General features: G+C 36.2%; 5 protein-coding genes across 5 annotated transcripts; 3 read left to right on the forward strand and 2 right to left on the reverse strand.

Annotated features, from left to right (window-relative positions):
• Positions 1-1,174: 1,174 nt before the first annotated feature.
• On the reverse strand, positions 1,175-2,119 carry LOC103268959 (olfactory receptor 52E4-like). The gene has a single exon (XM_008066543.1). It carries the CDS (start codon positions 2,117-2,119, stop codon positions 1,175-1,177), a length of 945 nt encoding a protein of 314 aa, XP_008064734.1.
• Positions 2,120-19,134: 17,015 nt separating this feature from the next.
• On the forward strand, positions 19,135-20,912 carry LOC103268960 (putative olfactory receptor 52P1). The gene is given in 3 exon segments (XM_008066544.2): positions 19,135-19,204; positions 19,878-19,924; positions 19,926-20,912. Coding segments are annotated over 3 exon segments (1,104 nt in total).
• A 10,476-nt stretch (positions 20,913-31,388) lies between these two features.
• On the reverse strand, positions 31,389-32,324 carry LOC103268961 (putative olfactory receptor 52P1). Its single transcript, XM_008066545.1, has one exon. The coding sequence runs from the start codon at positions 32,322-32,324 to the stop codon at positions 31,389-31,391; it is 936 nt and encodes a 311-aa protein (XP_008064736.1).
• A 22,131-nt stretch (positions 32,325-54,455) lies between these two features.
• Positions 54,456-55,439, forward strand: LOC103268951 (putative olfactory receptor 52P1). Its single transcript, XM_008066535.2, has one exon. It carries the CDS (start codon positions 54,474-54,476, stop codon positions 55,437-55,439), a length of 966 nt encoding a protein of 321 aa, XP_008064726.1. The 5' UTR covers positions 54,456-54,473.
• A 9,496-nt stretch (positions 55,440-64,935) lies between these two features.
• On the forward strand, positions 64,936-65,961 carry LOC103268952 (olfactory receptor 52N4). The gene has a single exon (XM_008066536.1). The coding sequence runs from the start codon at positions 64,979-64,981 to the stop codon at positions 65,942-65,944; it is 966 nt and encodes a 321-aa protein (XP_008064727.1). The 5' UTR covers positions 64,936-64,978; the 3' UTR covers positions 65,945-65,961.
• The last annotated feature ends 6,128 nt before the right edge of the window (positions 65,962-72,089 follow it).

The following is a 72,089-nucleotide window of genomic DNA, read 5'->3' on the forward strand; positions in this document are numbered from 1 at the left end:
CTGATAGTTGTGGGAAACTATGGGGGGGAAGGGAAGGGAGATTGGATTAATGGCAGTAAACATCTGTCTGGGGACGTGGAGATACCTTTTATCAACAAGGGTGCCTGAACGAAGCATATTTGTATACCTAACACTTAACTGTACGCCACAATATCATAATAAAAAATATCAATTATAAAAAAATAAATAAATTGCTAATTTCTTTAGGACATTTTCCTCATAAGTTTTTTGTAAAGCATCAATGACTTTACCATTCTCCCACACAGGCTTCATCATAAATTTGATATTTGCTCTTGCTTCAATTTTAGCAGTGTTCATGTTGCTATATATAGGGAGTCTTTTCAAATTGATGTCTTATCCTTCTTAGGTCTTCAAACTAGATCCTATTTAGACATTTTGTAACAGTTATTATAAGTTTATTTTTGTATAAAGCAGTTGAACTAGATGCATAATTTTTCATAATATACATTTTAATAAACTTTTTGGGGACTTCTTATGTGGGTGTGTGTAAGTATTGTATACATACACATCTACAGATGGCAGACCAATTTACTTTGAAAAATAGGTCACTTATGGTAGTCGCTCCATAGATATGATAAGCCCAGCAATGTTCCAATATAGAGTTAAAGAGAATATTTTTCAAATTCTTTTTTCTGAAAGATCCTTAAGATGTCACATACCTTTCTCTTTTTATATTTTCAGGACTTACCAGTTTCTAGTGTATAAAAAAGAATCAATAAAAGTGATGAACCAAAAAATTAAGCTATTAAAAGAATGAAAGAATTTACCACAATGTATTAAAAGCCTATAGTCCTTGACACAGATATGTAAATATATATATATTTAATAAAGTAATCAACAGAGTTAACTATTTGCAAAGGAAAAGAAACATTTTATTTTAAATAATCCTGTTTACCAGACCTACTCTATAGAGATTAAACAAAAAAGTAATCTTAATAAAGTATTTTAAATAAGTTGTCTCAAACTTTAACTATTGCATACAAATTCACAGTGGTTGTTTTGACATTAATTACATGATAGGCTCTGGATTGGTTATCTAGGGAAATTATTAATAGAATGATATTAAAGTCAAAATCTTTTTTATGTTGCATGATTGTGTAGTTGAGAAGCACAATCCCTTTCCCTAGATTAAGTTGTATATTTCTGAAGTGAATTACATCAGTTTTATTTTCCAAAAGATGCTTGAAACACACTCCCGAATCTGCTTAGTTCTCACTCCATAAATGACAGGATTAAGGGCTGGTGGAACAACAACATATAGGTTGGCCAAAAGAATGTGAATGTATACAGGGACATTTCTACCAAACCAATGGGTCATAAAGGAGAAAAAAGCAGGAATAAAGAAGGCTAGGATGACACAGATGTGGGAACCACATGTATTAAGTGCCTTGAGTCTGGCATCCCAAGAAGGGATGCAGAAGACAGCTTGAAGTATTCTCACATAGGAGATGATAATCAGAAGTACATCAACAAATACCATTGATATAAGAAATAATCCAAATATCATGTTTACCTTTATATTAGCACAGGCCAGCTGAGCAATTCCCATGTGCTCACAGTAAGTGTGGGGGATTATATGGTGTCCACAAAAAGGAAGCCTCAAGATGAGAAACACCATGGGAATAACCAAAATGAAATTGACACCAAACAGTACTACAAGGACAAGAACAATAGCTCTGTTAGTGAGAATTAGGTTGTGCTGCAGAGGGTTGCAGATAGCAGTGTAGCAATCAAAGGCCATGGTGACCAACATAATAGTCTCCATAGCAGTGAATATATGAATGAAGAACATCTGGGAAACACAGCCCACAAAGCTGATCTCCCTTAAATTGAACCAGAATATTCCCAACATCTTTGGAATAGTGGAGGTGGACAGGCAGAGATCAATGGAGGCTAACATAGCTAAGAAATAAAACATGGGCTGGTGAAGACTATGTTCAGTCTTGATCACAAACAAGATAGTAACGTTCCCCACAAGGGCAATCAAATATACAAAGCAAAAAGGAAACCCGATCCAAATGTGCATCTTTTCAAGGCCTGGAATCCCGAGCAAGAGGAAAGAAGAGGAGTGAAACTTGGTGTCATTTGAGCTAGACATGCCCTCTTTGTTCTTTTGGAATCTGGAAGAAAGCAAATTATCAAGCTATTGATAACTCACACAAAATAATACAGTAGATTTGGAGAAGTAATCAGAAGAGTGTGAAGGTGGTAAAATGTCAGTCTTTTAAGTATGAATTCATTAAATATGTTTAAGATGTGGAATGACACTGATTTGTTTTATAGGAAGGGTATTATTGAACTATGTGGAGTATGAAATCAAAGTGGTGACAATTGTTTTTTTCTAATAAGGAAATGGAACAAAGACTTTCAAAAAGTGGGTAACTTTCACTGAGGGATCAGAAAGTAAGTTGGTGAGGAAGGATAAAAGAGAAAACAGAATTCTTCCTCTATTTTTTTTTCTTCTTTCCTACTAAGTGGCTTGTGTGGTAAATCAGAGTTAGGGACACCTCTTTCAAACTTTCTATTGCAGTTTCCCTAGGAATTTACTCTAAAAATTGTTGATATGAAAATAAAAGAATGTATCTTTATTTTAAAATACATTGTTTTATCTATGCTTATAGGAAAACTGAAATTAAGAAGAAACAAAATAGGAGACATTACCTCTACCAAAAAACATCCAAACAACACTTACCTATGCCTCCACTATATGGTCTGAAGCTCCTCTGCTCTTCACAGCTCCAACTTTATTTTAGGGGTGCTTGTTTGTCACTATTTCTCAAACCTCCTGTCCCTCATCTCCACTGCCTACTCCCAGAGTCCAGCCTTGAGCAACATCACCTATCTTTACCATGACCTGTGGGCTTTTTTTAGGATCAGACAATGGCAATGTCTCCCCTTGTAACTTCATTCAGTTTGTCATTCCTACAAAGGAAAGTTTATACTCATGTTGCATCAGGCTTCCCACTCCCAGTGATCTCCCACAGGACCATTATTCTCTGAAGTATGGAAATTTCCTTCTCCCAAAATGAAATATTTAATCTTCTTATGACTATATCTCTGATCCATGGGATTACCTTTCATTATTAGTCTCCACTCTGACCATCCCCCTACCCTACAATTAAGCTTCACTTTGGTTCAGCAGCATTAAGCTCTTCAAAGGTGTTGGCTTTGATCTACAATAATGGAGGCTAGATAATGTAATTGGAAATGCATAATATACCCTTGAGAATTCTAAGCAAGAAGGCTCCAAGGCCTTCTAAGATATTTCCAATGTTGGTCAAATAAGAAAAATTGGTGAGACAGTGTATACATCAAAACTTCAAAAACCATGTTAATTTGTGGAATTGCATGGAGACTAGAGCAGCAGCAGGTTGTTAAGTCCCCTGCTGTATACTGCATCCTGGAGTCAAACAGAGATGTAGGATTCCCTCTCCTGGTATCCAATAACCGTGCAACCTGAAAATAACAATTCTACTCTTCTGTGTCAAAATCAGAGCCCAGACATTCTCTCTCATGGTGTCTAAGCTCCATGTACTTTTAATTGAGACGGACACAGATTAAGTTCCCAGAGTCTAGATTGTACCACAAATAAGCAGGTTTACCTAAGCAGTACAACAAAGTGATTGATGTCAAGAGGCTAGAAATGGTCTCATAGGCAAGTGGGCACAAGTTAGTAAATGCAGTAGGGAAAGATGAGAAGTCAGAGAGAAAGAGAAGAATAAGACAAGAGGAAGGAATAGCAGAAAACTAGTTCCTTTACTGCCATATGTGACATGACAAACTGAGAGCCACTCCCTTAATATTCTGCCATTATTGGTTGAATTAATGACTCATCTGCAACTAGTTTCTGTGGTATTCTGTAAGAGACCACCTACCTCTAGCGTAGACGATTTGCAGGGACTCCGAAACATTCAACCTCATTTTTCAGTCGAACCATTTATCCCAAGAAGAAGCTTTTATTTGTCATGCCTAATTTCATCATAAATCTAGGCCATCTGAATCAATATAGTTGAGAATCTTGTCACTGACATTGAAAAAAAAAGGGTGGATGATGAATAACAGAAGCACGACCAACCTTATGGTGTGGTTTATAGGGAATGGCTTTACTCAGGTGTATATATCAATAGACAAGTGGTTCACTTAATTCTTGAGGGAAAGCAGGCACTGAATACATACAGTATTTCTTTGTCAGTCCTTCTAGTGCTTTCTTGTTCCTGGAAAGAAAATATAAGGTATGCTATTGCAATTAGATAAAGTCTGGATATTCTAATGATAAAGAGTTATATTCCCAATGTTTAAATTCGTATGCAGTAGAGTCCATAGTTGGAATTTAGTATCTCTGATTTGACATACAAATCATCAATAACATCAGGGTCTCAGGGGAAATTTGACATGATTATCTCAGAGTCACACCTGCAGAACAACTATTAAACAATCTTAATTTTGTAGGGACAGAGATTACAATTTTGTAATCCTCATTTTCCTCATCTTCCATGTGGTTCACATTCTCTCTTATTATCTTCTATATGCTATAAACTTAGTGATAAGTATATTGGCTCCAATCTCTTTTGTAACCTTGGGAAGGGCTTCTGCAATCCAGTTTTGGTTTTGTTGTTTTATGGGGGTTTTTTGGTCATAAACAGGGCTGGAAATACAATAAATTTTGCTAAATTTGTCCCTTTAATTAGGAAAGCTTAGCCTTAGTTCTGTGAGCTCACTTGGCTTACCTGAGTTTATTAGCATCATGACAGATGGAAGAAGATGGGGAAATCACAGTCAGATGGCCACACGTATGACACATTTTAAGCATCACTCTCCTTGTTTTCATTTAATCAGAACAAATCTCAGCTAATAGTATGTTATCAAACAATGATCTTCCAGTCTCAGAATGAGAGTCACAAATTCATCTATTTGTTTCAGGTTGCTATGGCATAGAGATGCAAGGTCTTTTTGCTAGGATTCTCTTCCACACATTTAAAATTTTTAATTGTATTTTTTGTGCACAATGGAGTTTACTTTTCTCTTCAACATCTAGGTACTAGTTTAGCCTGTCCCTCGGTACAGTTTGTCCCCTCTTGGTCAAATCCCACCAAGACTGTTAAAACAATTATGGAATACTATGCACAATCTGTTTTGAAGAGATTCACCACTGGGAAATCCCACACATTGGCAAACATTATTTTAAGTATTTGTTGACCATCCTCCTCATACTAGTTCTTGAATTTGTCTGTTCCCATCACTACAAGAAGACTTTTGTTGACCCTAAAGTAGCTCTTCTCAATCACCTGGAATACTTTCAGTAAGGTTGGTATCAGCTCCTCCTTAAATGTCTTATAAAATTCTGCTGGAAAGCCATCTGGTCTAGGGCTTTTTTTTTTTTTTTTTGGTAGGTAGTTTTCTTATTACATAGTCAATTTCCTTGATTGTTATTGGTCTATTTAGGGTCTCTATTGCTTCTTGTTTCAACCTAGACAGGCTGTGTGATATCAGAAAGTCTTCCATTTCTTTAAGGTTTTCAAGTTTGTTTCCATACAAGTGTACATAGTAGTCTCTAATGATCTTTTATATTTCTTTAGGGTCAGATGTGTCTTCATCTTTTGTGTTTCTGATTGTATTTATCTGGGCTTTTTCTCTTTTTTTCTTGGTCAGTCTAGCTAGGGGACCATCAATCTTGTTTATCCTTTCAAAGAACCAGCTTTTTGTTTCATTGATTTTTTTTGTATTATCTTTTTGTCTTCTATGTCCCAGATTTGGGTTTTTATTTTGGTGATCTGGATTCTTCTGCTGAAGTTAGGGTTTTGGTGGTCTTGCTTTTCCAGCTTCCTAAGGTGATTTGTTAGGCTGTTAATTTGTGGTCCTTCCATTTTCTTCATGTGCATTTGTAGAGATATGAATTCCCCTCTTACTACTGCTTTCATGGCAGCCCAGAGATGTTTCTTCATTTTAACTTGTTTCCAGGTATCTTTTAATCTGTTTTGATTTCATCATTGACCCAGGAGTTGTTTAGCATCATGCTATTTAGTGTCCATGTCTTTGTGGGTTTGGGGGGGAAACTTGTTGGTGTTGATGTTTATTTTTATTCCACTGTGGTCTGCAAAGGTGCATGACAAAATATCAATCTTTTGAATTTTTTTTATGCTTGATTTATGGCCAAGTCTGTGGTCAATCTTAGAGTACATTCCATGCGCGTATGAGTAGAATGTATATTCTGTGGTTGTTGGGTGGAGTGTTCTGTAGGTATCAATTAAGTCCATTTGGTCAAGAGTCACATTGAGGTTCCAGATCTCATTGCTGATTTTTTGTCCTGATGATCTGTCTAGGATTGTGAGTGGGGTATTAAAGTCCCCAGCTATGATAGTGTTAGAGTCAATATCTTTTTTGAGTTTTCCTAGAAACTGCTTTATGAAAGTTGGTGCTGTGTTGTTTAGGATAGATATTTCTCGTTGATGGAGTGAACCTTTTATCATTACGTCGTGGCCTTCTGTATCTTTTTAAATTTTTGATAGCTTAAATGGTATTTTGTCTGAAATTAGGATTGTGACTCCTCCTTTCTTTTGTGTTCCATTCACCTGAAAATTTGTTTCCCATCCTCTTACTTTGAGTCTGTGAGTGTCTTTCTGGTGAGATGAGTTTCTTGGAGAAAATATATTGCTGTCTCATGATATTTTATCCATTTTGCCATTATATGTCTTTTCTGTGGTGCATTTAGTCCATTCACACACAGGCTAACTATTGAAATGTGATAGTTTATCCCTGTCATAAAGTTCTTATTGAGTCATGGTTGCTGTTCCTCTTTGTTTGTTGTCTTTCTTTTGGTTTTGGGGTTAGTTGGTATGTGTTTTACTCTTTTTCCTGTATTCTTGTGAATAACATTGTTGTTCTTTTTTCCTTTTTTTCTGTGTAGTACTTTTGTAAGTTTTTCCTGTAGAGGTGGTCTGGTGGCATCGTAAGTTCTTAGGGATTGGATATCTGGGAAAGATTTTAAGTCTCCCTCATTGATGAAGCTTAGCTTGGCTGGATAGGTTATTCTTGGTTGAAATTGTTTATGTTCTAGAAGTTTGAAGATAGGGCTCCAAGTTCCCCTAGCCTGCAGGGTTTCTGTAGATAAATCTGTTGCTATTCTAATTGGTCTTCCATGGTAGGTAGTCTGGCCTTTTTCTCTTGCTGTCTTTAGAATTTTGTCTTTTATAGCTACTATGTGTAGGTGAATTATTATGTATCTGGGAGTTAGTCTTCTCATTTGTTGTCTTGCAGGGGTTCTCTGAATCTCTTGGGTTTGAATTTTCACGTCACTGATGAGATGAGGGAAGTTTTCTTCAATAATCTCGTGGAATGTTTGTTCCAAGGTGACCTCTGTTTCTCTTTCTGTTTCAGGAAGTCCAATTACTCTTAGGTTCTTTCTCTTGAAGTAATCATTCATCTCTTGAAGGTTTCATTCTGTCTTTGTAAGTTTCTTCTCTATGTTTTTGACTGTTTGGGTTAGTTCTATATTTTAGACCTGAAGCTCTGAGATTCTTTCTTCTGCTTGGCTAATTCTGCTTTCCATGCTTGTCAGTTTGTTATTTATGTCATTAACAGTATTCTTTATTCCTGTTATCTCAGTTATCAACTCCTTCCTAGTTTCTTCTTGTCTCTCCTCAATTCTTTTTAATCTCTCCATTAATGAATTGATATCTAGGTTTGTAGTTTGAGACCAGTCATTTTAGGTGCTCTTCATTGTTTGGATTCTGTAGTCAGTTTTCTCAGTGTCTGCCTTCCCAGGGGTCTGGGAGAGACCTGTATTCTTCTTTTGGTTTTTCTTCATTTATGTAGATTTTTCTCTCTCTGCCCTTTCCCTCCCCTTCTTTAATTCTATTTTTTAGGGGAGGTGGGGTTGCTTTTACTTCTTTTGTTCAATCTCCTGTTTCCCTATGAGGGTCCTCTGGCTTTGTTAACTTTTGAAGCTGGAGTGTGGGCTGGGGGCTGTCCTTTTTGCAGTTTTGAGGTTTAATTGAAGAGGAAGCTGTGATTCAGAATCTACCTGCTGATCCCAATATCCACCAACAGGTGTATGGGCACACTGAAACCTATTCCCCACTGCCTTACAATCTGTCCATGCAGTGGATTATAGGTTTGCTCTCTGGAACAAAAGAAAGTACGAAAAAGGAAAATAATGGAAGAAAGGGGGTCAAGAGGAAGTTAGAAAGAGAGAAGAGTGAGAGGGAAAACAGACATACATACCAACTAATGGGTGAAAAAGAGACACAAGGCCAGAAAAGAGTGGAAAAACAGACACACAAACAAAATTCCCTAAAGCATACTGGTAATCACACAAAAACAGTCCAATAAAATCATGCCTTTTGATGCATTTTTCCCCAACACAAATAGGTAGTCTAAATCAAAAAGCAAACAAAAGTGAGCAAAACAAACAGTCAAAACAATAAAATCAAAAGTCAAAATAAGAAACCAGACTAGCTCTGGAATCTTTCCTGAGTGTCTAAAGTCTCTTCAGCTCTGATCTCTAGCCTTTCCCCTTTGCTTTCATTGCAGGCTTGCTACCTGAGAGGTCTGTGATGGCTGAGTTGCCTGTATCTGATTCAGCATAGGGGAGGGGCTTTCAACTCCTGTTTACCGATGTTACCTTAGAAACCAAGGTGGAGACTGCTTATAGGTGGGTGGGGCAATGCAAATCTCTGCCTGGAAAATGACCGACATGGGCAGTTCCTCTTTCATGGATCCTTTGTCTCCACCCGTCCTTTCTCTCCACTTATCCAGGTCCATGGATGATCCACTCTGACGGGCTGTGGTGGTGTGTCAGGCACCAGGGATCAGCGGCATAGCTGGGCATTGGATCTGGTGTGCCACCAACATCTGGGGTGGAAGAGGGAGCTGGGAATTCCCTCTTCTGGAGCTGAGAGCTGGTAGCAGCTGGTCAGCACCTCCTTAAGATATACTGTTCCCTTACACAACCATGGGGTCCCAAGCTGGGTATCTCAGCCAGAGCGAGAGCGGGGCTGGAGCTCTGAAGGGCAGGTGATGAGCAGTGACAGTGACTTTGGGCCCCTCACAGGGCACTTCAGCCAGAGGTGGAGCTGGTAACTCTGAGGGGCAGTGCCTAGAGCCTCCCTGGGTGACGGCAGCTTGAAATAGGGCTGGGCGGGGGCCCAGAACCCAGGGTGGAAAGCTGGAAATCTGAGGAGTGAGCCCCAGGCCACTGGGCTGGGAGCCCAGTCAGGGAGGGAACTGGCAGTGACTGGATGTCGAGTGGATCAGCTTAGCCAGCAAGGGAACCCAGATTGCCAAAAGGTGGTATCCAAGGGCCTCCACATGGTGAGATACTGTAGCAAGGGAGGGAGCTGGGATCTCTGCGTGACCAGGGCCTGGGGCCGCCTATGGTGGAACAACAGCAGCCAGGAGGCTGCAATAGCCAGTCTTGAGTGGGACCAAGGGTCTCTGGGCCTCAGACCAGTGTGGCTGGTGGTGGGTAGGGGGGTGGAGGAAGGAAAGTAAGAGTGTTTTGGGGAACTCACTTTTGGAGAATCTCATAGGTCCACCTATGCCATCGCCATCTTAATGGAACTCTCAAACTTTCTTAATAGCCTGTCATATCTATATTATTGATGATGCAGAAAAAAATCATTCTACGTCTTGTTTATTTCAGTCTATATGACTTTTCATTTGGTGAATGAACTTCTATTTTGTAGACTAGCAGTTATTCCTCTATCCATCTCTTCATCCCACCATTCAGCAAACACTTATTTAGCACCTAATATATATTCTTGGAATTATTCCAGGTTATAGCAAAATAATGATTCTACTGCAGTGATTTGTTTACTATTGAATAAGTTTGTACTTGGTGGAAAAATCTGCTCTGTACTCAACAAAATCTTATTTTCTTGTTTATTTGACAATAAACACATTGAAAATTCATGATTTTGTATCTTACAATTTTTCTATTATAATAACTAGAAATAATTTGGATAATTATCAACTAAGCACTACTTAAAGTCAGTTATTGTCTATCAATATGTTATGCTATGTTGCCTTTTAAAAAATAAAGAGACATGCAATACAAAAGATCAACAAAATGAAAAGTTATCTTTTCGAAAAGATAAAAAATTGATAAGCCACCAACTAGACTAATCAAGCAAAAAACAGAAAACTCAAATAGACAAAACCAGAAATGAAAAAGGAGACATTAAAACTAAAATTACAATACTATAAAAATAGATAAAAATCATCAGAGAATATTATGAGCAATTATACACTACTGTAAAACTTAGGGGAAACAGATTAATTCCTGGACATATAAAACCTACCAAGATTGAATCAGAAGGAAACAGAAAACCTGATTAGATCAGTAGTGAATAATGATATTAAACCAATAACAAAATATCTAACAACAACAACAACAACAAAAGGTCCAGGATGGGCTTTTTTAATATGATGATTCTGTCATACATATAAAGAGGAACACCAATTATCCTTAAACTATTCCAAAAAATTAAAAAAGAGGAAATTTTCCTTAACTCATTCTCTGAGGACAGTGCTACCTTGATACCAAAACCAGAAAAGAACACAGCAGATAAAGAAAACTACAAACCAAATACCTCAGATGAATATAGATGCAAAAGTCTTCAACAAAATACTAGCAAACTGAATCCAATAGCACTTCAAAAAAACAAAACACCATGATCAAGTATAATTTATCCCAAGGATGGAAAGGTGGTTCAACATTCATAAATCAATAAATATGCTATGTTACATCAACAGAATAAAGAGCAAAAGCTATGTGATCATCTCAGTAGACAGATCATTTGATAAAATTTAACATATTCTTGTGATAAAATTTTAACCAAGTAGGCATAGAAGGAATATTCTTCAAAATTATGAGAGTTATCTATGACTAACCCACAGCCATCATCATACTTAATGGTCAGAAGTTAGAAGCATTCCCCCTAACAACTGGAACAAGAAAAAGATACCTACTTACACCATTCCTATTCCACATAGTATTGGAACTCATAGCCAGAAACATGAGGCAAGACAAAAAAAAAAAAGATGAAGTCAAATTTTCCCTCTTTGCAGATGACATGATCTTATTTAGAAAAATCTAAATACACCATTAAAATTCTCCTCTTAAAACTGATGAACAAATTTAATAAAGTTGCAGAATACAAAATTTATATACAAAAAAGTAATGTTTATATGTACCAATAGTAAAGTAGTTAAAAAATAAATCAAGAAGGCAATCCCATTTATAATACGTAAGAAAAAAATCTAACAATAAACTTAACCAAGCAGGTGAAAGACTCCTAAAAGAAAAACTACAAAACACAGATAAAGAAATTGAAGAGGACACAAACAAATGAAAAAACATTCCATGCTTGTGTATCAGCAGAATTAATCTTGTTTAAAATCCCAATACAACCCAAAGTATCTACAGATTCAGTGCAATTTCTATTACAATACCAGTCATTTTTGTACATTCATAGAAAAAGCAATTCTAAAATCCACATGGAACCAAATAAGAGCCAGAGTAGCCAAAACAATCCTGAGAAAAAAGAACAAAGTTGGATAAATTATACCTTAATTGACTTCCAAAATATATTACAAGATTATAGTGACCAAAACAGCATAGCATTGGTATATAAACAGACACATGGACAAATGAAACAGTATAGAAAATTCAGAAACAGATTTTCTTATTTACAGCCAATGAATTTTTCACAAGGTGTCAAGTGCATACACTGGGGAAAGGGAGACCTCGTCAATAAATAGTCCTGGGAAAAATGGATATCTCTATAAGATAAATTAAACTGGACCTCTGTCTCTCATCATGAACAAAAATCAACTCAAAGTAGATGAAAGACTTAGACATACTACCCAAAACTATAAAACTGCTAGAATAAAAATGAGAAAAACACTCTATTGGGCATTGGTCTAGGCAAAGACTATATGGAGAAGACATCAAAATCACAGGCAACAACAACAAAAATAGACAAATGGGATTATATTAAAATAAAAAGCTTCTGCCCAGCAATGAAAACCATTAACAGACTGAAGAGGCAACCTAGAAACAAGGGACTAATATAAAGCATATATATAAGGACTCAAACAACTCAATAACAGATAAACCAAACCAAACTAAAACAAAGCAAACAATTCCATTAAAAAGTGAACAAAGGACCTGAATAGACATTTCTCAAAAGAAGACATATAGTAACCCAAAGATACATTTTAAAAAATGTTCAACATTACTAATCATCAGGGAAATGTAAATCAAATTTAAAATGAATCATCCTCTTACCCCAGTCAGAAGGCTGTCATAAAAAAGAAAAAAGATGTCAGCTATTGGTTAGGATGAGGAGAAAAGGGAACTCTTATACTTGTACACTGCTAGGAGGCTTTTACTGTTTTTCTAACATTTTGTTATTTAATCTACATTATATATACCTGGATGTATACTATATTATTCTTTATGACTATTGTGTGTCCAAAATATATTAAAATAGAAGTAAACTATTTGCATTATTCTAACAATATCATAGTAGGGGACTTAATACCCCACTAAGAACCCTAGACAGATCATCAAGACAAAAAACAGCAAGGAGATCCAGATCCTAAACGTGACACTGGACCAAATGGACTTAATTGATACCTATAGAACACTCCACCCAACAACCATAGAATATACTTTCTTCTCATTACTACAAGGAACATACTCTAAGATCAACCACATCCTCAACCATAAATCAAACATAAACAAATTCCACGATATTGAAATTCTGCCATGCACCTACTCAGACTGCAGTGGAATAAACATAAAATAAACACCAACAAAGATCTCCAAACCGACAAAGTCATGGACACTAAACAGTATGATGCTAAACAACCTCTGGGTAAACATGGAAATTAAAACAGAGATTAAAAGATACCTGAAAATAGATGAAAACGAAGAAACATCTTACCAAAACCTCTGGGACGCCATGAAATCAGTAATAAGAGGGGAATTAATATCTCTATGAACACACATGAAGAAAATGGAAAGATCACAAGTTAACAGTCTACCAAATCACCTAAGGAAGCTGAAAAAGCAAGACCACCAAAACTGTAATTCAGCAGAAGAATCCATATCACCAAAATAAAAGCCCAATTTCGAGACATAGAAGACAAAAATATAATACAAAACATCAATAAAACAAAAAGCTGTTTATTTGAAAGGATAAACAAGATTGATGGACCCCTAGCTAGACTCACCAAGAAAAAGAGAGAAAAAGTCCAAATAAACACAATCAAAAATGCAAAAAAATGAAGTCACAACTGACCCTGAAGAAATACAAAAAATTATCAGAGATTATTATGTACACCTGTATGGAAGCAAACTCGGAAACTTAAATGAAATGGATGACTTTCTGATATCACACAACCTCCCCAGGTTGAAACAAGAAGAAATAGAGACCCTAAATAGACCAATAACAACCCAAGGAATTGACTGTGTCATAAGAAAACTATCTACAAATAAGGCCCTGGACTTTCCAGCAGAATTCTGCAAAACATACAAGGAGGAGCTGATACCAATCCTATTGAAAGTATTCCAGACAGTCGAGAAAGATGGAACTCTCCTCAGATCATTTTATGAAGCTAACATCACATTGATACCCCAACTGGGTAATGATTCAACAAAGGAAGATAACTTCAGGCCAATATCACTGATGAACATAGATGCTAAAATTCTCAACAAAATTCTAGCTAACAACATATCTCAAAAATCATCCACTATGACCAAGTAGGCTTCATCACCAGGATACAGGGCTGACTCAAATCTGCAATACCATAAATGTAATTAAATAGATCAATAGATGTAAAGACAAAAAACACATGATTATATCATTAGACGCAGAAAAAAATTTTGATAAAATCCAGCACCCCTTCTTGATAAAAAACCCTCTAACATCTAGGCGTAGATGGAGCATACCTCAAAGTAGTAAGAGCCATCTATGAGAAACCCACAGCCAACATACTGCTAAACAGACAGAAATTGGAACCATTTCCTCTGAAAATCAGAACAAGACAAGGATGCCCACTCTCACCCCTCCTGTTCAACATAGTATTGAAAGTCCTAGCTAGACCAATCAGACAAGAGAAGGAAATCAGGGGTATCCAAATAGGAAAAGAGGAAGTTAAGTTATCCCTCTTTGCAGACGACATGATTGTATACCTCGAAAGCCCAAGAGTATCTGTCAAAACCTCCTTGCACTGATAAAGGACTTTGCCAACGTCTCAGGATATAAAATAAATGTGCAAAAGACAGTCACATTTCTTTACACCGACAATAAACAAACAAACCCAAATAAAAAGCACAATCCCATTCACAATAGTCACAATAAAATGAAATACCTTGGCATCTTCCTAACCACAGACGTGACAGACCTTTTCAACAAAAACTACAAAACACTGCTCAAAGAAATTCAAAGATGACACAAATAAATGGAAAAATATTCCATGCTCATGAATTTGAAGAATGAACATTGTTAAGATGTCCATTCCACCAAAGGCAATCTACAGATTTAATGCAATACCCACTAAATTACCAGCAGCATTCTTCTCAGACCTGGAAATAACAATACAGGAATTCATATGGAAGCATAAATGACCACAAATAGCCAAAACAATCCTGAGCAAAACAAAACAAAACAAAAACAACAACAAAGAGAGAGGTATCACACTCCCAGACTTTAAACTTTATTATAAAGCTACAATAATCAAAACAGCCTAGTATTGGTACAAGAACAGGCATATAGAACAATGGAACAGGATAGAGATTCCAGAAACAAAACCACAATTTCTCGATAAAGCCTCCACCATCAACCACTGAAGAGAGGAGAACCTGTTAAGCAAATGGTGCTGGGAAAACTGGCCGACCACATGTAGAAGATTAAAACAAGACCCCTACCTATCACCATACACAAAAGTCAACTCTAAATGGATCAAAGATCTAAACATAAAACCTCAAAGTATCAGAACCTTAGAAAATGCAGAAGACACCCTTATGGAAATTGGAACTGGCAACCAATTCCTGATTAAGACCCTAAGTGCCCATGCCATAAGAGAGAAGATAGACAAGTAGGACTTCATCAAACTCACAAGCTTCTGCAAAGTCAAAGAAACCATCAAGAGAGTGAGGAGACAGCCCATAGACTGGGAAAAAATATTTGCAACTGTATATCTGACAAAGGCCTAACATCTAGGATCTATAAGGAACTCAAACCTGCCAAAAAGAAGAAAACAAAAACCCCCTATACACAGTGGACAAAAGATATGAATAGGCATTTCTCAAAAGAAGACATGAGCCACCAACAGACACATAAAAAAATGCTCAACCTCACTAGTCATCAGAGAAATGTAAATGAAAACCACAATGAGATACCACCTAACTCCAGTCAGGATGACCATCATCAATAACTCAAAAAACAACAGATGCTGGAGAGGATGTGGGGAAAAGGGAACACTTCTACACTGTTGGTGGGAGTGTAAACTAGTTTAGTCTCTGTGGAAAACAGTTTGACGATTTCTAAAAGGTCTAAAAATCGATCTTTCATATGACCCTGCAATCCCCCTACAGAGTATATACCTAGAGGAATTCAAATCACTTTATGAAAAAGACACCTGTACATGCATGGTTATTGCAGCATTGTTCACAACAGCAAAAACATGGAACCAGTGAAAGAGGACTGGATAAAAAAATGTGGTACATATACATGATGGAATATTACGCAGTCATAAAGAACGACAAAATTATGAACTTCACAGCAATTTGGATGAACTTAGTATCACGGAAACACAGAACTGAGTATCACATGTTCTCACTCATTAAGTGGACTTTGAGCAATTATCGTAACACTTTAACAAAAGAATTGTCAGCAGAGGGAAATTGCTAGGGTTGGTCTGGCAAGATTGGCAGTAGTGGGATTATGCCAGGGGAGGGGGACGCACACCTCATCAACAAGGGTACCTGCATAATGAACATTTGTATACATGACGCTGAATTGTACCCCACATCTTTAAAATTAAAAATAAAAAAAAAAGCCAGGCTCGGTCGCTCAGCCTGTAATCCCGCGCCTTTGGGAGGCTGAGGTGAGTGGATTGCCTGAGCCCGCGGGTTCGAGACCTGCCTGGGCAGCAAGACCCCATCTCTACAATAAATAAAAAAATCGGCCGGGCGTGGTAGCGCATGCCTGTAATTCTGGCTACTTGGAAGGCTGAGGCGGAAGGACCGCCGGAGCCCAGCAGGTAGAGGCTGCGGCAGCCGGGAGCAGCCACTGCACTCCAGTTTGGGCAACAGAGTGAGACTCCAACTCAAAAAAATAAAAAATAAAAAAATAAAAAAATTTTTAAAAATTGCATTTCTAGATAAGAAAATATTATGAGTGATGTGAAAAATACGAATTTATTTTATCATAATCATGTAGTCATGTGTCACTTCATATAGAGGGCACTTTCTGAGAAACGTATTGTTAAGGTGATTTTGCTGTTGTGCTAACATCATAGAGTGTATTTACACAAACCCATGTGGTATATGCTACTACACATCTAGGTTGTATAGTATAGCCTATTGTTCCTAGGCTACAAGCCTGTACAACATGTTACTGTACTAAATACTTAGGCAATTGTCATATAATGCTAAGTAAATCTAAACATAGAAAAAGTACAGTTAAAATATGTTATTATAGTCTTACAGGATCACCATTGTATATATGGTATGTCACTGACTGAAACATCACTATGTGGCACTTGAATATATTTCTCTAAAATATATAATCTATAATCATCTCTCAAGATTTTGTGATATTATCATCATTATAGTTTGTATATATACTTGTGTATTTGTATCAATGCTATTCTGTTCAAATAATCTCTCCATTCCTGCACCATAACTTCATTGTTTAAAGTACTACAGTTTTATAATAAAGTTTATTTTCTAGTAGGAGAAGCACACATCTGTTATATCATTAGCTTCAGATATTTGTTCTTCCAGTTGAATTTGATAATTATTTTGTCAAGACTAAATTATTGACATTTGTTTGGACTTGCCTCGAATGTATAAACTCATTTAGGAAGAAATATCCTTCACACTTAGTTGTGTTTTTGGCATACATATATATAAAATAAAACCCCCAAATTAGTAAGAGCTCATGAAGTGGGATACATTTTTAGAATATTTTAAGATGAACTTATGCATTTGCTTGTTCATTTATTTATTCACTTATTTGATATTTATTATATACCTACTATGGGCTAAATATAATACTGGTGATAAGGATAAGGATTTGGAGAGACTTAAGTTATTACCCCAGACTGATGTGTTTATAGAAATAATGAGGTTAAAAATTTTGACTGGAGAGGTTAGAGCCCTCTAGAAAACAGCAAAAGGCATTGGGGTATATTCTGCAAACCCATATTTTAGGAGTTGTATTCAAGCATTTCATAGGACCATTGATGTAAAAGTAGGGGAATGAGGCTCGGAGGAAATGGCTCTCATTGGCTGCTCCTTGTCATTGTCACCCATCAGGACCACCTTGGGATAGACAAGAAAAGAATGACAGAGGTCAGGATTCCTGAATTTTATTAGAGTCACAGCTTTCACCAGGAGGAATCTGAAGGTTGTAGATATGTGACTATAAGTACATCTGTGCTTTCTGCCGATGTCCTGATTATCTTAGGACATTTAATTTGGCACTTATTTTTCTCTGCTTTTGCTTCCCTCTTACTAACATCTGACCCTGAGCAATCTCTCTACAGAACTTGTCTACAGACTTGCATTACACAGGTATTTAGAATCCAACTCAATGAGTCCCTTTTTGGTATACTGTGTGATGACTGCATGACTGTTTTGTTTTGTACATTTTGCAGTGGTTTAGACAAGGTACTTTTTGATGATACATGTTCATAAGTTACTTCTTCTGCACTAATGAATCAATAATTTTGTCTGTGTCTGGGCTCAGAGGTTGGGTGGATGCTTAGGCCAAAGAGGATGTGAGGATGGGGAGCAATGTGCTGATGAATATGCCCTGTATACAATTTATAGGACAAAGCCACTAGTGTGGGACAAAAGTTAGAGTGTAAAAAATTTAAAAAGACTAGAGACAGAGAATTTGAGGCTGCTAACACTATTTTGCCAGGATATCTATCAACAGGGGATATCTGACATTTTCATGGGCATGGTTACTCCAGCCACAGAGTAAGTTCCTCCCTGGCTCCCACACCAACACATGCTTGGAAATTAGGGCCTCTGGGGTGTCCAACCTGCTAGTTAGTTCTCAATCTGGTGCTAGATTCATTCATTTTTTTTAAAATAAATGTTATTGTGTAATTAAGTATATGCCATGATGTTATAAGTTACATATACATGTAGTAAAATAGTATAGTGGAACAAATGAATATATTCATCGATTCATATGCTTACCTGTCCCCTGCGTAGCAAAAACAGCTATAATCTACTCATGTAACACAAATCTTGCATATAATACAATGTCATTAACTATAGTCCCCATGTTATACATTAGATCTTTTGACTTGTTCCTCCTACATATTTGCTACTTTGTATCCTTTGACCTACATCTCCCCATTTCCTTCCCCCACTCCTCTGCCTCAACTCTGGTAATCATTATTTTATTCTCTCTATATTTGACCCTTTAAAAAAATTTTAGATTCCATATATAAGTGAGATAATGCAGTATTTGTCTCTCTGTGCCTGGCTTAAGCTTAGCATAAGGTCCTCCAAATCCATCCACCTTGTGGCAAATGGTAGAATCTTCTTTTATAAGATTGAATAATATTTCATTGTACATACATGCTACTGTTTTATTTTTTAATTTATGCATCCATTGATTCAGTTTTAACTTAACCATCTTTCCTCTCATACGCCTCTAAGACTGGTAAAGACGGATACATTCCCAGAATCCTTAAGATTAATTAGCTTCATCTCCTGGGAGCTCAGTCAACCTCCAAGGTCAGTTTTACACATAACGGTAGTGGTGCCTTGTGTATAGGTGTGATGGGAGGTGGGGGTAGCAAAGAGCTAATTCTGGGCACCATGTGGGACTTTTCTTAGGTTACTTAAAGGGGCACCACATGGATTCTGGGTGCTCAAAAGTGAGGAGTGGAGAGATGCAGGGCCATGAGTGTGCCGTTCAAGAACCATGTGGGTGTTTGCTAAGTTGCACCTACATACATATGTATGCATTCAAACATACACATTTGCAGAAGTTGTCTGGGACTAGCTGCCCACTTTCTTACAGTGTCACTTTCAGGTAAGTGGCTCTAGGTGAGGGCAGGCTTTATAAACACATTCTGGTAGGCTACACTCTGAGCTTCAATTTTCCAGCACCCCACTGCCTACTTCATTTTTCACCATCCTTGCCCATCTCATCAAAAAAGGTTCTTACTCTCTCAGATCTCATATTTGGATGCATATTTTATCACCAATTTTTAAGCTGTCTTAACTACTTAATAAAACCCTTTTGTTGATTATACTTCATCTTTGGTTTCTAGGAGGGGTATAGTATAGCTTGTTAATTTCTCTTTGTGTTTCTGTACCTTTTGTTTTACATCAAATTATGTTCTTAAGTGGACACATTTATTACTAATATAGCCACATATAATAAATAGTATATTTTATTAATAATAAAAGTTTGCCCTTAATAAACATTTATTATAAATATATATTCACAGATATCAATACTGTTATACAACATTATTGACTGTAATATAATAGTGTGCTAGTATACTTTATGATATATACAATCATGGTTTCAGTATTATTTTTGTGCATAATTTTGCAATCTTTGTTTTCCATTTTGGAACTCTTTTAAAAGTTGAAGCTAATGAGGTTTCTTTATTGTCCCCCTCAGGTACTTCACCAGGGTACCACCATGACTGTTTGCAATGCCACGCAGGGCCATCCTTCTTTCTTCATTCTCCAGGGCATTTCTGGGATGGAGGACAAACACAGATTGATATCGATTCCTTTCTCCTCCATGTACTTCATTACTGTGTTTGGGAACTGCACCATCCTCTTCATTATCTCCACAGAGCGTTCCCTGCACAAGCCCATGTTCCTGCTTCTCTGCCTGTTGGCTCTTACAGACCTGGGCATGTCCACAGCCACCATTCCCAAGATGCTGTGTATTTTCTGGTTTGACCAGAGTAAAATCACCTATGAAGGCTGCCTGGTACAGTTGTTCTTCATTCATTCCATCTCTGCTATGCAGTCGGCTGTTCTAATGACCATGGCCTTTGACCGCTATGTGGCCATCTGTGAGCCCCTGCGCTATGCCACCATCCTTTCCAATAGTCGCGTTGGGCTCATTGGTCTAGTGAGTTTGGTAAGAGCTGTGCTCTTTATTCTCCCCATGCCCATCCTCCTCCAGCAGATGCCCTATCATGCCAGTCATGTCATCCCCACCACTTACTGTGAGCACATGGCTGTAGTGAAGATGGCTTGTGTGGACACCACAGTCAACCGGATATATGGTTTGGTGGTGGCCTTGCTAGTTGCTGGGCTAGACCTCTCAGCTATTGCTTCTTCTTATGTGCTAATCATCCGGGCTATAATGCGTCTCTCTTCTAAGGAAGCCCACCACAAGGCCGTCAACACTTGCACCACACACATCTGTGTCATGCTTATCTCTTACACCCCTAGTCTTTTCTCTTTTCTTGCTCACTGCTTTGGCCAAGGCATTCCACCCCAGGTTCACACCATACTTGGCAACCTCTACTTCCTTGTGCCTCCAATGCTCAATCCTATAATTTATGGAGTGAAAACTAAGGAGTTTCGGAACAAAGTGACCAAGTACAGCTGCTGGAGGAAAGAACACACAACCACTGTCCATGGTCAGAAACTTGTCTGACAATTCAGCAACTGTGGATTCGAGGAAGGAATGTTAAGTGGATACAGTTCCTGGGGAAATTGCCTTGTGATGGAGCTATGTCATACTGTCAGCTTTAGCTTCCAAGTTGTTTATCTTTGGTCAGAAAGGCTAAGACACAGGAAATCTTCTTGGTCTCTAACTCCAAAGCAAGGCAATTACCCTCTATGGAATTAAAATAATGACATTTGTTCTCCATACCTCACAGAATAGTTGGACAAATTATATATGATGATTTATGTAAAAGCACTTTGAGCAACACACACTGAACACACATAAGATGTGGTGCAGTGTTTCCATGTGGAGAGAACATAAGAGCAAACAATAACTTACCTACCATCAATGAATTACAGAATACTACTTACTTTGCCAAGGCAAGGCTTAGATGTATGTAGGTAAGTATGTGCATTTGTATGTGTGTGTTCAAGGGGAGGGTGGGAAGTGGAGAAGATTGTAGAGAGTGAGAAGAGCGACAGTTCAAAACTGAATATAGAGTCATTTATTATGCTCACTACAGAAGGCTTACACTTGGGCATCAGGATTTGTTGCTTTCTTGTAAGCCTAGGGATATGTACAGCAAACGTAATCTTCAATTCAGAGAAATTTCAAAGGAAAAGGGAAAAATGGGAAGCTCCTAGTCTTAAAAGGTTAATAATTTTGTATTTATAAAAATTCCTAAAGTCAACTCTTCTACATGTCTCAACTAATTCCAGTGTATGACAAGAATCTCTTGCAAAGGGAAAATTCTGAGAATGATCTGTTAAGGGTCATAGTTACAAAAGTTATTTGTGTATTTTTGGTTATAGAATTCTGCAAGGTTGTTTGTTTCTCTGGAAGTTCAGGAAGAAGTCATGAACAAGTTCTTGGAGTAGCAAGTGGAGCTCAGATCCTATGCCCAGCTATGGAAATACATGAAGTTCATGGAATACCATTTATTGTTTCTAGGCAATGGTTTGAAATATAATGGCAAATATTTTAAGACACAAGAAGTTTGTAATCAGAAATACTCTAGGATTTTTCACCATATTGTTGAGCTAATATATAAAGGCACAATTCAGTGAAAAACATACCTTAAAGTCACATGACCACTGTTTAAAGGAGATTCTTAAAATGCTTAAAATATTGGAAAATAAATAAAACTTCTTTAGAGTGTGGTATTAACTATAATAAACAGTAATGTAGGCTTGAAGTAAACAAAAAATTTATTAACATGGGTTGAGAAAGCTGAGATATTTCAGAACTTGAAACAGGAGTCTAATCTTCAGGAGAAAAAAATGAGAATTGACTAGAAAGTGCCTTTTCTAGTAAACCAAAGACCAGAGATCAAGGAAAACTTGAAGGAACAGTAATGGGTGAAGAACAGACTTATCTGACATGAACACTAAGTAGATATTTACGCCATTACAAACATATGTAAAAATACCACTCAGCAAAATACTGTGGTTTATAATTTTAGAAGGCCTGAGCCAATCATTAACCCAATGAGCTGTGGTAGCACAAAACCTCCTTTATGCTGAAATCTGAGAGTGAGTTTTTATTCATATGATTTAAATGGGATTGAGGAATTTTTAGGCACAGAGATTTTAGTACTATAAAATATTATGATCTCATATTTATTTTTTCATTTTTGTGATTTTAAAATTAAAATTAAAATTTTCTTACTAAAATTATCAGCAAAATATTTACTTACATGTGAACATAATACATATTGAGATAATTATGTCACAAAAGCTGTCAGCAGCAACTGATTCTGGGAAAACTGAAGAACTGAAGAAAATCAGAGGAAACACAGAAAGAAAAGCGTGACTGTGCATGCCTTCTTTTTTGCTTGTTATTTTTTCCTTTCCTCAATAGTTTTATTAATCTATTTTGTTAATAGATTAGTCAATCTATGTTGACTTTTACAGCATGACCTCAATTCCTTTCCTGTTGGCTTGTTGGAAATGTGACAGAAGTCACTAATATTAACTTACTATTTTTATTTTTATGTCTGTGGAATTGTTCCTAGTCATGAAAACTGGAAAAATGTTCATGTATTTGACCTCTTGGTGAAGATTAAATCACTTTCTAATTGTCTGTTAGGTATTTATAAGTTGAATTAATGCAGGTTCCACTGCTCTATCACTGTCTCCGTCATATTTGAAGAACTTAGGCCTTGAAGTGGTCTCAAGCCCCTAAATAAAAATATTATAGATAATTATATAAGTAGTTATATATAATTACATATTAGTAGTTATATAAATAAATAACTTCTAATACATTATCAGGCAGGCATCACTTTGGCAGGTATCACCTTTGACTAGGGCATAGAGGCAGATGATTTTTCAGTATGAGGGAATCCAAGCCTGCATTTCCAAGAAAGCAGAACCAAAGACAAAAGTTGAGTTTTGGCTACTTATTTGTAAATGTCATCACAGAGAGTAGGAGTGCAAAACAAGTAGAGTGAATCAGGGAAGGAGGAAAAGTCAATGCAATGATTTCTTACAAAGTTGTACCCTGTTACTGGAGACTGGTGTCCAATCCTGCCAGGATTAGACAAAGAGCCTTCTAAAATACATCTCAGATCTGCCTTCCACAGGGAATGAAAATGTCTTACTCAACAGCTTATGCGGGGCTCAAGGGTTGCCTCACAGGTTGTAACTCCTCTGTGATTCCAGGTTGTGTATGCATGAATGCAGAGCTAGTTGCTGGTGGTATTCCATGCAATGGAGATTTTAAAAAAGTCCCTATGGCAAGAAACTATAAGTACCAGGCAAGATATGAAGTTGACTGATTATACCTGCATGGAACTGGTCACAGCAGCAGTGGCTAAGTAAGAGGTGTGGTCAAAAGGACTACAAAATGGTGTGTAATAATTGTCTAATGTAACAATCTAAGTGACAGAAGCCTTAGAGTACACTATGGACTTTCTTTGGAATTAATAGGAGGTTCACACCTTGAGCTCATGTCATATAATTATTTATTTTTTAAAAAATTTTAAACTATTAGGGCCCAAATCATCAAAATTATTTTTCTTTACTAAAATAATATAATCTCCACAAACAATTACAGCTAATTCAGTTTACCTTGTAAAACAGTCTTTAAAAAATATTTAGAGGACTTCTCCCTAAATTGTACCCCACACCTTAAAAAAAAAAAAAAAAAACATTTTAAAGGACTCCTAAAAAGAAAAAAAGAAAAAAGCTTCTGTAGATGTGCATTGTTCTCCACAATACTTATTTCTGGGTCTTATTTTTTGCATACAACTAAATAAAATGTTATTATCATTATTATCATTATTAGTTTGCTATCTATTTTTTGTCATTGTTGTTAAAGTAATACGTGTTGTTGGGAAAGAAATCAAATGTGATAGAATATACAGTGGAATGCAAAATTCTTCCTTCTGTTACTACATTTATAGTATTGATAGTATTTTATAGTTCTACGGAAAGAGCTACAAATTTGATTATGTATAAAATGAGTAAGACAGAAGACTGAATTAGAGTATTTAAGCATTAATTTAAATAGTATCAGAAGAATGGGAAATGTAGTCAAGCAGATCATGCAAAACACTACTGACTATAATGGAGGGAAACTTCACTGGCACTTGGAGGATTTAGAAACAGACTCTTGATATCAGTAGTAAAATAGCAGAGTTACCTAAAAATAGGTCTGATTTTTATGATTCCACTTTGAATTACTTGATTTAATCAGATTAAGTTTAAACAGTGGTTGACAAATGCTAAATAGAAAATATTTCAATTTGCATTAAATATCGTCCCATCCCATTTTATTTGTCTGTCATTTGCTTAAATTAATTATTAATATAGACCCAACCAATTTTTAGATTTTCTAAAAAGCTATTTTTATTTTTCAATAACATAAATCCTAACGACACTCTTGCCCACTGAATCTTGTTGTTTAGATAACTAGAAATTCTAAAAACTGATAGGTCATTGATATTTGGGCGGATGCTCCAGTTTGGGAGTCACTATTAATTTGGTGGTAAGATATTCTAATTTTTAGCAAATTAATAAGTGTGAATTTAAAAAGATTCATCCTTAACATAAGGCAGGTATCTTTACATGTTTTCTATTTCTATAACATATAGTGAAAGTTAAACAATAAATAACTTCTATGGACAAAATTGAATTATAGCTTGCAATTTATGCAAGTGGAAAAAATTTTTCTAAATTGTGTTTGTCCTTTTGTTTACTTAATAATGTCTGTCAGCAACTGTTATTTGTCATCCCTAAGAGACTTATTTATTTATTATTTATTATTTTTCAAGGATTTATAACATTCCTGTATATGTTTTGTATTTGTCAACATTTATTTACACAATCACCTGTTGTTAGACAGATGTTTGCTTTTAGGATTTTGTTGTTTAAAAGTTACATGAATATCTTGCTATGTTGACCTTTTTGTCGTTGGAATAAATTATTATTGGCAAATAAACAGGTAAAATTGAATTATTAGAGGAAAGGGTATGCACTTTTAACTTTTTTATTGTTACACTTTTTGTCTTTCACCGAAATACACAATATGAAATGTAAACATTAAGATATAAAGTACAGAATGTAACATCCTTGGTGATGATAGCTGGTAGCATTTTAACATACGTATTAGTTTTTAGGACTGCTGCAACAAATTACCCCAAACTAGGTGGATTAAAACAATAGAACTTTTTTCTTTTAGAGTTCTGGAGAGTACCAGCTCAAAATTAAGTTGTCAGCAGGATCATGCTTTCTCTGAAATAAAGTCTTGAGTAGAATCTCTCTAGGGAAGAATCATTCTTTGCTTCTCTCCTAGCTTCTGATGGCTGCTGGCAATGTTTGGTATTCCTTGACTTGGAAACACATCACTCTAAACTCTGCCTCTGACAAAACATAGCATACTTTTGTGTGTCCTGTCACAGCATCCTCCCTTTATGCCTATGTCCAAATTTCACCCTTCTGATAAGACACTATTCATTAGATTAGGTGACACCCTAATACAATATGACCTCATCTTAACTTGATTATATCTTCAAAGACACTGATTCCTAATAAGGTCATATTCTGAAGTTCTGGATGGACATAAATTTGGGGAGGGACAGTATTCAATTCAGTACAATATGAGTCTGTTCATGTCTATTCCTTATGTAAACAAAAATTACCAGTGGTATTACTATAAAATGAAATCATGTTTATACACACTATTTTACAATTTATTGTTTAATCTGATGTTATTTGACACCAATCCATGATAGTATGTATAGATTTATCTCTCAACTTAAAAAAAAATGCTTTATAGTTTTTTGTTTGTTTGTTTTACCAATTCTGTATTAGTAAACATTTAGGTTGATTCCAATTATTCATTTTTATGAACAATGCTGTGACTGTAGAGCAGGAGTTGAAAAACTATGGCCTATGGGCTAAATTTGATCCGATTTCTGTTTCTGTAAATACAATTTTATGGGAATATGGCCAGACCTATTTACTTACATAATAATCTAAAGCTGTTTTCACTCTACAGTGGCAATGCTGATTAGTGGTATAGAGACCATATCACCCGCAAAGCCAAAAAATATTTACTACCCAAAACTTTACAGAAAAAAATTTGCTTACCCTGCCTTAAAGGGGGGGGGGGGGGGGAGAGAGAGAGAGAGAGAGACAGAGAGAGAATGGGTATTATCTACTCACAGATTTCTTTTCTCTTGCCTCCAAGTTCCTTTTAGTGTCTCACAATGGCTGTATGAATGTGTACTATAAGGACCTAATTGACTGAAGAGCCTAACTCCTGCAATTTGAAATCTGAAATTTGAATAGATGTCTCCCATTGACCACTCTTCACCCCTAAGTGTGGCAAGGATACTAAGGGAGACCTATAGCTGGGGTACATGGGACATCTTGATTGGCTTCTTGGTCAGCTGACTTTGGTTTTGTATGGCAATCTAATACACTTTGACCCAAACTTTTCTCTCTTTCTTCTTAACTTGGGGTTGAATTTATGTTGTGGTCTGACTGTTGCCCCAACCTACAACGATTCACTCTCTTCTCTTCATCACACACTATTTCCCTAATATGTTCAATCCCATCTTGGTATCTGCTTTGCAGAAGAGTCACACTAATGCAAACAATACTGAAAGTGGTACAAATGGTAAGATAGGAAACAGGAGCTTTCTGTCTGGCAGGCAGAAGATGCTCTCCTGATTGGTAAGGTGTAGCAGAATAGTACTTAAAAGAGGTGGTGGTTCAATTGCTATTTTATCAGTGAAGGTAGATTTTATGTTAAGTACAATGATATAGCCAAGTGAAATATATGAAGAAAGAATTGCCTACAAAAATAACAGAGTTTACTGATTACTAGTAACTTGTTTTGATGCTGCATAGAAGGATAATAAAAGCTGCTGCAAAGTCCATATGTTTGTCTTCTTTGTGGCTGCATAATATTCCATTGTGTTTATGTACCACATTTTTTTTTTTAATTCCAGCCCAGGTTTGATGGGCAGCATGGTTAGTTCCATGTTTTTGCTATTATGAATAAAGCTGCAACAAACATGCATGTGCAGGTATCTTTTTGGTAGAATGACTTGAGCTCCTCTGGGTATATTTCAAATGGGGGGATTGCTGAGTCATATGGAAGGTTAATTTCTAGTTCTTTCAGAAATTGCCACACTGTCTTCCAAAGAGGTTGAACTAGTTTGAATTTCCACTGGTAATGTGGAAGTGTTCCTTTTTCTCCGCATCCTTGCCAGCATCTGTTGTTGTTTGTTTTATTAATGATGGCCATTTTTACTGGGGTTAGGTGGTATCTCAATGTGGTTTTGATTTGCATTGATCTGATGATTCATGAGACTGAGCCCATCAAGCCTCAAGATGACTTTGGCCCCTGATAATATAGTTTCTGAAACCCCATGGAAGAACCTGAATTAGAACCATATGCTAAACTGACTTTAATTCTCAAAACTTGTATGAGATAATAAATGTTCATTTTTCTAAGCTGCTTTATTTAGGGACAATTTGTTTTGCAGCAAGATATTAGGCAACGATCGTTTGTTCAGAACTTCCTAATGAGCTAGGTTCTGGCAGACCTACCAATCTATAAAGTCAGACACATCAATTATGAAGTCAGTAGTCCATCATGAAATGTAAATGATACATCAGAATTGTGCCTGAGAAAGACCATGTGTGCAAATAAACTGCATGAGCAGGAAGTTCAGACACTCATGATAATTACTAGAGCTATATCAGTGCCTCTCCAGGATTTGCATTTATGCCTGAGTGGGAAGGTAATGGTGGGCCAAGCATGATGGACAATGGGAGAGGTAAAATGCTGAATACAGTTTACCAATGGGTGATCATGGTAAGTATGTACAAGCCGACAATTGATGGAAGTTGCATTGCAGCCACATTCAGACATGGTGCTTAAACATAATGGAGAAGAAGAATCTTTCCCACTGGGTGGAGTTGTGAGCAGTGCAACAGTCATGTATTTTGAGTAGAAAGAGAAGTGGCCTGTGGTGAGAACATAAAAGCTGGGTCAGCATTCAAAGGCCTGGTTCTCCAACTGGGTTTATGGAAGTAAAAGGACTAAAATGTTGAAGGCAGGGAGGTCTGGGTAAAAGACATGTGAGGTGAGTGTGCATATGATAATGAACACAACATTTAAGGCTTTTATATAACATGTTAATAACTATCAGGAAGCCAAAATGCATCCACATAAGAAGAAATACTGAATGAATAGGACAAAATGACTTCGTTAGTTGACATTAGCTAGTCTTCATCATCAGCAACTATGAAACTGTCAAGTATCCATGGTCATAGAGATGGAAGCTGCAGGTGGACCCAACACCATGGACTCCCACTGAGTACCCAACTTGTCAGCAGCAGAGACCAGCAGTGGTTTCCTAATATAGCTTTTCCAGCCTAGTCTAGCTCCTTATTTTTTTTTTCACACAGGTATTTCCAATTTCCACTTTTTATTTCTTCAGTTTCAAAATTCTTGCATATTTAATCTTGTCTCCTTCTCTGAGCTCCCTTGAAAAAACTCAATCAGAAGACAAATGGCAATGATGGCTTGATAATGCATTTTATCAAAGCCAACTCCAAGGGCACAGTATACATATCAGAAGAGTGAAGATTGCATGAAGGTCAGGCAGGGTATTAAAAATAAAGAATAACTAGACAAAGGAGATATTTTCAGTTATCCAGATGGGTTTCAACTTCTCATACTTCAATCAAGGCAAGTCTAGAATTAATTTTTGGTATTAGGAATGAAGTAGGCACACGATAGTTGCCATGTTTTTATGATTGAAAGCATTCCTGCTAAATGTGCCCCTTAGTCTTGCTCCACAACTTCTTCATTCTGGGTTGTCTTTAAAGTGACAGCATGGGCATAATAAAGTGGGAAAATACATTATGATCACATAGATTATAATTTGAACTGAGGTTTAGTCACTCACAACCTGTGTGATTGTGGAAATATTACACAAAGAAATGAACCTTTGTAACTTGATCTGCACAATTAATATTATTATATAACTTAAGTTGATTTTGAAATGATTCAGTGAGCTTTTATACGCAAAAATACCTAGAATATCTGTCACAGAGTCACCAGAACAGGTGACATTTTTGCTGGAGTTAATAGAATGTGAGGAACATACTGCAGAATTCACTCCTGGTTTTGAACAGGACTTTTCTTAAGGTTTCTTATCACCCAATATCTTCATCTGCATATTCTATATTTAAATCTATCTATAAGTCCTCTCCATCAATGAGATTGCATTTTGAAAACTGCACAATATTCAGTAATTTATTTTCTTAATTTCTCTATAAGCCCTGCCCCTCTGAACATGACAGTGATCGAAAGTCAGTGTTAGGCATCAATCTTTTTATGCTCTAAACTTCAGTGAAAGATCTTGCTTATGAAAAACAAAAAGGCACAAAGATTCCAGCATAGGTGAATAATCTGACATTATCTCTTTTCTTCTCCCTATGCCAACCTTTTCCAACACATCCTATAAAAACATTTTTATAGTTCAGAGTGAATTCAGCCAATTCTTTACCAAAATAATTAGCAACAGAATTGACTGGATAGAATGATTTTTTCCCTTATATGGATAATATGATGTTTTCCTGTCTGTAGGCATCTTCCTACTCTAAATGCTAGGCAGAACCAGGTAAAATCCCAGGGAAAGGAGTAATCAGTACAGAGGGCCCTCTCTGTTCTAGATTACAGCAATTAAAGTTGTACCTAGAGTTTACAGATAGTTCAGGTAATCAGGACAGAGGGGAGATCAGGGCTGATTAGAAATTACTGAAAGAGGTGAAGAGTATATATATACGTTACACTTATCCTTCATGTTATTATCCTTTTAAGACTCTCAAGTACAACTATATAGATTTAAAGGAATTTAGACATGTAGGATTCTTTCTTCTGACTTTTATTGAATTAAAAGTCAGAGGAAAGGATCCTACATGTGCTAAAGTTGTGATTATACTATTTTTTGTAGTTCTTATATTCCTTTTATTTAACCTTTATTCACTTTGTTCACATGTTATCTAACTACTCAGTCTTGTATTTATCATATTGTGCTGTACAATGGATCCATTGATAACTATGCATTTAAAAGATTAGTTAGAAATTTCACTCAATATAATGATTTGAAATATATCAGCAAAGCAATACTTTATCATAGCAATATAAGTTGGCCTTTGTGTATAATGTGAGTTCTTAAATATCACTTCAGGAACAGGTGATTTCCTGCTCACATATGCTTTTTTTAAAAGATGAAGCTTCTGGTCATGGGAGTCTTTTGAATTAGGCATCTGAATACATGTTTTCCTTACAATACAACTTTTTGAAATATGTGTCTCAACAGTCCCTAAATTCGGTATATATATATCATGCTCAGACTCCATTTTTGTCATGCGCACCTTTATCATCACAATCATCCTTTCAGTATTGTGAACATGCCACATTGTCATTGAATTAAGAAAACATTGATGAAAAGACCAATTGCTTGAAAAGTTATTACATGTTTAGTTGATACGAAAAGATAATGAGTACATCATGTTCCTTTCAGCAAGAAGATACTCGATATAAACAGACACAGAAAACTTGGGAAATAGAAAGAATATTAAAGCGAATATAAACTCTCAACCAAGACAAGGAAAGAGACCTTAGATAATTTACAGAACAATTTTGTGGGTGATGAGCATCAGGAGACCCTTGACATCAGAGTGTCCCTGTTAAATAAACATAGAAAGAGATCTCTTAGGCTTTCCCTTTTGTAGTTCATAGCTCAGTGAAAGTACACACACATTGATCCTTCCTGTAAGCCAAAAATAAAAGGAGAAAGAAAATTACTCCTTCATGTCTATTCTTTCTACAACTCATCTGTCAATACAACTGGATCTTCGATGGTTGGGCAAAGACATTATCAATTGTCCTTATTGTTTATTTACTCACAGGTCTATTGCTGCAACCCACAACTTAGGCAGATCTTCTGACCAGGCATTTGGCCATCTTGTATCGTATTTCTTTCATCTTTATACCATAGATAATGGGGTTGAGCATAGAGGGTAGGAGAAGGTAGAGATTGGCAAGGAGAATATGCGTATGAGGTGGAATATTGTGACCAATGCGATGAGTGATAGAGGAAAAGAGTGCAGGCACATATGTAACAAGGATGACAAATATGTGAGCTGAACAGGTGTTCAGTGCTTTGCAGGTGGCATCTCGAGAACTGAGGCGTCCCACAGCTTGAAGGATGAAGGCATAGGAAAAGCCAATGAGCACCAGATCAAATCCCATCACAAGCAGGATCACAAAGAGCCCGTAGATTCTATTGACTCGAGTGTGGTTACAGGCCATTTTTACCACAGCCATGTGATCACAGTAAGTATGAGGAATGACCATGTGACAGAAGGTCAACCTTTGAAGTAGAAGAGGCATGGGCAAGATAAGAATCACACCCTTGGTTAGAGCTATCAGTCCCAGGCGTCCAACTAGGGAATGACTCAGAATTGTGTTGTAACGTAATGGCTCACACACAGCCACAAAGCGGTCAAAGGCCATGGCAACAAGTAGGGCTGATCGGACTACCGATGCCCCATGAATGAAAAACATCTGGGTAAAACAGGCATTAGAAGTTATATCCCGATCATTGAGCCATAAGAGGCAGAGGAGCTTGGGCACCAGAGCCAGAGTGGATATGAGGTCAGCCACCATCAGCAGGGCTAGGAGCAGGTACATTGGTGTGCGAAGTGTGGGCTCTATGGCCACCAGGAAGAGGATAACACCATTACCAATGAGGATAGCCATAAACATGGAGGAGAAAGAAACAGATATCCACAAGTGCTGTGACTCTAAGCCAGGTATGCCCATCAGAGTGAAGGTCACGAAACTGGAATGGTTGAAGATTAGCATGGCAGAAACTGTTGGTAGTTGTTAAAGAAAGTTTAGACACCTGCCAATAAGACACGAGTAGTGAGTTGTTTTTACTGGTTTGGGTTCTAATAACTTGTTGAGATGGGGCCTAGAGAAAGATGGCAGAATGCCTCTTTGGAATTATATAATCCACAATCTGTTTTCAAGTCTGTTTCTAAACACCTATATTGTTTTCATAATCATTTATTTATGGGGTTTTGGCTTCTTTTCCATATGAAAAAAGTTGCAGTGAACCTTTACTCTTAACCAATCCAAATTCAGTAATTCTACACTTCAACATTTTACTAAAGTCTGAGCAAGAATAAGAGCAAATAATTTTACCTTTGATGTAAAGCTGAAAGAATGTGATAGAAGAACCATGACATTCTCTTTGAAAGTTTCTAATTTATATATATATAGAGAGAGAGAGAATGAGAAGAAGAACATATGCCTCCTCACTCCTTTTTTCAAGAATGCTGAGCTTTTGGGAAAATCTCTTTTGAGTTCCTCCGATTTTATGTTTTGTTTCTCTTTCAGCAATCCACTCTCAGATAGTAATTCCTTTTCTTCTCCTAGAGCCCTTTGGTATTTTCGGGAAAAATATGAAAGACATACTGTCCAAATTAGAGCACTGTTAAGTGGCTGCCTCTCACTATCTTCCAAGATATGCATATTTGTACTTACTGAATAGTCCTTTAAGATTTAAAGTCTATTATACTCAGTGATCTAGCACAGAAACAAAAAACTGAGTACCACATGTTCTCACTTATAAGCGTACCCTGAACCTTTATCATAACACTATAAGAAAGGGTTTAGCAGTAGCAGAACATTACCAGGGGAGGGAAGAGGGGCACATAACATCAATAAGGGTACCTGATCTCAAATCAGACGAAGTGGGGACCAAAGGGAGGCCCAAACTTTACCTGTAAAATGATCACATATCTACTTAGTCCTGAATTGCAGCCCACATCTTTAAAATTATATTAAATTTAAAAAAGATTTTTTTTGACCTGACTTGTGCATAACTCTCTCTTCCACTGCAAGTGGATGTCATGTATAAATTATATTACATTTAATCATGAAGCAAATTTAATTTTTTACTTAAAATTAGTCTACTAGGATAAGAGTACTCATTTGTTCTTTAGTTCCTATTATGAATTAAGTATAATTTCTCTCTCCTCCCACTCATCTATGGATTTACTAAGCAGTAGTTAAATAAAAAAGTCTTCCTACTAATACTGATCTCTTTGGTACCTAGTATCTTCTATTTCTTACACATTGTCCAATCCATCTACTTTGTAGGTGACAGACATTCTATTTAAGCCTGTGGCCTCTGTTCATTCTTCCATATGTTGGGAACTTACCACTGTATTGTAAAATGTTATTTAGAAATCTTCTGAGCTGTTACAGTCATTAGGATGATCAACAACTTTTATAAGAAGTAGATGTGCAGATGTCTACATAATGAAGGAAATTTTTATTAAACTTGGATTTCTATTAGGAAGCTAATCTTCATAATTCTATCTCTCTCTCTCTCTCTCTCTCTCTCCGTGTGTGTGTGTGTGTGTGTGTGTGTGTGTGTGTGTGTGTGTGTATGTGTGTGTAGGGGGACAAACAACAGAGAAAAATCTTTGATAAATAAATTAACACTGTAATTAGCATTTTGAGCATCATATTACAGAGAACAATCTTCCTTGGAAAATAGTAATACAGGGTGAACTTAGAAGAAAATTTGTACTCATGCCTAAGCAAACATTAAGAACAGTTCTATAAATGCAAGCACCTTCTCATATAGGGTTTGCTGAAGAGAATCTGTAGATCCTGTACACAAGGAGAAAAACTTAAGAGGAAACAAACATTTCTTTTATTTGTATTTATTTATTTTATTTTAAAGCTGTGGGGTACAATTCAGGGTTAGGTATACAAAGGTTCATTATGCAGGTACCCTTGTTGATAAGGTGTGCCTCTCCCTCCCCTGGAAGTTTCCCTCAACTGCCAATCCCATGCCCCTCCCCTGGCAGTTTCCCACTACTGCCAATCCCTTTCTTATAGTATTATGATAATCGTTCAAGGTTCGCTACGAGTGAGAACATACGGTACTCTGTTCTTTGTTTCTATGATAGATCACTGAGTATGATACACTCTAAATCCATCCAAGTTGAGAAACAAACATTTCTTTAGTCATATAGCTAGGAACTCTTTAGGATATTAAAAGTCCACTGTAGAGAACACACATGACTTTTACGTGACTTATGACAAGACTTTATGAATCATTAAATTTATTAACACTGTCACAGGATATGATTTCTACCCATAACAGACAGGAGAAATAATTGAATATTTGAGTTGCTCCTTTATAACCTAATAATTCCAGAAATATTTATTTCAGATTATCTATAGGACTACTGAAATAAAGTTTATGCATCCACAAACTGGACCCTATGCTAAGATCCTTGGGACTTACCTGCATGTAGCAAAATATAAATATTAAGTTTGCTTATATGAAACACTTCTGTACTTTCTTTGACTTTTAAAAAATGTAACCATACCTCATTTTAATGCTCATTTTAGACTCTGAGGTCATTCATTAGTAATAGTTACATTTGTTGTCTTTATACAACCTCCTGTTGAGCATCTCCTTTATTTCTTTTCTTATAGGGTCTAATTCTACCTGACTATTACAACTAAAATTATTGAAGAGCAACACCCCTTACATACTTAGTCATGTTTAAATCAATTTAAACCTGGCACTCATAAAATCAGTGCATTTGTTAAAGTTACTACAAAAGACTACACAAAATTTAAACTGCCTTATTCTTCCACATCCTTAAAACAGGTCACTGTTCATAGAGCAACTGGACTAGGTTTAGTCTAAGCAATCAAAGAGGAAGCTAATTTTTAGGGCATTGACTAGTTCTCTTATTGATTCTAAAGCTAACAGAACATAAAAATAACATGGGAATGATAATGTAGATAGAGAAATGGAAGGTATCATTAAAGAGACAAAATAATTCTAAATTATTCTTCTGTTCTATCCTCACTTCTCCCTCACTTTCAGGTAAATTAAATATTTATGCAGATGAGCTTATTCCACAGTTTTAATGTCCATCATCATCCCTGCATACTTTCATATCCTTCCAGTCTTCTAATTCTCCTTTTGATTAAGCCTATCTATCAATGTTATTTAATAGTATTAATATATTTGTCCTTTTGTCTTTTGTGACCCATGCCCCATTTCAATTCACCAATTACTGTGACATCCACAAAATGTTGTACAATGCGAATAGGACTCACATTAAAGTATTAAAATATAAAATGCCAATCATTATTCTTTTGTTTACCACTTATTTCAAATTTCATTACTTTCCAGAAGATTAATAATTATTATCTCACATTTAATTTACCAATGATTCCAGCTAATAACATTTTTCATTTGTCCTAGAGAAAATAAGTATGGAAACAGTTCCTCAATTTTGTTGCTAAGAAAGAAATGTAAAATATGTCGCGAAGGGGACCCAATAAAATCCAGAATTATTTTTCGGAGGGCAAGCCCCTTGTAGTACACAGGCTTCCCTTATTAGGGAAGTGTTCTAGGAACCCATCAACATCAGTGTATCAACTAGTGTTGTTATGAGAGGCTGCATTCATATTCATTGAATTTTTTTGAGATTCTTTTAACGTGTTTACACATTTTATGATGAGTGATTTACTTGAAAACCTATTCACAGCATGCTGAATATTCAGCAGTTTTTAATCAAAGCAGCATGACCCCCATGTTCCATGCATTCTCCCTATTCACCCAATTTTGCCCCGAGTGATTTTTTTTTTCTAGGATGAAGAGTCCTCAAAGGGAAACATTTTTTCAGTGTGGAAGCGGCGAAACAAAAAATGGCAGAAACACTAAAAGGCATCTAAATTGATGAGTTCAAAATTGTGTTGAGTAACGAAAAAAACATTTTAATAGGTGTATTGCATCAAATGGAGAGTACTTTGAAGGTGACTGAGGCTTAAACATGTAGCAATAAATACACAAATTTTAGTAAGTAAATTTCATTTATTTTTGGGTACCCCTTTTGGTCTTCTGGTAAGACTGCTTGCCATTATATCACAGCCTTAATGTCAGTCTCTTTAGCATTTAGGGGAGGCTTTATATTATTAAAACTGATAATTTTCTTTAGCCAAATACAGTCTATGACAGGAGCAGGAGGAGACCTGCAGATCTCCTTATGCATTTTGTAAATGACCTCTCACCCCCCAACCTAACATCCTCCGCCATTAACATGCAACATCCCCTGTATCCTATGCCATCACAATATTTCTGTAGAGCAGTACCACAAAAGAATGTAAGTTTGATTTGAACATTCATCTCAGATGCCGTCAGAATTAAACTTATCATATCTTATATCCCAGTTTACTATTGCCATTTTAAGATAACTTAGCCTTCCTAGGCAAGCTTTATTGCCAATACCTTTATCACTACGTATTCATGGAATTTCCTAATTGTACTCAATTCCCTACCTACCCATAGCCTCCAAAATCTTTATATTGTGCTCTTTAGAAATTATAGGCTGTTGTAAAAAATGTTACGTCTTTCTCTAAGAGAAACCAGGATATGCCCTGAGCATATTGCATTTTGTACAGTCACAAAATATAGAAGTTACTTTTATAAATACCACTATTCACAGAGTAGAGATTCTGAAACTGGGGTATGTATTAGATCCTTTTGCTTCCCATTGTACTTTCCAGATCTTTCTTAGTCATTTTTCTTTAAAACCCCAGGCTCTTGAAACATAAGCTGTCAGATCACATCACCCTTTTACCCCTTCCTTTGCAGTCATTTTTCCTTATCAAGATATGTTTTTAGTACCTTTCTTATATTTCAAGGATATATAGGTTTTTGATGCCTTTCTCTCTAGCAGTACTTCTTTTAATTGTTGCCTATAAAATTGATTCATATCAGTAATCAAAAAGGAGCTTGGTCTTTAATTTCTTGACCACCTCATTTTTAATAGTCTTTTTCTTCACCCCACTTCATCCACTCATAAATAATATGCTAGAATAACTGTACTATCTTTAAAATCTTGTTTATAAGGATCTAACACTTAGCTCATATTTAATACATGTTTCTCCAGTTCATTTTTCCTAGAACCTTTTACTTCAACAATTCTTTGACATTATGAGGTTGTTTAATTCATCAGGGCTACCTTTTCCTAGAAACTTTTTCTTGTCTGTTACCATCTTGCCTCCCCACCAGGTTGAAAAATATGCTTCACCACTATTCTCACTTTCTTATGTTTACACTCCACTTCTTTGTTCCTCTCTCTTAATTGTCTTTATATAGTAAAGGTGTGGTTGTGCAGATCATGGTAAAGCCAACTCTACCTGCTCTACATCACACGTGAGCATCTAAACATGGCTTCCAAGAAACATACAACAACGAATCATTGATTCTAGTTTAAGTACAGTTCGCAGGAGAGTTGTCAACACACTCAGGAGTCATAACAAGTTTCTTTTCACACTTTTACTCTGTGAGACATTTTGCTGCCCTTCATTTTAATCTCCCGACAGTTCCTCCTTTCATCTCAGAATCAGGAGACAGTATTTTTAATATTTCATAGGAAACAGAAGAAACCCAAACAGAATTTTCTAATTTCTCCAACACCAAGAATGGCACAAACAGCATTGTCACTGTATCTTTCTATTACTATAAATGACCTGCCACATTCTTGTTTAAAGTTTACTCAACTGCTCCTAAACTGAATCACATTCTTTCTCCTCATACAAAAACTTGTTCTTGCAATTATACCTACCTCTACCATCTTATCAATATTTCCGGTTCTAGTGAGACACCCAACTATTCTCTTTTTCACCATCACCATTCTACCTATTCTACGTCTTTATTTTTCAATGGGACAACCAATATAAGTCCTTATTGATCTTTCTGCTTCTTTCTTGCCTACATATTGCTGCCCAGTCCACAGAGAAGCCATGCTATATTTAGAATCTTAAAAATACATAAATAGCATGATATCATGACCTTCAATGACTTTCTATTATGCAAAGAATAAAGCAAAAAGAACTCTGTCATGATGTTCAAAGCACTGTGATCTCATGATACTCATAATATATAAAGTGTCATCTGGCTTCAGATAACTTCTTCCACTTTATTTTCTACCACTCTCCTTCCTTGCTCATTTTATTCTTGGCCATTTTGCTCTTTTTTAAGCATACTTTCTAAGGTTTGTCCCTGCCTCAGGGCTTTTCCATCTCCCCATGAACTCACTCTGTATTTTATGGGGTTATGTAAAAATATCATTGCTTTTTAAACTTCTATTTTAATCATACTAAACTAACATATCATCTTTTAAAACATTCTTTTTTAATAAATACTTTTATACATAGCGGAATCAAAAAATAATTCGTAGTCATGGTTGCATATTAGAAACACCTGAGATGTTTAAAAATTACTGATACATAGGCACCACTGATTGAATCTGAATATATGAAAATTGGAATCTAGAAACTTTCATTCTTTCAGAGCTTGTTGGAGTTTTTCCCTGTGTAGCTATATTTTGATTGATCAGCCCAAGAATTGAGTTAAAATCTATAGATGCAAGGGTGCACAAAACTAGGTTCTCCTTTTTCTTTGTTCTCATCTTTCTCTCCTCTGTCTTTCTTATCCTCCATTATTATTCTTTGTCCTGTAGATAAATTATTAATAACATATGAACAGATCACCATGACACAGCTCAATAAGTGTTATAACTGAGACATAAAAGAGTTTATTAAGTTTAAAAAGACTCTTCCTTGTGCAGAAGACAAGAACAAAAAATTTGTGTAATTTTTTTATCCCAAAACAATGAAAAAATTAGTCAAGAATCTTAATACATGAAGTCGGAGAGACAAGGTCAGAGGCAGAACCATGACTGATAGCTCCTTTGTCTAGAATGGTTTCCCCACTGCATTCCTTTTTTCTTTTCTTGACAAATGTGTATTTAGCTCATTCCTATCCTCATTTTTTCTCTCTTGCCCATATCATGACTTTGCCAGCATCTGTACACTATTGCCTAGAAGTTAAGCTAAGTTTCTTTTCTTTAAGTGATTCCTTTCATTAACTACTATTTATTGAGTAGTCACTGTGAGTCAGGATTTTTAAACCAATTCCACCTTGCCATACTTGATAATGTATTCATATTATCTGAAAGCTATGGATTCTTGAATCACTTATTCATTCTTCCCTTATATTTTCTGTAAACTTTATCAACTTTCAGAAGGGGCAATGTTTTCAGATATCTGGGATTGAGAATCGATGGGTGGTTAGAAAATGAATGCCAATGAAATAGAATCAGTTAAAGCTCCAGATAGAATAAGTTTAGGGAAAACAATCTAATTTTTAAAAGAGGAGGCAGGAATAGCTGTTTTAATTATTTAAAATGGAACTTACCTATAAATGTTAAACTACATTCTTCCTACAGTCCTCTCTTCTTCAGATAACCAGCGCATTATCATTTGGAAGTCACAACTTACATTTGCCCATTTCATGCTTCATGGAACACTTCCTTTTTTTTTTCTAAGCTAGGAAGTAAAAGTCCCTGGGTAGGAATCCCTTGTCTACCCTGGCTCTCCCCTTTTTATTTTTCTGTACCCCAATATGCCCTCACACTTTATAAGGATAATTTAAAGTCTATGATTTCATCTTCCAAGTACTCTGGGCATAGCTATGCCTCTCCAGAGGTCAAGGATAGAGGAAGAATGAAAGACATATTATAGTATAATAAGCATAATAGCTTATCAGGGAATCCCACTGGGATTCTTACTTTAAAAAAAAAAAAAAAACCAACAACGTGACCTGAAAAGCAGTTCTCTGAGGAAAAGGGATAGTTTTGTCCATTCCAGCTATCATATGATGACTTCTTTCTATTTGGTCTAAAATTTGCCCAAGTAGAGAATATTTGTAAACTTCAAGATATTATAATATTGGAATACCTTACAACACAATATATACAAATAAATAGAATTACTTTGTTCTTACACATATTTTCACCTTTGCTATGTATTGTTAAATTTCTTTTCAAAATATTTCTGTAATTTTATATATGCATACACAATATGAAATTCCCCATTTCCTCACATACTTGCCAGCAGTTGGTATGGTTTATTTTTGGCAATCTGTAGCATGCCAAATGGCACCTCATTATTGTTCACAGTTGCATTTTTTCTCTCAAACTCATTAACTAATGAAATGCACTTTCTTTTCACTTATTTTTGCTTACTTTTCTAATAAACTGTTGATTTTTATTTAAAAAAATTGATTTGGAGTTATTTTTATTTCATGTTTTTAAGTACCTTATCACATACATGCATTTCAGTAATCTTCTAACCTATTTACTTTGAATGCTGTTATTTCATTCCATACTAATATAAATTGTGTAAAAGAGGAATGTATCAATTGCTTCATTTGTGATTTGTATGCTCTGTCATAAATTTTCTTGTTTTGAGGCAGGAGCAGGCAGGGGCCCTTCTAAAACAAAGAAATAAGTGCCTTCCCAGAATATAAAAAGAATAGGTTGGAGAGAAAATGATGTGGCATAGTCAATGTCTAAGTGTGCCTGAATAACCCAGTTACAACAGTGTGCCATAAAATAATGAATCGAAAGTGCAGGTCGCCATGTAAGGGAAACAAAAGGGCTAAAATGTAATATAAGGCAACACCCTGTTACATTCCGGGACTCAGCTTTTCCATGTAAATCTGCTGGGCCAGCGCTGGCACAAATAAATGCTGCTTCCAGGCAAAAAAAAAAAAAAGCTTCGGTGTCTCGTCTCTCTCTGTAAAGTATCCTGCCACATATCTAGAGCATTGGTTGGGAAATTGGGAAGTGGAGAGAGTGTTTCACCTCCCTTGTCACTGCGATGCAACCCCCCATGATGCAGGAAGAGGTGACCTCGCCTGGCGCCAGCAGGCCTATCGATCTGTAGGGGATTAATCCTCCCGGCATGCTGAGGGACGGACCCCAGGAGCACAAAGAGACCTGTTGAGGCCCAGAAATCAACCACGGGAGCACTGTCTGTCAGACTGGTAAAGACCCAGGTTAGATTTGGTAAGCCTGCCCCTAAGAAGCAGAAGGGGAACCTGATCACCTTCCAGAGTGGCCTGACTAGTACCAAAGAGCGACGAAACCATAACTCTAAGGCGCTGGGCAGTGGGTTGGAGATGCTGTGTGAATGCAAGTGAATGAGATACTACCCAGTGAAGAAGTGAGTGTAGAGTCCCAATTCATGAATCCATGGCAACTTAATATGGCTTAGTGTGGTCATAGAGTTGGTAGAAATCCTGAAATATGCAAAAAACCTCCAGTAAGAGGGGTTAAGCCTTTCAGGGAAGGCCTGGAGTCTTCAGGTCTGCAAGAAATCTCCATTGTGGGAGATTGAGCACCCTTTTGGAAAACTCCAGAATTGCACAGACTAACCCAGTAACCAAGAATGGGTAATAAACAGTGCAGGCCTACGAAGGGAAACCAGAGGAACTCCCTTAAAATTCCCCCAGATGGCCCACTGGGACAAATGTTGGAAGGCTGGGAAAATGATTCCAGAACTAAGAAGAAGGAAAAGAAGAATGATTAAATTTTGTTGCTTTATCTGGACAAACAACCCCCAAACAAACCAAAAAACAACAAACAAAACTATACACCAGCCCTTGGTCTTTTGCCCGGAATTTGGTTCTAATAAAGATTGGCTTTGCCAAACTTTACTGATTTGTGTAAATAATAAGTCCTCTGTTTTATCTGAGGAAAAACACTCTGCCCTTTGCTGGCTACTGCAGGCCCTTCCCATATTCCCCCTTAAAACGGGGAATGTGGAAAGGAAAGAAAAAAAATCTGAGCCCCTAGAGAAAAGGGAAAAGCCTTGGGATCCACTTTCCTGTATTCTCCTGCCTTATAATCCTCAAGAAGACCAGGGATGTAAGGAGGGAGAATGGGCAGAAAAGAGAAACTGTCAGGAATTTGGGAGTCAAAACCCCCAGGCTCCTGATATATTTATCCTAACATGAAAAGGGAATTGAAACAATGCCAGAAAGATATTTTAAAATTTCCCTTTCCTCCTGAGGATTCAGGCAAAAGTCAAAACTACTCCCCTTAGGTGAAGTCCCACTGGGACAACGAGAAATTGGTTTTGTGAATGCTCCACTCAACAGTACAGAAATAAGACATTTCAAGAAAGAAATGAAATCACTCCTAGAGTACACACTAGAATTGGTTGATTAAGTTAATCAATTCCTTAAACCTAACATATATACTTGGGTAAAACTAATGTCTATTATAAATATTTTGTTTACTGGGAGGAAAAAAGGAATGATTAGGTAAGTGACTCCGTCCATCTGGGAAGAAAATCACGCCCCAGTTCCAGGTGTACAGCTGCAAAACAGAAGTATCCAAATATTGACCCTAGATGGAATAATAATATCCAGGAGATAGGGTGAAAATGCAAGACTTGAGGGAACTAAGACTAAGGATACTTGAAAATCTGCCCTAAGGTCTTAAAATATTTCTAAGGCTTTTGAAATTTGGCAAAAAAGGGAGAAAACTCCCACAGTTTTGTTTGTTTGTTTGTTTGTTTGTTTTTCACAATAACTCAGGGACCAGATGAGAAAATATTCTGGATTAAATCTAGAAGACCTTGTAAAATAAGAATTGTTGAAAGTAAACTTTGCTACTAGAAGCTGACCCAACATTGCAAAAAAGTTACAAAAGCTAGAGGAATGGAATGAAAGGCCCATTAAAGACCTGTTGAGAAAATCACTGAAAGTGTTTGTTAGAGGAGATGGGAAAAAAAAAAAGCTGAGGCAAAAAGCTCAAATTATGATAAGCACTGTCAAAAAGGTGACTCAGAAACAAAGAATGGGAGGCACCCATGGATGGGCTTTAAAAACCAGAGAGGGCAAGCTAAAGAAAAAAGCAACCCTAAGGAAAATGGGACTGGAAATTTTAATCCAAAGAAAACTTAAAAAGTTTTGGGGCTTAATAAAATATTATAATTGGTGGATTAAATCCTATACAACTAAAACTAGAGGCTTATATTCTAAACTATTAAAAGAAGTCCAAAACCTTCTTGAGTGGACTGAGGAAAAATTATAAAATTTTTAAAAAATGAAACTTAAAGCAAGCCTTAATTACCACTCTTGTCCTAGTCCTCCCTTCTTTAAAAAAGACAATTCTTAAAATAATATGTATTAGCTATTTCCTGTACCTTATCCTCTCCTAGATTGAAAGGGCCCCTTGCTCAAACCCTTCCTCTTGAGTTTACAGTTCACCAGTTCCAACCCGGAGATTGAATGCTGATCAAGTCCTGGAAGGAGACTAAGCTCAAACCAAGCTGGGAAGGATGCTATCAAGTGCTTCTGACAACTGAGATGGCCATATGGACTGCTGAAAAAGGGTGGATGCATCATACCTGCATCATGAAATCACTAAAGGAAGTTACAGTACCAGAAAACACTCCCATTAAATGGGAAGTCTCTCAAAATAAACAACTGAAACTAAAAATCAAGAAAACCTAATGTATTCCTCTATACTTTTTCTCATAACACTGCCAACTGCATTTCTTATCATATGTATGTTTGTTGCTTTTATCGTTAAATGTATATCCAAAGGGTTTTTCAATCCTAAACAACCATGAAAACTTAATATTTACCTTAAAGATATCACTAATTCTAACCATAGTAATAAACAAAAACAAAGGATGGTTTATTATTAATGTCACTAAAACAAACTCCCCAGTAACTATTAAATTTGATGCCTGTTCTGTCCTGTCATGTGGAAGTCTCACAACCAAAGAAAATTATCTATGGTTGACAAATACCTTTGTCCTGATACTACTGCTGAAGATGGTCTAAAATGTGTCAAAACAAAATACGGGGGAGGGGTCTAACCCTTGTGTTAAGAATGGCATAACTTTACTTGTCCCAAATAACCCTTGCTAGGACTGGTCTGGTGTCTTTTAAATGACTCAATTAAAAAAATAAACAGTTCCATTTAAAAAAGAGAAAAAAAACCCTCAAAAATAAAATTCAACTTATAAAAGGGGCTAGCACTCCTAGTTGTCAACATTTACAATGTAACCCATTGTTATTAACAATAACTCAGCCTTATCTCATAGACAGAAATCCTATGATACCTTGGAAATACAGGTTAGAGGCAGCCATATCTGTACAGGACCCTCTAGGTAAATTTTAAATAAGATTAATTGCAACACTTCCAGCATCTTCACCATGCATCAATACTATCCCAACTCCTAATACAAATTCTTTACAGCTTTGGGAATTGAACCAAACTAACCCCAAGAATGATCCTGGCAAGGTAATGATTATGAAAGTAACAGACTTAAACGTTAGGGATTGAAACAGGATATGGGAACACAGGTGCCTGGGTTGAATGGATAAAATATACAATAACAAGCCTTAACAAAAGTAATTTTTATGCTTGTGCCATGGGTAAGCCACAAGCTCAAATAGTCTCATTCCCTATTAACTGGGACATAGACCCCCAAAAGAACAAGTTGTCTGTTGATTCTATATCAAGATAAGGACGCATGGGGAAATGGGACTTGTCGCATCCTCTGTCTGATCCGCCTGTACAGACGTCAGACCCGATGATGTATACTTCCTGCTCCATAGGTAAGGCAAATCACTCCTCTTGTCTTTCCAGACAAGGGGATGGTTTCACAGCTTCTGTGAGGCATCTGCAAACCTGTACCTATGTCTCTGGGACAACTGAGGGCAACCATTCACACTTTAACATTCCTCGAATGGATGTTTGGTAGCACTGTAAAGGTAGAACAATTCAAGCCCTGTTGTCACCCAAATGGATAAAAACCTGTGCTTTGGTTTAATTGGCTATTCCCTTCACCCTGGCATTTCAAAACCCACTAATAACTACTAAAAGAGTCAAATGATCATTACCTGAACCACCAGTACCCAGCTCATTTGACTCTAATGTATACCTAAATGCTAGAGGATAGCATAATGAATATATTACTCTATCAATATTTATTAAATACTTTCTTTTTTACTTTAAAGATGTGGGGTACAATTCAGGGTCAGGTATGCAAACGCTGGTTATGCAGGTACCCTTTCTGTTGAGGTGTGCCCTTCCCTCCCCTAGCAGTTTCCCTCAACTGCCAATCCCACCCTCCCATCCCTGGCAGTTTCCCACTACTGCCAATCCCATTCTTATGTATTATAATTGTTCAAGGTACTCTCTTTTTTGTTTCTGTGATAGATCACTGAGTATGATACACTCGAAATCCAGCCAAGTTGCTGCAAGATCCATGTTTGTCCTGCCTTATAGCTGCATAATATTCCATTGTGTATATGTACCACATTTTTTTATCCAGTCCAGCTTCGATGGGCAGCATGGATCGTTCCACGTTTTAGCTATTGTGAATAGAGCTGCAACAAACATACATGTGCAGGTATTTTTTTTTTTTTTTTGTAGAGTGATTTGAGTTCCTCCAGGTATATTCCCGATAAGGGGAATTGCTGGGTCATATGGAAGGTCAATTTCTACTCTTTCAGAAACCGCCACACTGTCTTCCAAAGAGGATGCACTGGTTTGCATTCCCACCAGCAGTGTAGAAACATTCCTTTTTCTCTGCATCCTTGCCAGCATCTGTTGTTGTTTGTTTTCTTAATGATCGCCATTCTTACTGGGGTTAGGTGGTACCTCAATGTGGTTTTGATTTGCATTTCTCTGTTGATGAGTGAGGCGGAGCACTTTTGCATGTGTCTATTGGCTGCCCATGTATCTTCTTTTGGAAGTGTCTATTCTTGTCTTTTTCCCACTGTTTAATGGGGCTGTTTGTTTTTTTCCTTTTGGCATGTTTGAGTATCTTGGAGATCCTAAATGTTAAACCTTAGTCAGATATACAGTTGGCAAGTATTTTTCTCCCATTCTGTGGGTTGTCTCCCTATCTCTTGATGGTTTCTTTTGCTTTGCAGAAGCTCTTTAGTTTGATGAGGTCCCATTTGTCTATCTTATTTCTTAAGGTATGGGCATTTAGGGTACTGAATAGGAATTGGTTCCCAGTTCCAATTTCCATAAGGATGTCTCCTGCGTTTTCTAAGATTCTTACGGTTTGAGGTTTTATGTTTAGGTCTTTGATCTATTTAGAGTTAATTTTTGTGTATAGTGATAGGTAGGGGTCCTGTTTCAATATTCTGCATGTGGTCAGTCAGTTTTCCCAGCACCATTTACTGAATAGGCTCTCCTCTCCCCAGTGGTTGCTGTTAGAGGTTTTGTCAAAGATGAGTTGGTTGAGAAATTGAAGCTTTGCTTCTGGATTCTCTAGCCTGCTCCATTGGTCTATATGCCTGTTCTTGTACCAATACCAGGCTGCTTTGATTACTGTAGCCTTATAGTAAAGTTTGAAGTCTGAAAGTGTTTTATCTCCTACTTTGTTTCTTTTGCTAAGGATTGTTTTAACTATTCGTGGTCATTTATGTTTCCATATGAATTTCTGTATTGTCATTTCCAGGTCTGAGATGAATGATATTGGTAACTTAATGGGTATTGCGTTGAATCTGTAGATTGCCTTTGGTAGGATGGACATCTTAGCAATGTTGATTCTTTCTATCCATGAGCATGGAATATTTTTCCATTTGTTTGTGTATTCTTGGGTTTCTTCGAGCAGTGCTTTGTAGTTCTCATTGCAAAGGTCTTTCTCTTCTCTGATTAGGAAGATGCCTAGGTATTTCATTTTTTTGTGGCTATTGTGAATGAGATTGTGCTTTTAATTTGGATCTTTGCCTGCTTGTTGTTGGTGTATAGGAATGCAACTGTCTTTTGCACATTTAGTTTGTACCCTGAGGCCTTGCCAAAGTCCTTTATCAGTGTAATTTTTAAAACTTACCAATATCTCACATTACTTGCATCTCATATTTACTTAAGTATATAGTTGCCCTAATATTTCATACTTATTTTTATTGGGCTTTTGTAGTAGCAACATATAAAACTTTCATATTTGTTGTGCCTGATATGTGTCCTGTTTTGTATTTCTAATGCTTATTTTGTCTTTCTTCTTCCAAACACCCCAAATTCCTTCAGCATTCAACAATGACAGAGTAAGATAAATTGAGAAAACATATTTATTAATCAAGATTCAATCAAGAAAAAAACCAGTAGTAGACACAGACACACACACACACACACACACACACACACACACACACACACACACACACACATACACACAGAGACACACACAACACATACCATATTCAAGGGATTGGTTTACAAAAATGTGGGGCTGACTAACAAAGTTTGAAGTCCATGGAGTAGACAGATAGAAAGTAAAGATCACAAGCATACTGGAACCTCCTCAGACATGGATGAAGCTGGTTTCTACATGTGCAAGTCTTTTTTTTTCCCCCATGGAAAGCCTAAGTCTCCTTTTAAGACCTTCCCACTGATTAAGTCAGGCCCATTCCAGATAATTCCCCTAACTTAAAGTCAATTGATTAGGGTGGTCTAGTACACATGTGAAATCTCCTGGCAGTAGCACCTGTTTTAGTGTTTGAATAATTGGGAGTGGTGTGTATGCTATACAATGGTTACTTCCCTCCCAAAATTTAACTCTTATAAAAGATTATTTCTAACAACCCATTTATCTGAAAACTTAATAGAAATTAAATTTGGGGGAATATAGTTTAGCCTATCTGAGGACTAATACCACAGGGTCATTATATTCCCCATAGAATGTATTATCCAGTACTTTTCCCAAAACTTGCTGAAAGAAAGACTTGTTTTGGGGATAAGCAAATTCCAGAAGTCTCTCTCTCTCTCTCTCTCTCTCTCTCTCTCTGTGTGTGTGTGTGTGTGTGTGTGTGTGTGTGTGTGTTTTATTTTTATGTCTTTTAAATGTAATTGGATTGGTGTAGACTGAAGTCTTCTTGAAGTTACTTTTAACTCTACACAGATACAATTTTTTAGGGCAGGATTCTGGAAAAGGAAACTTGCTGGAAGCCTGTTTTACTCAGTTTTTTAAAGAAGATCTTGCTTCAAACCTACTGAATTAAAACTCTGGGGGTATAAACTAGCAATCCGTTTTAACAAGAACGACAGGTAATTTTAAAGTGCAATAAAATCTTCCAACTACTTGCTTATAGAGTCTCTCAGGAGCTAACATTAGAGTGTGATGACCAGAATTCAGCCCCAGTTCAGGCAGGGGTACTGCTTCTCATGGTAAGGATAGATCCTTTTAGGTATGGTATGGATGGAGGAGAAAATAACCAGAGAAGCATTTAGAAATGGGTTGAGGAGGCCAACTGTGGTAAACTGTGGAAAGAGACTATAATTCTGCACTGATAATCCTTAGACAATCCCCTACACATTATGGGTTTCTAGATAATTATGGGGCCTGTTTTCTGAGAATCGAGGTTTAAGACACTTGTTCATGACCTGAAGAAGGCTTGGGACACATGGGAGAATAAATTATGCTAGAAGTAAGGCTATACCAAATAAAGTCTTTGAGTATGGGAATATTGATAACAAGATAAAATTAGTTCAACAGAAAGTTTCATTTTGAGTTTAATGCAAAGGCGGTCTCTGACAATAGAGTTTACCAAAACAAGTACAGTGGAGACAAGGAGAACAAAGGAAACCAGGAGATATAGGTTTGGCAATGCTTAATGTAGATCTTCTTAGGCTTTCTCAGTTCCTAAGACAATTACCTCATATGGCTTCTAAAAAACTGCCTTTAACAAGTCACATCTCCTAGATATCACATGTGGGTACAATTTCCTATTGAGTTCCACAACCATCTTGCACAGGTAATATTTTTTTTAAATGGCAAGGCATTTCCCAAAGCCAGCCATACCGTAGCTAGATAATAATGGCCAGTATGGGGGTATGTGCAGCAAATGATCTATAATATGAGAGTCCCAGGAAAGAGTAAGCATAGCAGAACAGACCTGGAATAATCACAGAGAAGAGTGAGAGGAAACTCATAGGATCCTTGGGGGATGGAGCTACATTCAGATAGCCACAGTACTTGTAGTCTCAGTGGCCCTAAAATGTAAGGTTTCCCTGGGGAAATAGTACCTGTACTAAGATATGGGGAAGTACAAGGAAACAAAACAGAAACAGAGAAAGAGTTCCAAGGGAGTGGACTACCAATAAGCCTTCCTTGCCTCTTTAACAAAGCCAGTAGCTTCATCTCTAAATCCTGCTCTGGTCTACATTTAGAAGAGCAAAGTTTAGATGCCCAGTTTCTTAGGGAACACAGAAGTTTCCAGACGGCTTTAACCTTAAATCCAGTGTAACCCACTGAATCCCCAGGGGGGACTGTGAGATAGATTACAGATAGTTGAGGGTGGGAGGAGGCTAGTAATGTGCTTATGAGCTGCTGAGGATGCTTCTATAATGCTATGCCTTCTCATTTCGGCTCTCCTGGAATCACGTGAGTGTGGGCTGGGAAGACTCTAGAAAAGGCATTGCTTCTTAGCCCTCAAGATGAATTTATTTGTGCCTCTGGTTGTGGGTAGTTTGCTTCAAAGCAGAGAGAATAAAATTTAAAGACCAGGAAAGGAAATTTTGCTGAGTAACACTCTGTAGAGTTTCATTTGGATTTTTAGTTTTTTTTTTTGAATTATTTTTTTATTTTTTGAGTTGGAGTCTCAATCTGTCACCCAGACGAGTGCAGTGGCCGCTCCCGGCCACCACAGCCTCACCCTGCTGGCCTCCGGCGATCCTTCCACTCAGCCTTCAAAGTAACTGGAACTACAGGCGCGCGCTACCACGCCTGGCTAATTTTTGATTTATTGTAGAGATGAGGCCTTGCCAAGTTGCCCAGGCGGGTCTCGAACCTGCGGTCTCAGGCAATCCACTCACCTCAGCCTCCCAAAGGCACGGCATTACAGGCTGAGCCACCGAGCCCGGCTTCATATGGATTTTCAGTTAGCAGGTCTCCTAAAACGGGAGTTATAGTTCGACACTAGGCTGAGTGGTTGGAAAGAGGAACATGGTGGGGAACTTACAACAGAGAAAAAATAAGTGATATTTTAACCAGATCAAAGAAAATTTATGGCATTTACTATGATAGTCCTGAAATTATTAACAAGAAATAACTCCTCATTAAGCTCCTAAGAGAAATTTGTGTGCCCAGTGAGGACAGACACTATACAAATGCACGGTCAGAAATTGGGCAGATGGCATCAGCAAAAGCTTACTGATTACCTTGAGATTTCTCCCCAGTATTCTCACAACAAGCATCACTAGCCCAAGTTTAGCTATGCTTTTGTGTGGACAGAAAGACAGTCTTTGGTTTATGGTGCAGTTTCAGGCCATGGAAAGAGTCTTCTTCATTCCCCAGTCTTTTCCCTAGTTGTAATGTTGGAAAGTTTTTATTTCTGAGGACATTGGCTTTAATGCCACAAAAAATCATGAATTCATGATTAGATCAGAGAGACAAGTTTAAACTGAGATGTGACAATGGTCACAAAAGTTTATCAATATTACAAAAATATTTTGTATAAAGAAGAGTGTAAGACTACAGACACATTAGTTGGGTGGTGTAGTGTTGGAAGTGAGTTAGAGAATAAGAGCACATGGCCCTATGCAGGGTCTGTGCATGTAAAGTTTGGGGTTTCTTAGAGAGAAAACATTAGAGGAACTATAAGTAATATTCACATACACCAATAAAGTAATATGTGTTCATCTGTGCTCAGTCCAGCTTCTCCAGGGGGAAAAAGTCACAAAACATGAAGTCAGAGACTTAAAGAGAAAAAGAAACTTCAAAGAAGACTCATCAAGTTAAGCTTCCTGGCTATGGGTGAGTAAATTTATGAGAAGACAGAACACTGTAGGCATAACTAAGTGGTTAGTTTGGTGTAGTGAGGGGCGTTCATTTGCTTCTGCATTCCAACTCCATTTCCATTATTTGTATTGAGCCACTCAGTTGAGCAAAGATTCACATTAGCTCAGTGATCAAATGCAGATCATGTAAACCATAACTGAGTGCATCTAGTTTGGTTCTGAGCAGTCAGGAAAGATGTTTTCTAATCTTCTAATGAGCGCTACATGACCCAAGAGAGAATACAGAAAAAATAAATTAGACAGAACGGATGTTTGCTGTTTATCAACAAGTTTGCCCTATAAGGAACAAATTACATTGACTGTAAACTAGTTACTAATTATATGAATATGCAAGCCAACATTAGATTCTAGCTGGTTGACAAAACCGTAGCGAGGATTCCACATTGGATATAAAATTATTTTCCATTTAAACGAAGATGGCGGTGATAATAAATGACATTTATTGAACAATTGAACACCTTCTGACCTTCTGTGAACTACATAACACAGTCAGTACTTTTCTTTAAATTCCTGCAATCTTGCAAAGGGTTGGTTCCATTTTACAGAGTAGAAGTTGGAGCATTTTAGAGGAAAATTGACTTGTTTAAGGCAACACTGCCAGTAAGAGGTAAATAAAAAAATTGCTTCCCAGTTTCAATGCCTATGCTTTTTTTTAAACTACTACACTTTGACACTTTAAAATCCCCAAGACCCTATGCCTCTGAAATATACTGCCTCTTTAAAGAATTCATAAAGGTGAGCATGAGATCTGGCTTATATTCTTGCCTGAATATTAGGTGGCGATCTAAAAGTACAAGTCACACCAATAATAGTCACATAACTAGCCAAGTCCAATAATGGTCACATATTTCATGTGTTTCTCCTTAGGAAAGATAAGTCCTTAGATAAATTGATTGGAACTTTAGATCTTTGCTGTCTCTGCCTTTCTAACTCGTTACAAGGGACTTATTCCTCTTTTTTCCGGAGTTCATGTAGCTTATTGACTCTGAGTTGTGATCAGAACAGTATTGTTACCAAGCTCCTCTTCTGTTATTTCCTATATCTGTGAAAACAAAACAAACAAACAAAAAATAGTCAGTTTTTAAAAACCAACATTTGGGCTTTTTGGTACATTTTAATCTCTTTAATTAATTGTAAGGAAGGAACTTCTGTGTGGTTAAAAAATAGAGAAACTTCTTCGAATTTATTTTTCCAGTAATTATATATGCAAAGTAGCTGATCAGTTAAGAAATAAGAGAGTTTACCTCTCATCCCACCTAATATGTACACACCTGGAGTGAGAGAGTTTTGGCAAAGTGTTGATTCCCCTTTGATAATTAGTTTACAACTCCCTAAATTTCCTAGCCCTTTTGTACTGTTCATAGTATCTCCAGCTTCAAAAATAGGGCTAGTTATATACGAGGCACACATTCAATATTTATGTTTGAATAAATCAGTATGAACTGAGCAGTGAAGTTCTCACACCCATTTTAAAAACTTCCAGTTAAAAATAACTCCTCAACTTTTATCCTAATGATTACTCTTCTGTTTCTTCCCCTTAACATAGTCCCATATAGTCTGCATAATTTCATTCTGCATAATTCATTCATTTAAGTACTCCTTGCTGTGGATTGTTTTCCCTCAAGGGCTAAAAGTATTGGAAAGATGGAATTAACAAGAAAGTAGTATAAGTTTATTTCTTTTTCCCCATAAAAAGAGATTAGTCATTACTGTCCAGGTAAAGTCAAAGTAATCTTTTCTTTTCTTTCTTTTCTTTTTTTTTTTTTTGACAAGGATTCACTCTGTCGCCAAGGCTGCAAAGTAGTCTTATAAAATCACTGTTTGTCATTGTAGAAGAGTAAGACTGAGAAGGATTTTACTATACTCTTAGAATACACCAAGAATCATGAATAGAATGTGAATAAAAGATTGACCCAGGAATGAGTTGAAAAAGCTTGGAATTTTCTATATCAAAAATAGAATAAAATCCAAAAAGGGTTAACTTGAACATCTTGGGGAAAGGGTACAAGAAGCATCTTATAAAATTTCAGATGAAGGTTGAGGAGGTATATGTGAAGACACCTGTTGATTAGTGAAAAGAGTGAAAACTACTAGGTAATATTAAGGTTAAAAAATAATTACTAAGCACTGGCTCCCGTATCAGAACCTATTCTAACTTAAAGAATAAGAAAAATAATGTCTAATTTTACTCAGTGAACTATGTTTGCAGATTGACTGATGATCGCACCTAATCGCTTTTAACCTTCATTAAATAGTGTGTGATAATTCGGATATATTCTGATGAATGAACGGGGTATATCCCCCCTTTTTTGGGACAATGGGTCTTAGCTGGAAGACAATTCTAATTTATTTAAATGCTTATATGAGTCTTTTCTAACATTCAATTATTAATTAATTAATTTTATGATTGTTATTTTTTATTTATTTTATTATAAAAGTATGGGATACAAGGCAGGATTAGTTACATAAGTAATCTATGTATAGCTGAAGTTTGGGCCTCCAATTTGTCCTCACTTCCATTGGTTTAGGACCAGGTACCCTTGGTGTTATTGTGTGCCTCCCTTCCCCGGTAGTGTTCTGCTGCTGCTAATTCTTCCCTTGAACTATTGTGGCAAATGTTCAGGTCCCACTTATGAGTGAGAATATGTGATATTTGGTTCTTTGTTTCTGTGATAGATCACTAAGTATGATTGTTCTCAGCTCCATCCAATTTGCTGCAAAGTCCATGATATTCTATCATGTATATGTCTCACTTTTTTAAAAAACGGGATTTGTTGAGAGAACAGAAAAGCTACTACAGTGGGAGAGGACCTGAGGGGGTTGCCCATAGCACATTTTTAAAATCTATACTAATTTCTACAGGCAGTATGGTTGGTTCCATGTTTTTGCTATTGTGAATAGTGCTGTAATAAACATGTGTCTGCAGGTATCTTTTGTAGAATGATTTGAGTTCCTCAAGTTGTAGTCTCAAGAGAGGGACTGCTGGATCATATGGAAGGTGAATTTCTAGTTCTTTTAGATATCACCACACATCAGCTATTTTATTTTAAAAAATTATATGTCATGTACTATTCCAACCTCTTTGCAAATGTTAACCCCTATGATTCTCTTAACTCCAGGGAATAGGACTTTTATTATTGGCATTTTATGAATGATGAAACTTACCAAACATTATATCGCTAGTGCACGTTTCTCTAGTCTCATTCATATTCCTATTCTGTGTTGTCTTTCCAGGTAATGTGATACTGTGTGGAGGCTTCTGACCAGCACTCTTGGCCAGACCATGGAATCTCCTAATTACACTAACATGGACCCTTCTGTCTTCTTCCTCCTGGGCATCCCAGGTCTGGAACAATTCCACCTGTGGCTCTCCTTCCCTGTGTGTTGTCTGGGCACAGCCACAATTGTGGGCAACATAACCATCCTGGTTGTTGTCGTCACTGAACCAGCCTTACGCAAGCCAGTGTACCTTTTCCTGTGCATGCTCTCAACCATCGACTTGGCTGCATCTGTCTCCACAGTTCCCAAGCTACTGGCCATCCTCTGGTGTGGAGCTGGACACATATCTGCCTCTTCTTGCCTGGCACAGATGTTCTTCATTCATGCCTTCTGCATGATGGAGTCTACTGTGCTGCTGGCCATGGCCTTTGATCGCTATGTGGCCATCTGCCACCCACTCCGCTATGCTATGATCCTCACTGACACCATCATAGTCCGCATTGGGATGGTAGCTATGATGCGAGGCTCCTTGCTCATGCTCCCATGTCCCTTTCTTATTGGGCGTTTGAGCTTCTGCCAAGGCCATGTGATTCCTCACACATACTGTGAGCACATGGCTGTGGTGAAGCTGGCCTGTGGAGACACCAGGCCTAATCTGGTGTATGGGCTAACAGCTGCACTTTTGGTCATTGGGGTTGATTTGTTCTGCATTGGTCTCTCCTATGCCCTCATTGCACAAGCTGTCCTTCGCCTCTCATCCCATGAAGCTCGGTCTAAGGCCCTGGGGACCTGTGGTTCCCATGTCTGTGTCATCCTCATCTCTTATACACCAGCCCTCTTCTCCTTTTTTACACACAGGTTTGGCCATCACGTTCCACTCCATATTCACATCCTTTTGGCCAATGTCTATCTGCTCTTCCCGCCTGCTCTTAACCCTATTGTATATGGAGTAAAGACCAAGGAGATTTATGAAAGGGTCATCAGGGTGTTCCAAAGGAGACAGGGAACTGGTATCAAGGCAGCTCAGTGACCCTGGAGTATAGAAGAATCTTAACCTAAATAAAAAAAACTTTTCAAATGTAGGAAATCTTCAGTATTCAAGACAAGAAAGAAGCTTGAAAAGGGAAATGTCCTCTGCAGAACACTTTTAGACCATTTTCGAGAATGACAAATCACAGATAAGGGCAAGGAGATTCAGTCCTCTTCCTCTTCTTTTTTTTTTTTTGAGTTGGAGTCTCTCTCTGTTGCCCAGACTGGAGTGCAGTGGCTGCTCCCGGCCACCGTAGCCTCGACCTGCTGGGCTCCCGTTATCCTTCCACCTCAGCCTTCCGGGTAGCTGGAATTACAGGCATGTACTACCACGCCCAGCTGATTTTTTTGATTTATTGTAGAGATGAGGTCTCCCTGCCCAGGCGGGTCTCGAACCCGCAGGCTCAGGCAATCCACTCACCTCAGCCTCCCAAAGGCGCGGGATTACAGCCTGAGCCACCGAGCCCGGCTTTCTTCCTCTTCATTCAAGGAAGTGTAAACATAGGAAGAATCTTGCAAACAAGGTAACATCTAGATATTGAAAACTAGTAACTATGCCCTGGAGAGTTCTACTCTGCTGCAGTTTGGACAAGTCTCTGGATCGCCATTGGGTCTCTCTTCACCTCCTGTCTCTCTCCCAATACTCCAGGCATAGATTTCTAATTTCATACTTTAGGCAATAACTGTTATCTTACCATCTGCAAGGATCAGAATACGACGATAAAACCACAGTGAAAGAAATTAGAGCTGTGAAATTTATTACAATTTTGTATAAATCATATATTCTTCATTAAAACTTCAAACCAAGAAGAGGGAAAGGATCCAGCAATACCCATAATGTTAATTAGACGTGGAACAAAGGCTTAAAACCTAGTACCCCTTAGTATAAAAGAACTTCTATAAATGAGGTACAAGAGAGGTCAGGAATAGTTCTTCATTTCCAAACAAGATCTATTTATTTCACACATATATTCCTATCTTCAGCCTTTAGAGAGTGAGCCAACCTAAGTCTGAATGACCAGAGATATTACCCCAGACCTTGACAAATAATTTCCAAATATTCCTATACATTTATGCAATTGGGAGAACTTTCTGGAAGTCATTGACCTAATCTCCTGAATCTATAAAAGATGGTCACTTACCCAAACCAATCAGAATGGAAAATCTTAGCTATTTATTAATTCATTATTTATTTATTTATATTTACTTAATCATTTATTTATTTATAATAAAAAGAAGGGTAAGCTTGAGTCGAGTTAATCCCATGAGGTAGAAAGTATCCATGTAACTGGGATTGGAAACCAGTTACTGTACAGGCTAACCCTTCTGTTCCCCAAGAAAAATAACTTGAAACAATTGATCTAAAATATTCACTTAACAAATTAGTACCTTTAATTTTGAGCTTATTTATGATACACATTTTCTGCTTGTCATTTCTTAGTATGCTATCCTACCCTATTCAGTGGAATGAATACAAAACTTTCTCATGGACATTCACAGACCCTCCTAGTCTTGGAATGCATCAATTCTGGGTAGAAAGTCAAGGTCCAGCTTTTGAAATCTTCTAGTCTCAGAAATGTAAATGGTTTGATTTTGATACCTCAGAGATGTGGGGATAAACACTTTGCAAATAATGAAATCTATATAAAGTATGTTGAACACTCCATTTTTCAAAGGAAAGACCCTATTCTGAGGAAAGTATAAGAGCTGGCACTGTTTTAATTTTTCATTCTAATCCTCAAATTGAGATATCTTAACAGATTTTAAAGAATTATTCACAATTCTAAACACTACAGTTTATCAGCTAAATGATGTTTTTGTTCTCCAAATTGATAATCTTTCTAACACAAAAACCTGTATCCCCAACTCAGGAACAATCCATACTGTGTCACAGGTTTCTGTACTAAAAGAGTGCACTTCTGAGGAAAGTATACAGATATGCATTTTGCAAGGATTACCTGTTCATAACTTTTCATTTTACCTGGAATCTCAGTGCTAGATATCCATGCTTTGTACTTGTTGCATGGTTTGCAATAATAATTTTTATCATGTTCAACCCCCTTACACACACCCCTGTCCCTCATGCTTGAAATAGCACATTAATTTCTTTCCCATAAAGACAAATAAAATGATCAGAAGAGAAGTATGTCAAATTCTAATCCCTATGTAAACTTTTTGATAGCCCTTATTTTCTCCTTTCTTGCTGTATTTTTTTATTACTAATCCCTTTTTCTGCTCAAGAAAGCATCTTAAAACATGCTCTTGGAAGCCCAGACCATCAGTCATTTCTTGTATTTCTTGTATTTACAATCTGTTTGAATTTACTGATATTTTTTGTGCAATAGAAGCATTTCCCTTCACCTTACTGTTTTTTTTAAAATTGTAAGTTTTTGAAAAATATATCTGGAACTAATTATTTCTATGCTCTTAATTCATTATTTTTCTGGTTTCAACCAGAAGTTGAAATTCCCAGAGAAACAGCTGTCATCAAAATCATCAGCAACCATTTTTAATTGAACTACTTTAAAATGTGCTATATTATTGACCATGATCTACTCCAAAATCTATCTACTGTGATTTCTATTATCACACACAATCCTAGCTTTTCTTTTATGCATCTAATGTTTTACTTCCTGTTCTGCTTAATTTTTCTTCATGAACTTGACTTTTAAATGTTGGTATTTTCTCAGAGATTTATCTTTAGTTTTCTTCTCACTCCTTCCGATCTCTATTCATTGCAATTAGGGCTATAGATAAAAGACAAAAAAACTTCGAACAGTAACATCAGGGCAAATGGTTTCCTGCAGAAAGAAAACATATGTGTAGAAGAGCTTTCACTCTTCTCTGCACTATAGAATGTCTTTTGCCTTTTCATATCTATAAATGTTGATCTGTGGAATCCTTAACCAATTCCTTCCGACTGTTCACTATCTCTTGCTTCTGACAATATCATCTTGAACTCAACCTTAGTAGACCTTGAATTACATTAGTATTTGCAAGTGTAAAATTAGGTAGTGGGTAGCTGTATTTGTTTATTTTGCACTACTCAGCATCATTTCTCCACTGCTCTTTCTGGGCTTTGTACTGCTGGATATTTGACTCTAAGGTTGGTACATTGCCCAGTGAGTGGGGGAAATAAATGAAAGCACTCAATCTATGTACACTTGTGATTTGGTACAGAAATAAATCTATGACTTAACTTGGTGGCCTGTATGTTTGCTCTTCTATTGGAAATATTGGGCAGCAAGGATATTTCTTATTGGTTGGTGTTGCTTAGCTGGCAGAATACAAATCTGAAGATGTCAGTAGGCATTTCATTACCATTTGAGAAGAATCTATCTGTGGGTGAATGTAAAAGAAAGCAGAAACAAATAATACAAAAATATAGATGGCTAATATTATTTGAATATCTGGAGCCAGTTGTGATCAAAGATATTTCTAGTCCTATATATTCCAGTTAATAAAACACATGAATTTATTTTTTTGCTTAAGATATTTTGAGTTGCATATTTGCTCCTTGAAATCCAAAGACTTTAATATCATATTCCTGGAACTCTTGAGGCCGTCACTCACTCAAAACCTCAGTTATCAATAGACTCAGACACTCCCTCCCCTTCTTTGAGGGATAGCAGATAATAATTGTTTTGATTCATCTGCTGATTTTAAATAATCCTCAGAACTTACAATCACCTTCAGATTGTATTTTGTACATCTCACAGTGGACCTTAAACAAGAGAGAATTAATGAAAAAAGACTAATTAATAGAAAATCTCCAAACTGAAACACAGAAAGAAAAAGTGTCAAAAGAAACAGAACAGGACACATAAAAGACATGTGGAACACAGACAGGAGTATTTTCATACGTGTAGTTGAATTTCCCAAAGAGAGGAAAAAAGAGGCAAATTATATACTTTAAGAGGTGATGACAGCTGGGCACAGTGGCTCATACTTGTAATCTCAGTACTTTGGGAGGCTAGAATGGGATAATCGCTTGAAGTCAGGAGTTTGAGACAAGCCTGGCCAACATGGCAAGAACTTTTCTCGACAACAACAGCAAAAAAATTAGTAGGCCACGGTGGTGCACACTTGTAGCCCCAGCTACCAAACTCTTTCAGAAAAGTAGAAGAGAAGAGAACACTTTCCAAGTCATTTTATGAGACCAACTTATTATGAATACATGATAAGTGGGAAGTTCAGTGAAATAAAACAGAAATTACATGTTATTCTAGCAGGAATGACTTGTACTAACAAATTTGAATATTTTAGGAACTTATGTGCACCTCTCACATGTGCCTTCAAGAGAACCTGATATGGGTAGCATTGTTGACTGACAGCCTCTGACTTCTACACCCTTGGAGGAACCTTGACACACAGAGTTCCTGCTTCCCTTGGTTGCTACCAGCCAGACTACACCCAGCAAGAGAACAGGAACTAGGCCCTTTTGGCAGGAAACAAAACTCTTTAATGGTCAATATTTACATAGAAACTCCCCACTGGCTTGACTGTGAATTGCTCACAGATGCACAGAGGGCTTAGGCTTTTCTTATGCAATCTTTCCCTTCCTTTCTTGTTTCACAGGTGTCAGAATTACATCTTGGTCTAAATGCCATTTTTACCATCTTCTGCCTTTTTATCCTTTACGTTTCACATATGTTTTTCCCAATACCTCATTTATTTATGTATTATCACTTGGGTGCTAATAATGGAAAGTCCTAGCTCTTTCTATCTTCCCATAGAGGTTAGCTTGATTCCCACTACAGCACTTGTGTTTCTGATATTCTCAAGTATTCCTTAGGGACACCTAACACACATTTTCTTTTAAAGGCCCAGTTCAATAGTTCAGATTTCAAAAAATTTAGAGGTTGACAAGTGCACTGTACATTTATTCTTGATTTGTGATTTTTTGGATCCAGACTGTGAACACCTGGACCAGATTGTCTCCAGATTACTGTTTTGCTATCCAGAAACGAAGGTATTAAAAACACACACAAGAGAAGTAATGACAAGTTTTTCTTTTTGTTGTTTTTGTTTTTGTTTTTGTTACTTCTGTAGGCAGTAAGATCAAGTGAAGAGAGACTTTCGGAATATGTTATTTTTTATTTTTCCAGATAAATCATTAATTCCAACCACAAAATTTGAAGAAAAAAATGTTGTTTAGGTTTTTTTTTCCAAAGATGCTTATTTTTTCAAATCTTAAAATTCAGTATGAGTTATGATGATTATGATTATCTATGTATTTCTCAATCCAGATAGGGCTCTTTATTTCAGTAGTGTGGAAGTCAGTTGTGGACTAAGAGACTCCCATGACTAAGAGAAATAAGAGAATAGCTAGAGAATAATTCTCCATTACTCTTACTTTTGACCTAGTCTCCCTTTTCTGCCCCCAAATCAAAGTCTAATTTTCCTGGGTTATTTTGTGAAAAGACTGAACTGTAACTTTTGTTTCATCCATTTAGGGAAGCAGAGTCTATGTGGTACACGCAATCCTTGTATGAGCAAAATGTTGGTCTACTGGATTGAAGATGGTCGAATAAAAAAAAAATATATTATCTGCAGAGTTTAAGAATGAGGACAAGTAGTAGATGACATCAAAGCCATATTTTATAAATGGGGATAGTCATGTATCAATATTACTATTGCAGTTAGCTTGCCCACACCCCACTATAGCTAAGTCAAACTTATTTGCAGAAGAAATTAAATTTTGATGTTTAGAAAGTATTTTAAATTTGTTTGGGAAAGAACACTGCAAATGCTTGTAGTTAATACTTAGATCTTCAATGTAGACCTTGGAGAACTTTGCAAATATAATAAAGATGAGACTTAAATTGCTGTGGAAGCATAAAACCAGTTTTGGTGGCTAAAACTATAGCTAAAAGAAGGAATTATGAGAAGTATAAATATGTTTATCTAATATTTTTAAAAATGAATCTTTCAGAAAATTTCACATGTAATCCCTCCAAAATATATTTTATTTTCAGTTTAGTGGGTGTTTATGCTTCCCTTAATTTTCTATCTGCTTCTGGCACATGAATACTTATTTTACAATGCAGTAGATTTATGAATATATACTTGGATATGTGCAGGTTCAGTATATATTGACAATATTTTTTTCTCCATCTCCAGGTACTTGTTCTTTAAACACAGAAATCATTAAAGCACTAAAGTGACATATTCCACTTCTTGCATAGGACACTTTAATTTCAAGAGTAGCTGTGGAATTCCATTGTACACTGCTATTGGCAATGTAATGTGTAGCATACAGCAGGAATCAAACATCAAAGTTAAACGATACTTTCAATGTATTAAAGTGAGATAAAAGAATAAAAGAATAGTGACCCTTTTGAATAGGTCATGCTAAGTTATCATAAATTATGGAAAAAGAAATTTTATAAATGTCTTACTAAAACTGTAATTAATTATATGTATATACATTATATGTTGTTGTAAATTTATGTTTTGCTTGGTAACACATATGTAAGAAAACTGAAAAATGAGGTATGTACAAGAAATCTGAAAAATACAGTGTAGATTACAAATATAAAATAAAACTTTATAATTTCATAATTTTTCTGACGAGCAGAACTTTGTAATTTTGGTTTTCATAGAAAAACATTTCATATGTTGAAAAATTATTTTTGAAAATAAAAATGAATACATTCCTTGAAATTCCAAGGCTAAAATTTTAGGTTTTGAATCATTTACTTGCCTTAAATAAAAAATTAAATCAGTTTACAAGCTGCAATATAATTTAAGTATAATTTTGAGAGGTCCTTATTGTAAAACCACCCTTTTGTATTAACAAAATGAGTGTTTAAATGTTTTCATGATTTGTGTTATAGAAAAAGCTTATCAAATCTGGAAATGAAATATTTGATACATTTACCTTTAATTACATACCATCAAGCATTTTATTTTCCCAAAGTGATTTTAACTCAAGTATTTTTGCATAGAACTAACTTTTTCTAACATTGATATATTCTCCCCAATTTTTAGATGTACTGTTTACTTAAAAATTATATGTGTATATATTTTAAATCTTTGTGAAGTTTTCATTCTGATGTACTCTAGCACTGCATAGATAATTTTTTTAAAGTATTGCAATTGTGTCAATTTGATGGAAAATTTAAGTAGTTTATCTTTATTGACAAAAATAATGTATTTGGCCTTCCTCTGTCATCTTATTTCTTTCTTTCCACTTTCTTTGTATTTTCTTTATTTCTCTACTTTATGATGAAGATACTTTATTTATCTTTCATAGTAATCTTAAAAAAATTCTGTATTTTTTCCTTCTAGTGGTTTTATACTTGCATTCCAAGTAATAATATTTAGATTGTAATTAAATAATTCTCAAAATAAAGTATGGCATGTAATTCATTTATATCTTCATTCATCTATCTGTTCATTTCTTTAAAAAATAATATGTGTTGGCTATTTTGTATGTACAATTTAATTTGCTAGACATTGAAGATGTTTTCTAGGCACTGTCCTTATATTAATGATTTCATTGAATTGCAGAGGATTCCCAAATATGAACTGATATTTATAATATCATGAGGTAAATATAATTAAGGGAAATCATTTGAACAAATAAATTTTTACCACAAATCACGGCTGGGGGCAGGTATATTTTTAAAGAGAATTTAGAGAATGGGACACTATCATGTCCAAGGGACATTTGAGTATTTCTGATGATTATTTTGCTTGAAGAATGCATAGGAATTAGCTACACTTCAGGGAGTAGGCAAAGGGTGCACCAAAGAGATGGAAGGGCTGGTCTATCACAATGCCAACATTATCAGTGTTCTAAGAGTAGGAGATAGCAAACAGCCATTTTGTTCTGTCAGAATCCTAATGCTTCAGGTTAGAGAGAATTTGTCCTCTTCTCTAGAAGTTTTTCCTGACACAAGGTGAAATCCACAGATGCTCCTGTGATGCCCAGTAAATGCTAAGATTTTGTAATGACAAGAGGATATGTCCTTGAGGAACTTGTTTAACCTGTGTTTCTTTACTTTTCAGAAACAAGTATCCTTTTGATAAATCTGATCTGTTCTCTCAGTGACACTTTGTGACACAGAATTTTTATGTGACTATATTCCCTATATTATTTCTGTTATTTTGTTTGTATTTTGAAGACCCTTCTACCTCATACTGCCTTCTAGTTATCATTGTCTTCCACTTATTGAAAACATTTTCCTATTTCTAATAGCATAGATTAATTTGATTTGTTTTTGTACTTTATATAAATGACATCAAATATTGTATATTATTTTTAAATAAAATTAGCACAGTTTTTGATATTCATTTACATTATGCATGTAGTTGTAGATTGTTCATTTTCATTGTTATATAGAAATTCACTGTGGGTATGTACCAGAATTTATTTACTCATCAGATATTGATGGACATTTGAGTTTTTTTCAGATTTAGGTTATCCTACAAATCATGTTGCAGTAAGCATTCTAACTGATGAATTCTGGTGAATATGTCTATACACACACACACACACACACACACACACACACACACAATTTTAAAATGCAAATTATGGTTATGTACATGTTTATCATTATACGATATGCAAAAAATATAGTTGTTCAAATTAATATCCCTACTGGTAATGTATGGAAATTTAAGTTGTTCCACATCCTTGCCAATACTTGATATTTTTAATCCTTTTCATTTCTGGTATCTAGTTTGGTATATATTGCATTGTCATTAGAAATACAATTTTCATTTATTTTGCTAATTACTCTAAAAGTGGGTGCCTATTTAAGTATTTACTGGTACTTTTACTCCTCTTTTTTTTGTAAAGTGCATGTTTAGATAATTTGTTCACCTTTGCAACTTTTTCCTCATTGATGCTGCTAGAGAATTCTATATATTTTGTTGCATATTTGCATTTGAACACCTTCTCCTAGTCTGTGTAGACCAGACACATAAAAGATCAGAATATGACCATCTTAAAAAGTGAAAATACTGAATCAAGAAATTCACTGACTTTTGAGAGCCTACACTTAATTAAATAATGACTTATTTATAATTTCAAAATGTTTTAAACATTGCCTTAGTATCCAAGAGTAAATATCAGTCGTGAATTAAGAATAAGAATAAAAAGTCTGCATCACATCTTGGATCATCAGTGAAATAATAGAAGGGCTCTTCTTTAAGAGCATATCTATATTGAGATGACTGCAGTTATAAATAGTTAAGGCATTCTAGCAAAAATACCATTAGAAAAGTTGTAGCAAAATTTTTCCTGATTATAAAAGTATGAGGATGCGAATATGTCTTTTAAGGAAAAAATGTAAAATTAATGATGAGAACTTAGACTACTCAATAAAAAACAAAAGTAAATAAACAAAATTATTTTTTTGGCTCTCAAAAATTTTGATTGTTTGATTACTAAAATGCACTGTAGAATTTTAAAAAGTTGGGGGAGAGGGAGACAGTAACCATAACCTATATTTTCTCTTGTCTTTTTCTACTTATAGGAAAACTCAGATAAAATTTAAGCTATTTCATTATCATATCAGACATATCATGCTAATACAGAATAAAACAGATCTGACCCCAGCCTCATTTATTCTGAATGGAGTCCCCGGACTGGAAGACATACACATCTGGATTTCCTTCCCATTCTGCTCCATGTATGTTGTGGCTATGGTAGGGAATTTTGGACTTCTCTACCTCATTCACTATGAGGACTCCCTGCACAGGCCTATGTACTACTTCTTGGCCATGCTTTCCTTTACTGATCTTGTCATGTGCTCTAGTACAATCCCTAAAGCCCTCTGTATCTTCTGGTTTCATCTCAAGGAAATTGGATTTGATGAATGCCTGGCCCAGATGTTCTTCATCCATACCTTCACAGGAATGGACTCTGGGGTGCTCATGCTTATGGCCCTGGATCGCTATGTGGCCATCTGCTACCCTTTACGCTATTCAACTATCCTTACCAATCCTGTAATTGTGAAGGTTGGGCTTGCCACCTTCCTGAGAGGGGTGTTACTTGTTTTTCCCTTTACTTTCCTCATCAAGCGCCTGCCCTACTGCAGAGGCAATATACTTCCCCACACCTACTGTGATCACATGTCTTTAGCCAAATTATCCTGTGGCAATATCAAGGTCAATGCTATCTATGGTCTAATGGTTGCCCTTTTGATTGGGGGCTTTGACATCCTGTGTATCACTGTCTCCTACACCATGATCCTCCGGACAGTGATCAGTCTTTCCTCTGCTGATGCCCGGCAGAAGGCCTTCAACACCTGCACTGCCCATATCTGTGCCATTTTTTTCTCTTATAGTCCAGCTTTCTTCTCCTTTTTTTCCCACCGCTTTGGGGAACACACAATCCCTCTTTCTTGCCACATCATCATAGCCAATATTTATCTACTCCTGCCTCCCACTATGAACCCTATTGTCTATGGGGTGAAAACCAAGCAGATAAGAGATTGTGTCATAAGGATTTTTTCAGGTTCTAAGGATAACAAATCTCATATCATATAAATGAACATTTGTCAGGAGTTAGAAGAAAATAATTCTACTTGCCTCTTAAGCAGAAGCTGATATAATCTGGAAGTAGTATTTTGGCCACAAATAAAAGTTTGTTGAACGGTGCATTCCCAATGAGTGTCTTGAGAATCACAGCATCACTGGCATTCCCACCAACCGTTTAATGAACTTTTAGCTTTCTCACACCTGTGAAAAACCAGCCTAACAATTAAACCAAGTTTTGTTTAACAAAGCCTAGTAAGTTGATTTTTCATGAAAATATCAGATAGAACGAGATTATCTGAGTTTTGTTCTTACATAAAGATTACAATCTCCAGAATGATAGATAGTTTTTATGTTCTTCTGGAAAATATGTGCTATGTATTTCTCACAATTGCAAAAACACCTCTGTTTCTTTCATGAGTTCTTCCTGAAGGAAAATCTAGAATGTATTCCACGAATTCATTACAATGATGAATTTTAAGTCTCTAGACATCTTATTAAAATCATATTATTAGGCCAAATAAGTTTCTCTTAGCTGGGCCACACACGTAATTATTTTACAACACAATAATTAAATATTTAATTTTCTTCAAGTGGGTTTTTTAAAAAACACAGAATCTGGAAAGGGAGGCAGGTTTCTTAACCAAAAATGAGAAACGGTATGCTTTTTTTCTGAAGTTTGTATGAAAGGGAATCAAAATCTATTTGTTATTTCTTCCTAATATTTAAGGTCATTCTAAATTAATAAACAAGCAGGAAACTGTAGAAAATAGAACTTCCATATTAGTGTCTAATGAACTAAACCAATTATATTAGGAATATAAACTGAATTTCTACTCCTATTTTCCTACATTCAATGACAAGAAGACATTTACCTCTCCAAAATTTAGTTTAGTCATCAAATTGCATTTATTTATTTAATGAATCCTTTTTTACTATCTTGCATTCTAAAGCCCTACAGAGCACCTGGGTGTAGTGGCTCACATTTGTAATCCTAGCAATTTGGGTGGCCAAGGTAAGAGGATTGCTTAAGCCCAGGAGTTCAAAACCAGCCTAGACAACATAGCAAGACCTCATCTCTAAAAACAAAAACAAAAACAAAAGACAAAAAACAACAACAAAAACTAGCCAGGTATGACAGTGTATACCTGTAGTTCCAGTAACTCAGGAGGCTGAGGTAGAAGGATCACCTGAGCCCAAAATGTAGAGGCTGTGATGACCCATGATCTTGCCAATACCTTCCTTCCAGCTTGGGTGACAGAGTGAGACCCCCTTTCTAAATGAAAACCTAAGTAAATCCTACAAAACATCACCAACACCTAAAATATAGTTACTCTTTATATATCATTCTATTTCTTTGTTCATCTTAGTTTTGAAATGATAAATTGTTAATTTTTTTTCTACTTCCTCAACTGACATCACTCTTCCCCACGTCTGTCTTTATCTGAGTCTATTCATTATCTGAAATTGCTATTGTCCATTCCATCAATACTCTTTATGTTAACAAATTAAGTAGACATTCTTCTGTGCTTAACTCATGCTACTTCTCAGGAATATTGATTGCATTTCCAATATCTAGAAACACTATCAATTTTTCTTTCAGAAATACAATATATTTTATTTATGGTATACATTTGGTTTAAACAATTTATTTTCTACATTATCTCCCTAGGTATACTTCTTCAGTATCATGGTCATAAGGTTTGGTTGTAAACCAATGATTCCTAAAAGGAAGCTAAAGTAAGAGAGCTGTTTTTCACATATTCATTATTCATGGTGTACTATCTTCGTCTGACAGTGCAATACATTTGTTCCCTCCTTTTAGCCTCCCCCTACTCATTTCCTGTTTCTTGCTTTAGTTTATCTCCCCAGTGTTTTGCCATAAATGTTTGCATATATAAGTTCCTTTAAAAATAGATATAATTATTTAGTAATTTAATGTGTCTCAACTTAAATACATTTTATTGTACTAAATGACTCAATCTGCTTTCTCACTCAGCACTTTATTTTAAGATGTGTTTATCTTAAAATATTCATCTTGAAATATGTATTTATATTTCATATTTATTGATTCTAATTCATATTGCTCATTACAAAATTTTTGTTGACAGGTTACTTATTTTTAAAATTTTAGATTAATACAAGTTTGATTGAAAACTTGTAACTCCAACTTCAAAACATATAAAAATTAGTTGTGCTTCTATACACTATCAATGAATGATCTGAAATGGAAATTTAAAAAATATATTCTTTACAATAATATGAAAAGGAATATACCATTCAGTAATCAATTTAATCAAAGAGACAACATATTTTTGCACTTAAAAATACAAAAACAGTCTTATAAAAATTAAAGACTACACAAATAAGTGAAAAGACATTTGATGCTCATAAATGGGAAGATTTGCTATTGTTAAAATGTCCATACTATCTATGGTAACAACAAACTCAATGCAAACCTCAACTAAATCCCATTGAAATTTTTTCTAGAGATTTAAAAATTCCCGATATCAGATGGAACTGCCAATGAGCAAAAATAGCCAAAAAAATCTTGAAAAAGAACAAAGTTAAAGACTTCATACTTTATTATTTTAAAGCATATTATAAATCTGCAGTAATTGATACAGTAGGTAACTTAAAACTCCATAATATAATGACAGAATAGACTAATGGGAATATAATAGAGAGATGAGAATAAACCCATGCACATATGACCAGTGGCTCTTTAAAAAAGGTACCACAAATACAAGTGGAGCAAGAACAGTCTCCTCAATAAATAGGTTTGGAAAAACGGAATATCCATATGCAAAATAATACAATTAGCCTCTTAACACACACCACCCACAAAAATCAACTCAAAATGGATTAAAGATTTAAACAAAAGACCTCAAATCATAAAACTCCTGGAAGAAAACATAATAAAAAAGCTTCATGACATTGGTCTTGGGTATAATTTTTAAATCATGACATCAAAGGAACAGATAACAAAAACAAAAATAGACAAATGAAACTATATTAAACTGAAAAGCTTATGCATAGAAAATAAAACAATCAAAAGAGTTAAAAGGCAATGCACAAAATGGAAGAACACATTTGTAAACGATATATCTGATGAGATTAAAATTCAAAACATATGATAAACTTCTACAACTCATTGTAAAAAAAAAATTAAAAATGAGAAAATAATTTGAATGACATTTCTTCAAGGAATTTACCAATGATCAATAGGTATATAAAAAGAAGATCGCTGGGCTCGGTGGCTCAGCCCATAATCCTGCGCCTTTGGGAGGCTGAGGTGAGTGGATTGACTGAGCCCGCGGATTCGAGACCCGCCTGAGGAGCGAGACCTCATCTCTACAATAAACCAAAAAAAATCAGCCGGGCGTGGTAGTGCACGCCTGTAGTTCCAGCTACTTGGAAGACTGAGGTGGAAGGATGGCCGGAGCCCAACAGGTCAAGGCTGCGGTGGCCGGGAGCGGCCACTGCACTCCAGTCTAGGCGACAGAGTGAGACTCCAACTCAAAAAAAACAAAAACAAAAACAAAACAAAAAAAAGAAGATCAATATCACTAATTAGCAGGGAAATGCAGTCCAAAATCACAATATCACCTCACTACCTTAGGATGACTTTTATAAAAATAACAAGAGTTGGCAAGAATTTCATGAAATAGGAACAGTTGTGCACTCTTGGTAAAAATGTAAATGGTTTAGCTTAGCTTCTACGAAAAACAGTCTGGAAAGTCTGCAAAAAATCATCATTACAGCTATGATATGATCCAGGAATCCCACCTCTGGTTATTTACACCCTGCCCAAACATGAAATTGAGATCTAAAAATGGTATTTTCACTTCCATTTTTATTGAAGTATTATTCACAGCAACCAAGCTGTAGAAGCCACCTAAATGTTCATTGATGGATGAATGGTTATAGAATAGGTGGTATATATATTCAACGGAGTATCATTCAGCCATGAAAATAAAATAAAATCTTGTCATATGCTACATATGATTTATCTGGACATTATGCTAAGTGACATAAGCCATTCACAAAAGAATAAATACTGTATTATTTCACTTAGATAAGTACTTAAAGTTGTTAAACAATGAAATCAAAATAAAATATTGGTTATCAAGGGCTGGGGAGAGCAAGAACAGTGAGTTTTTCAATGGGTATAAAGTGTCAGTAATGTAAGTTAAAAGTTTTATAGCTCTGCTATATAGCAATTTGCTTATAGTAAACAACACTGTATACTTAAAAATGTTAAGGGGGATATTATTTTTTGCCACATTAAAAAAAGAAAGTAGTTCAGTGATATATTTAATGTGCTGAAAGAAAAAAAATTACTAGTTCACTAAAACTTTTATGCCAACCAAACTGCTCTTTAAATAAAACTAGAAATAAAGATAATTCTCCCAAAGCCCCCCAAAGAAAATTATAGTTAGAATGTCAACTCTAAGAATGTTAAGAAAAATCTTCAAGATAAAGAAAATACATCAATCAGAAACGTAAATACACAGAAAAAATAAAGATAAGTAGAAATGATAAATATAGCCGGGCTTGGTGGCTCAGCCTGTAATCCCGCACCTTTGGGAGGCTGAGGTGAGTGGATTGCCTGAGCCCGCGGGTTCGAGACCCGCCTGGGCAGTGAGACCTCATCTCTACAATAAATCAAAAAATCAGCCGGGCGTGGTGGCGCATGCCTGTAATTCCGGCTACTCGGAAGGCTGAGGCAGAAGGATCGCCGGAGCCCAGCGGGTCGAGGCTGCGGTGGCCGGTAGCAGTCACTGCACTCCAGTCTGGGCGACAGAGTGAGACTCCAACTCAAAAAAAAAAAAAAAAAAAAAAAAAAGAAATGATAAATATGTGTGTGTGATTAAGGAATATATAATATTCCCAGATGAAGGAAAACTAAGAGGTTTTTTTTTTCACCAGCAGAACTATCCTAAACAATAGCTACAGAAAATTCTTTAAATAGAAAGGAAATAATGAAAAAAAATTAAGGTACAAGAAAATAAGAAGAAATATAGTACGTTAAGATGTGGTAAAAACGATAGTCCTTTTCATCTTGAATCTTCTAAATTATGTTTAATGACAAGTAAAAATTATAAGTTTTAAATCTATGTTGAAGGAATATTTAAGACAATTATACATGGAAAGGGGTAAAGAATATAATGAAAAGTAAGATTTCTACATATCGCTTGAACTGATAAAATGATGACACTAGTAGAGTATGCTAAATTGTGTGTATACATTATAGCATATAGAACAATAATAAAAGTATGCAATCACCAAAACATCATGTATATATCAAAACGATATTCAAAAAAATGTTCAGTAACCCCAAATAAGCCAAAAAAGATAAAAGGAAAAATGAAAAGCAGAGGGAAAAAGTAGTAAAAACCCAAGCGTGTTAGACTGAAGCCCTGGCACACCAATAAGCATTAAATGTTAATTATGTTTTATATACCCATTAAAAGATAAGGATTGTCAGAGAGGATAAAAAACCACGGCTTATCTATATAATGCATGTAAGACTCACCTCAAATATAATTATATAGTCAGTTTGAAAGTAAAATGATTAGCCGGGCTTGGTGGCTCAGCCTGTAATCCCGGGCTTTGGGAAGCTGAGGTGAGTGGATTGCCTGAGCCCGCGGATTCGAGACCCTCCTGGGCAACTTGGCGAGACCTCATCTCTACAGTAAATTAAAAAATTAGCCGAGCGTGGTAGCGCGTGCCTGTAATTCCAGCTACTCAGAAGGCTGAGGCGGAAGGATTGCTGGAGCCCAGTGGGTCGAGGCTGCGGTGGCCGGGAGCAGCCACTGCACTCCAGTCTGGGCGACAGAGTGAGACTCCCGCTCAAAAAAATAAAATAAAATAAAATGATTGAAAAAGGATATGTAATGCAAATAGTAATCAAAGGAAAGCAACACTGACTATGTTAATAACAGATGAACTTCAGACCAAAGAAAATTACAGAGACAGAGAGAGAAATTACATTACAATAAAGGGTTAATTAGTCAAGAAAACATAGTAATTGGAAATATATATGCACAGAACAATAGCATAAAAACATTTGAATCCAAAAAGATAGAACAGAAATGAGAAATTAACAAATTCACTATTACACTTGGATATTTCAAATCAATTTTCTTAACAA

This window comes from Carlito syrichta, unplaced genomic scaffold, assembly GCF_000164805.1.
Source record: "Carlito syrichta isolate Samal-C Ts95f unplaced genomic scaffold, Tarsius_syrichta-2.0.1 Scaffold308998, whole genome shotgun sequence".
NCBI classification, from domain to species: Eukaryota; Metazoa; Chordata; class Mammalia; order Primates; family Tarsiidae; genus Carlito; species Carlito syrichta.

What these genes read in the sequence shown, in the direction of transcription:
- LOC103268959 (XM_008066543.1), bottom strand. Translation starts at nt 2,119, where the DNA reads ATGTCTAGCTCAAATGACACCAAGTTTCACTCCTCTTCTTTCCTCTTG.
- LOC103268961 (XM_008066545.1), bottom strand. Translation starts at nt 32,324, where the DNA reads ATGCTAATCTTCAACCATTCCAGTTTCGTGACCTTCACTCTGATGGGC.
- LOC103268951 (XM_008066535.2), top strand. Translation starts at nt 54,474, where the DNA reads ATGGAATCTCCTAATTACACTAACATGGACCCTTCTGTCTTCTTCCTC.
- LOC103268952 (XM_008066536.1), top strand. Translation starts at nt 64,979, where the DNA reads ATGCTAATACAGAATAAAACAGATCTGACCCCAGCCTCATTTATTCTG.